The following is a 72,089-nucleotide window of genomic DNA, read 5'->3' on the forward strand; positions in this document are numbered from 1 at the left end:
CATTCATGAAAGAGAGGGAACACATTCCTCAACCCACTTGAACTTGACAGCGTTTGGCATTTGTCTCCACTGAAGAAAAGAGTGGTTCAAATTTCTTGTCTGATTTAAAGCAGGGACTTGAACTTGAAACTCCAACCTCTCAGATGAGTGCTTAAATCACCAGGCCATTAAATACTGTATTTTCCTGTTTCAATAGTGCATAGTAGTCGCTTGACTAGGCAGGAAGCAGGTATCCCCTCTGCTGAGGGGAATACCCAGACCACAGAGATGCACTTTCATTTTCTCTCACTGAGAGAGAGTCTGTAACTGTGTGCCGCGCAAAACAGCTTCAACAGCAAGGGGTAGGGAAGATGTCCCCAGATACAGAGCATAACTTGGTACGCTTGGGGCGTGTGGCCACCTGTGGAGTATGCGAGGGTGACACCTACACCATCTCCATCCTGTAAACTGTGCTCCAGTTTCCCTTAGTCATCTCTTTCCCCCTGAGCACATGCCTTCCGAAAAGATGTGTGTCATCCAAAAAATCCCTGTTCCAAATTCAATCAAATTCTAGTTTTTTTTCTGGGCAACTCAAAGTTTTCCTTTGAAAAGAGGCAGAAGAATATAAAATTATTACTAGATTTCTGAAAAATTCTGGAAAAGTAATAGCTTGGTTTGAGTGGCCCTCAACCAACCAACTTGCTTGCTAGCTCATCCTAACCACTCTTTTTCCAATAAACTATCATTTCATACGCTAATTTTACTCCATAAAAATCAAGGAAAACTTGTCCTGTAGTCTTAGATAGCAAAATGTATGAGAAAAGATATTGTTATTAATGTATGATGGCACAATCTTGGAAATAAAGTAGATAACACAGCAAAACATTTTAAGCAACAATTTAATTTTAAAAAAGTATCATGGTTTTAATCTTTACTATTGCTTTTACAGTGTTAAAATTTAAAGGATGTCCAGCATGCCTTCAGTCTTCCCCACATCCAGAATCTCTTTAAGAAACTCGTTTATATGAAATAGACACTTTATATTGCATTAAAACAAACACAAAAAAGACAAACTTTCTAATCACCTGGAGTCACATTTCAAAACTAGCAAGTCAGGCAGTTATCCAGCAACAACCTCCTTATTTTAAACATTTTTCTTTTTTAAAAAAGGTATGAAACAGCAGTGACCCAGCACTAGCCTAGGTTTTAAATATAAAAGAGATTTTTATCAGTGTAAATTTGAAAAACAAACCAACTGTCACCACCTGGGTGTTAATGATATTGGTCAGAGTCCAGCCATGACCTCCTATTGTAATTCTCAGTGTTAATTCTGCAGTCCGTAATTCACGGCCCACCAAAAGGCAACAACAAGCAAGGCTGCAGGCACCAGCTTCTGGCAGACGCACCTGAAGGGAAGCCTGCAAATCTGCGGGAAGAAAAGGGAAGGTAATTAGAAATAACAAGCAGCAAAAAGTTGGTGCAGAAAAGCTAACAAGAACGCCTGCGTGCAAGGTCAGTGTGAAATGGAGAGTACAGTCCAGTTCTGTGGAAACGCACGTCAGGGTCTGGTTTTGCTGGTGGCTACTGGGACCTGCAGTGGCAGGGTCATATCTAGCCTCTAAAGAATCCTCCTCTCTTCTCCAGAGTAAACACGGGGTAAAACACGGCCAGCAGCAGGCCTGCTTATCTCCCCTAGAGTAGACCCTTACAGCTTTTTATGGTGGGAGACGCCTGCCTTCTGCATGGAACCCCCGTTAGCTGTGTGGGACTTGGGCAGCTGTTTGCAGACATTTGGCATACTCTGTCTATAAATGAGAAACTTCAGCCTAAAAAGAAAAAACAGGGCAATGGGGGGACACCAACAAGCTAAGGAATAAACCTGAAGCGAGAGCCACGTTATATGCTTTACTCATTGACGTTTATATGGGAGTTAGGTATTGCTGTTACCTACTTGTCAACAAAAAGGTGGGAGAAAAGGGAGAGAGCATACCCAGCTTCCATAACCAATGATCCTCTTTGTCCAGTTATTGTTCAAAATATTTCCAAAGCTTCTTATAACACTTTTAATAATATTCCATGTCTGGAAAACACTGATAGCAACCCTGATGATTTAAAACAAAACAAAACAAACGCGTGGGGATAGAAAATTTATTCTAAAAATTGGCAAATAAAATACCAAGGTTTAGAACACTATGAAAAGAAACCAAAAAAATACAGTATGTTCCTTCCTGAAAGTCTATGTGTACATGTGTATTTCTCTAAATATTCAGGAAGAAGACCTGGCAACTTAGTGATCAATTAATTCTGAAACCAAATTATCTTTAGCTTTCAAAGCCCTACTAACATCACACAAGGAAACACGCAGCACAGCTCCTGAACAGCAATCTTGCACCTTTGCTCTTGTTTCAAACTTAGAACAGCGCAACCAAACAGAGAGCTGCTGATCTCTAATGAATGGAGTTGGAGGCAGGAACACGGGACTGACGCAGCAATCCCACAGGGTCTCTGCAGCGTGAATCCAGCTTTACTGAGGTAGAAGTTATATGACTATATGCCATGTGCAGAACATAGATGTAATTGAGTTGCGTTCTCTGTAAGTCTGCAATAAGTGACTGTCCTCTCCCTGAAGCAAGGAGAGAAGAGGTAGAACTGCACGTGAGTACTTGGGGGTTCAGACCCAGGTTTTGTATCTCGGGTTAGGACATTACTGCATGTCAGTTAATCTGCAGTTAATAACTATCCACGACAACCCTGTCAGCTCACAGCAGATAAAAGGCAATTCAAACCAGTCTAGCCACGTTTTCTTGTATGTGCATGGGTGGGTTATTTGACATGCAGTAACATGTTAATCCTGGGAGCATCACACTTAGTAGGCTGCAGATCTCTCATCGCTCACTTGTGCTTAAAGACACTGTCTAACCTAGAAAACTACTGTGCTACTGTGAAATTTTAAATACCAAGAAACTATTTAGGTCTTTTGACTGTAAATGGCTGTAGTCTGTGGAAACTGTTTACATTATAAAGCTCTTCCTTGTAAAACAAGCTGCAGTATCTGTTCTGGATTTTTAGGTTGTGTGTGAAGCCGTAGTAGTAGCAATACATCTTTTTACTTTGTGTACAGAAATGTTATTGTTTATCTAAGAACCCATTATCATTTATCTATCTAACATGGCTTTTAAAAGGATCTGAAGACTGACAGTGCCAGTAAGGTAACTTACCCATGTGCCAGGTGAAGCAGTGTATCTTCAAGCTTTCTGTGGTATGTCCTGTTAAATTCGTCCCCGATCAGGGCCAGCTGATGGCCAACCTGGGTAGCTGAGCTGTAAGGCATTTGGGGTGTGCACGTTAGAGGAAAATACTGCAATAATCCTCTAAAAAGCACTCTGCAAATGTCAGGCATAGTTATTCACCTAACAGTTGGACTAAGCTGGGCATGTAAAAGTGAAATGTTAAGGGTTTAGGGTTTTTTTCCCTGTTATTTATGGTTTTATTGATTAGGCATCTTACGCCCATATTTATATGCATACAGAAGTGCTTTGATGTTTTCATAAAAAGCTGCATATTTGGCACTTTTGAAAAACCATGTTGGTTTTTTAGCTGTCTCCTTTTTTTATACAAGGCAATGGAATTCTGGTTTGGGTAGGCTTCCCCCCCCCCAAAGTCAAAATATTGAAACAGCCTTTACATTGGACTTCTCAAAATATTTAATCTTACACAACTGCTGGCTTTGTCATCCAACAGGTTTACTCCTATGACTTCCATGGTGCAGTGCAGGTCTGCAGCTAATAGGTGGTACCAGGGTATGAATTGACCAAAACCTAAAGGCTGGGAGGGATGTCCTGGGGCATGCAGAACCTTGAACTACAACATCTGTGGAACATGTTGATGCCAAAAACTGGTTATGCTTTCCTGATGAAAATTTCCAATTAGATTTAGCTTCTCTTAGACATTCATCCTTTTTTTTTCTGGTTTTTTTGGTAGAGAAAAAATATGACTACATTTTTATTTAACTTGTATTTCTGCTGAGATCTGTTTATGAGATCTGCTGAATAGTAAGTGGGCTTAACAGCTTAATTCTAGAGATCTGCTTAAAAAAACTTGGGCTTGGTTTCGTCAGCCCAACAACAACAAAAAAAAAACACAGAAAGGAATTTTCAGAGGGGGGAAAGGCAGCCCCTGACTCTTGAACTGGAAAAAATGTATGTATGGGATTAAGAAAAACCCAAAGCAGCACCATCAGTTTGTTGTGAGAGGCGCCTAGAGAATTATGTAAAAATGGCTTCCTCAGCTGCTTGCTATAACAGGTGGGTTTCTAATGAAGAGCACATCTGTGTCCCTGTGCAGGATAAAAACTTAGAGATATTTAATGCAGCATAATCTTGCATGGTCAGTGTTAAGCACTAAAGGTTATCTACACTTGCATCTATTCCTTTTCCAGTAGTATCCACTATGATTATTTGGCTTAGCAAAGTCTTCTTGAAAGTCTGGGGGTTTGTATTTGAGGGGGGGGGGAGGATGGGGAGGACAGAAGGAGTATTAATGCAGCATGATACCTGATATTAAACTCCATTTGCTCTGTGGTGTCTGGAATTGTTCGGAGGTTACTGTACATTTCCTCTTCTGGTGCTCCATTAGGGTAGCTGGAGAGGACAAATTGCCCGGGGATTCTCCTTGTTTGAGACATCTTATTCTGCAACGAGTCACGAAAGACAACCCTGTGGCTTCTTGTAACACATATCTTTTCAGTTTAGATGGAAATTGTTTAAAGCGCTCTTAAAGTTACCCTTTTTACTTCTCCAGTCAGAACGCGAGCGTTGCTAAGATAACTATTTTGAGAGTAGTCAAAGGAAAGTTTCAGTGACCCGACAGATGTACAGCAATTCAAACGTGTAGCATTTAGATGGCTGCTGCTTCACGTTGGCTCAAAACAACCTAGAAATTGGAAAATCTAGATAAATATAGCTAGTGTAGATAAGTATAGTTTCTCAGTAGTTTCACTTAGTACAAGAAGCTTTCCTGTGCTGTTTGCGATGCCCTGCCTGGCGTTAAATCGCTCCAGCCAATGGAGGTCCCGAGGCAGCAAAGCACCTAAACCAGACAACTTGAACAGGTTTTCCTGGGTCTTTAATTTAGGTCTGAGTTCATGCATCTTCTTTAGCTGGAGTCCGCCACCATGGAAATTACAAGCAGCTCACCATAGAAATAGAAAACAGCAAAGATTGAAATGGATTAATAGCTTTCCAAATGGAAGAGCAGACAGTGGGAGCCACTAAAAATGGAGCTGCCTGCTCGTACAATGGGAAAGTTATTCACAACCAGTAGCCAGGCTCTAGCATGTAAGCATTATCACAGGAGGCGGTCCTCTTCTCAGCAAAATAAATGGCAAAACTTAATGGGTTTCAGCATAAGTGGCACGTCTCTAAGATTTCCAGTATTTTGGTAACGCTTTCCTGAAAGCACTGAAAAGGTTCAGTTCACCAGCAGCAGAGCTGATGGTTTTGTAGTCTTTACAAGTGTTTTTATTTGGCTTATCAAGAGAAATGACATCAGAGCTGTACAAGGGGATTATTTCAAACTACACACATGCCCTTGGGCAGGTAACACTCCTTCTGCCCCTTGGACATTTGCTGCGGCGGAAGGCTCTGCCTATTGTCTTGAGGGTGCCTGATGATGAAGTTAATGAGCATCTTCTGGAGGTGCTCCGTTTTTATCTGGCATGTTTTTGGCCAGCTCTTTTATGATCTCTTTGCTTCCCAGCTCCATCATTACAGAACTGCCCCCCTTTGTCGATGGAGTGATCTTAGACAGCAATGAAGGGGGTTCCTCCCCAACTGGATTCCTTTCTTCTTTAAAGCATGCTGTCTGCAGGTCAAATGAATAAAACTCACATTTTATTCAATATTCTGAGAGATGGAGCTAAACCAAGCAAAAGGTAGCTGTCATAATGCTGCTCGGTGGGGATTTGGTTTGCCACGTTTCTGCAATCCTGTAAATGCTTTTTGTTCAAGTTTTGGGATGAGGTTGGGGCCTTTGTGCCCTGAAGGAGCCTTGATCTTCTTTCAATATTTAGATGAAATTTACATTTTCCACAAAGCAAAAGTATTAATAATTAATGTGTATATATTATTGCATAAGCAAACAGACAGAAACGTGACACTAAATAATGAAAATATACTCAGCTCTGCAGAAGAGAAGGCTCCTCTTACTGATATTTAATGCAGCTGAGGAAAAGCATGCTATGGACTAGTTTCTGCTGGGTAGATATTAGCATGTGTCATACAGTTTAGTATTCTGGGGTTTTTTCCTTTTATTTGTAGCATTTCTGCTTTACTCGCATACATGCTTATAATCTAGGATTTTAAATATACCCAAATTTCAGAAGAGCTGTGTAGTTCAGCAGTGACAAAGAGGAGCTGAATTTTATTGCAACCACTATCAGGGAGTTCTGTGACCTGACTCTGTTCCTGAGGGGAAATACCACAATCCTTTCCTCCAAGGGGGCACCTATGGATTTGTATGTAAGAAACAGCAGCAGAATCTGAACGTATTTTACAGGTGAGTTAAAATGCTTAATGAAATAAGACCATCTTTCAAAAAAGAGAGAGGAATAGTAGTTTCAGGTACTGTATTTGCTTCAAGAGATGCCCTGTCCTGTTTTAAACACTTCCTTTATGCGTTGCTGTATGTTTCTCTCCCCAGTCCAATGAAAAAAGGGTAACGTCCATACAGGGCCTTTGGGCGTTCCAGCACCATACCTGATTTCCAGATACCCAGTCACCCCAAGGACTTTCTAGCTCTGAATCAGGTGCCAAGGCTCCATGCGTACCCCACAGTGAAGCTGTATCACCTTAAATAAATCCATATTCACTGGAGCAGGTACTTGAACCGAGTCTTCCATTTCCCAGGGGAACATCTAGACCGGTGGGTTACTGGATGTAGTGGTAGTCAACAGCTGATCACATTCCCCCAGGTGCATCCCTGTCCATTTTTGTGGAAGGTCCACTGCGATCCGTACACTATTGCAGTACGGACTGGAGGACCCCAGGCAGCTCCTGGTTTGAGAACTCCGCCAGAGCTCAGGCAGGAGCTCCAAGGGGTCCTGAAGATCCACAAATGGGAAACTGGGAATGGCTGAGCAAGGTTTGGAGCTGAAGTACATCCCAGGGATGCTGAAGTACTCACCTGGACATCCAAAGTGTCAGTTCTCTGGATGCAGTTAGTCTCAGTGGACCACACAGAGAAGCAGTCAAAGCACACAGTGTTGGACTTTTCAGGGTTAAACAACCCAAATGTTTGCTCACACATACAAGGTAAACATCTAGGTATGTAGTGATGTATTCCTGTAGCCTGTGCATACCACAGGAAGATTCAAACAAATGGAAATGTGTTAATCGTGTTTCTTCACAGCTTATAGAGTCATTAAAGGTTTCTAGTAAAACAAGTACTATAGTGGATAAAATGTATTAAAACCCAGCATAAGAAGTCAGCTGTCTATTGCACATGTATACTAACTATTCTTGGCCTTCACAACCGTGCATTGTGGAAAAAAAAAAAATCATCTAAAAAAGGTATTTTCTTTTTCTCTCTTGGTGGTTTTGTTTTGTTTTTTTTTTTTCATTTCTAGACTAGATGCTAGTTTCACATTCACAGGGCCACACAATGGGAATGTCTATATCTGTGAGACATGAAAACTGTGTTCTGAAAAAGACCTATAATAAGTCAATGCACTACAGAACTCAGATGTGTAAACAAACCATACAATACCACGACAAAAGCCCAAAGCGCAACATATGCTACCTCACACCTGTTATGATAATACCTTCCTCCCACAGGCTAAAAAAGAAACTGTCGTAGCTGTTGGGTCATGCTCTCCACAGCTCGGCTGCAGCCTGGTATGCTGGCTTTGCCCACCAGTTTGTCTCAATGTTCAAGTAAGGGCAATCCAACAAATGAGGGGATTTCTAATGTAATTTACAGGATGGACGGTGTTGGAGGCAAAGGCAGTCTGGAAGCACTACTGTCTCGAAGACATACAAGATGGGTCTAATTTAGTTTCACAGCACAGCTTAGCAATTGCCTTCTTGGCAAGGAAGGAACAAATTGAGGCCATTTACTGATTTCTGTCATCTTTTTTAAAATCTAGGTATGCAGGTACATACAGACATGCAGGTGAAAACTAAATTAACATGGACCTGTTTCGTTCCTCAAGTTTGGATCTGCACAGAGCCGGGCAAGAGGAGTGTGTCTCACACGCCATAGGCCCTCCCGGTTCTCCAAAGCAGGATGTGCTGATCTTCCACCGCCCATCTCGCGCTTTCCTTCCTTCTCTCATTTATACAGAAAGAAAAGGCAAACCGAGTTTGGTTTACAGAAACCAAAGAGGTCATATGTGTGCGTGAGAAATGGCTTGTCACCTCGAGCGCAGCGACCACGACCGAGTCCTCGCAGCGCCGCTCAGGAAGCGGCAGCAGGGTCCCATGCCAGCGACAGGGATCGTTTCCAGACTAGTGACCAGACCGAAAAGCTCATCCTTCTCTGTAAGGTATTGACTGAGCACACGAGAAGCTTAGCTTCAATAGTGAAATGCCTTCAGCAGAATAAAGAATGTATTTCAAGCTAAATAGACTTAATGTTTTCCTGAACAGAGGCCTAGATCCAAATTAAAAAAAACCAACCGCCTCAATGCCTAATTGTATGATGGAAGTTACGGCTTTTTATGAAAACTGTTATGATTGAATAATGAAGCATCTTCGGTAGAAGGAGTATGTTGATGCTGTCTTTACTTTGCATAGTCAGTTTTTTTCTACTTGGGTCTTTTTTTACCTAGCAAAAGGGAACAGAAAATCTTGAAAAAGGAACATCTTGCTAAACCAAGTATGCTGGCAGGTGAGTTGGGGAAGAAAAAAAGATTCTGAAATTTACTTGTAGTCAGTTCAATTAGATTTGCTGTGGTAATATTTTTTAAGACAACAGGCACAATGATACTTCAGTATAATGCACTGAATGCATTAATTGTAGTTTATGTATTATCTTTATGTATTTTATGACTTATCTATAGTACAATTTTTGTGCACTTTGTCTTATGCATACAATCTTAGGTATTTTATGCAGACATGACATGGTAAAACTATTAATAATTCCAATATGCAATTTAGTATGTTTTAAAGCTGGTTATGAAAGTAGAAAACTACTACCGATAATCTAATTCCAATGTTTGGGCTCAAAATACCTAGCACCCACCTACATAAATATGGATTGCCAGATAGGACCCTCATCCTTTACCCCTGAGGTATGAAAGCATATCTCAAACTGTTTCAGATTCTGCCAGCTGCCCATGCAAACTAAATTTAAATGAAAAACAAATAGAGGCTTGGTTGTTTGCATATATCCCTCCAATCCATAGCCAACTCCTTCAAAACATGACATCATCCTCGCTGTTGCAAATACAAATCTCTATGCCGTTTTACAAGGACAAGCCTTTGATAAGATGACCAAAGATTAAGAGCTAGTTAAGGTTTCAGAGAAATGGGAATATTGGACACCCAGGGTGCTGTAGCGAGGAAAAATACACTCTTTAAAATCCCAGGCGTTTTTTTGTTTTGTTTTCTTTCAGTCCCGGGCTCTCCTATGACCCCCGTCAGATTAGCAGTGGTTGCCTTCGGCTGTTGACCCTCCTCCCTTGCAAGTCAGAAGCCATAAGCCACGGGCAGCACGCAGGCAGACGTGGCTACAGGGTATCTCTGCCCCTTCCCTCGCAGAGACGCCTGGGCTTCCACCTAAACCACCACAGCTTGTGGCAAAGCATCGCAAGGTAGCCATCAGCAAGCTCAGTTTCTCTTAGAAAGATGAGAGGTTACGTCGTCGTTACTCATTTTGAATACTGCAGGTTAGTTAACCCAGGTTGCTGGATTAACTCTTAAATCAGTATCAGGTCAAGGAGCAAAGATAAATTAATTCTTTGACTCGTACTGTGTTCCCAGTCAGCTTAACATCAATGACCTTGGAGACTGTTTATGCATAAACACTTCTTAATATTGCCTCAAACAGCTATTAAAGGCACACGTCTGTAAATCTAAAAAATACAAGCTCTCGTTCTTACATTGTATTCCATTTATGTTTTTATGCTCAGTAAGTCAGTACGAGAACATGCCTTTGCTGGGAATTTAACACAGGCTCTCTTACCTCAAAACAGGATAGGAATGAAGTGTTCAAATATATTTAAAAATAAAAAAATTATTCCTTAAGCAAGTCCTGTGACCTCAGTAGTGAAAGAAATGCATGCAGGAGACTTTAAATGGAGGAAACCTTTTGAAGTAGAGAGCTTGCACAGGTATTTTCTATTTCAGTCTCTGCTGAAAGTGTTTAAGGGGCCCTGACTGAAATTCTGAGTCAAGACTTCAAGAATTTCTCAAGATTTTTATGCTGCATCAACATTTGCATGTTGTCTGTTAGAGCACTCAAAGAGCAACAGTCCTCACTGTGACATTTAATATGTGACTGTAGAGAACAACAAGAGGTTTTGGTGTTAAAAAGTAGATAGCACAGTTATGTCTGCATTAAAAAGCCATGATTTGATAAGCCTACAAAGTGCCATTTTCCTTGAGGAGTCTACCGGTTCCTGCAGTGCTCACAAGCCTGTTTCAACGGCTTCTAAACACTCAAGAGAAATGAGGGGGGGTCTGTTTTTATTAAAAGGAAAACATGAAATTCCCAAGAAGTTTTATGGGAAGAACTAAGAACAGTGAAGAGAAAAACATATTGATATCAAACTGAAACGAACCATTTCTATTTAAAAAAACAAATGTTTTTCTGCCACACTCAGGTTTTTGTTTTGTGACAGCACCATGTATCTCAGGGATGTCACCTTTGTTCTACTTGTTCACAAAGAGTTAAGGTTTAGATTAAGTCAGAAAGCTTCTGCTCTAACATTTACATTTCCTTTTCAAAACATCTTCTGCCCTTTGCACTTCTCAGTCTCACCAAAAGGTCAAGATTCTTTTATAATAAACAAGAATTTGTTTAAAATTGTTACTTGAATTGCATGGCCAAATTGTAGGAGGCAAGTACGACAATGTATATAGTTCAATAATCCATGAATGAACCATAAAGCCATGGAAAATGTTTCTTTGTTCACATTTATTCTAAAATTCTTTATCTTTGTTTTTTTTATTTTTGAAAGCTCCTGAAATAAGTGATGCAGATAGAAAAGTTGTTATTGGTAGTCAGAAAAGGTCATGCAATGCTCATAATTATTAATACAGTTATATAATAAAATTGGAATACTTTAACATTAACATATGTTCAATCGAACTAAAAAAAAAAAAAAAAAAATCTGATGTACTTAGGAGACCTTGTTCTACTATCCCATCCACTTGAAGGGTGAAGTACCTGCAACGAGCCTGCTGGCATCCTCAGCAAGCAGATTACAGAATTCATGCCTTGATATTAAATTCAGGATTAAATATCCTGATCACCAAGGTCATAATTTAGAAAAATACATAGGCAGATGCTTAGCTTCAGCAGGCCAAATAACATTGTTAATTTAAACATGGTCATTCATATTCTTTAAAAGCTGGCACATTTGGGCTAGCTGTGAGCTGCCGTTTTCCCTCACCTGGTCCCCCTTAGCACTGCGCAGCACGGCACATGTGCTGTCACATATTGTCACCTCGCACCTGCACCCTGTCCCGTTTAACAAGGGGACTTTATTGGACTTGTGGGCAGAAAACTCAGCATCTCCTATGGCCTTTGGTGGTCTTCTCCTACAGGTGCCTCTGAGATCCCACGTACTGCTACCAGGTTGGGAAGATGAGAGAAACTGTTGACTTGCAGGTACAGCAAAACTAAGTCTAAGAACTCAAATTTAACTCACTATTGATGCTGCCTTTCTTGTTCTGCGCGTCAGAATAAAGAATTAAAGTGCCACGCTGTTATCAGTTTTACTTAGGCTTCCTGTATTGGTAAAATGCTGATAGTAACAGTGTTACAAACACTGCAATAAAATGCCTTAGGACTTAAAATCTAGTTCAACTACAATATTTTAGTGGCATTTTTACATAATAAAATTACCAAGTTACCATTGGTAAGGTATGTTTCACACATCTTGCAGACAGTGTAACCGACAATGAAAATAGGGCATCTTATTAAATAGATCAAATGTATAAAACTGACTGTGAGGAGCAAATGAAGAAGGTTTTATGCACAGGAGTCATCCTGCCCTGATACGGCACTGTATTTTTTCAAGCGCAATGTGTTCTTCACTCATTTTCTTTTTGTAGATTTGTAGCCCTTACTCTCATAAATTTAGATTTCAGTATTTGGCTTCCTAGTTTCATTTCAGATCCATACTGCATTAGGAGGGGTTTTACTACTCCCTTCGGTAATTGTAAGATCAAGCTCACAGTTAGTATCCTACTTCCACCAGCTCTTGCTTTGGCTAGCAGGCTGTCAACCTGCAGAAGCTGAGTGAATTCAGTTTTTCTCAGTCCTCAATAAATGGTCTTACAGTCAATGGCCTGTTGATAGAAAAATCCTTAAAAAGAGCTACCACAGACACCTACCGACCAGGTGAAGCAGGCAATTTTCTTAAATTTCTCCTTTTGCAGGGACAGGGTCTCTACAGCGGTGACTTTTTGACATCAGAAGAGATCAAATGCCTTGAACAAACATTTATCTTGTTCATTATACTCAGTCCTAACTCCCATTCAACTGACATGCATTAAATGGCGGCGGGAAAAAAACAATCACACACCCATAATACATTAACTCCGAATAACTTTGTCCATGTACCTGTGAGAGAAAACGATAATGGGGACCGTTCCATCTTCTTGTCATACATCCATACGTCTTTCTGCTACGGCCTAGACAAGCAGACTCAGGCTAATACTCACTTTGCAATTTAAGCACCTAGAAATCTGCTTAATCACAGAACTCGCCACGCTCCTGTAACCGCTCCTCGTGAAATGACTTAAACGTTACTATTTACTGCCGTTCGGATTTCTTTATCCATCCCTGCCGTCGCACGTCGTGCCTGTTAACTGCAGCGCTGTTGTAAACACACACGGGTACAGAAAACGGGTTCTTCGGGAACACCTAAAACCGCTCACCGGCGGCACGCTTTGCGATGGGTCTTGGACTTACTTTGAGGGCTTATTTCCTGCTTTGCTGAGAGTGAAAGTACACGTACTCCGCTCCTCATTTGCTTAGAAGGCAGCAGCCGAGTACAAAGCGCGCAGGTCCCCGCATCCTTCGGCAGGGGCTCGCACGTCCCCCCCGAGGCTGAGCCGCCGCCACGGGTCGCTCCCCCCGCCGCCTCCCGCCCCGGCCGTGCCCGCCGCCCGCTCGGCTCCCGGCCTTCGCTGCCGCCCGGTGTGTTTCTGAAACCGCGTCCGTCCCCCCCTTCCCCAGACCGAAGGCGTCCCGGCGCCAGACCCGGCGGAGGTGCCTGGGGGCGGGCTGCCTGTGGAAACGTGCCGGGACAACACACACACCACACACACGGAGCGGGCCGGGGTGTACCCCCCCGGCCGCCCCCGGGCGCGCAGGTGAGGCGGCGGGTCCCGGGACCGCAGCCCTCCGCGCTGCCCCGGGGCCGCGGTCTGGCTCTGCCCGGGACAGCCCGGCCGGCTTCACCCCCCCCGCCGCCCGCCTGAGGGAAGGGCGCCGCCGCGCCGCCCATCTCCTCTCCTCTCCCGCCGGGACCGGGACCGGGACCGGGACCGGGACCGCGCCGCTCACCTCGGCTCGGCTCGGCTCGGCTCGGCGGCCCGCGCTGGAAGGCACCGCCGCCCTGCGGGCACACAGGCGGGCGTCGGGAGAGGGGGGGGGCCCCGCGCCCCCGGCCCGGCCCCCACCGCGCCGGCCACTCACCGCGGCGTCCCTCGCAGACCGCCCTATTGTCCGCCCGCCGCCCCGCCCCGCCCCGCTCCGCACCGCGCCCCGCACCGCGCCGCCCCGCCGGGGACACCCGCCGCCCCCGCGGGGCCGGGCCCGCTGGCCCCGGGGCGGCCGCTGCCGGCGGGAGGGGGCCGGGGGGGCGCCGTCCGCGCGCGAGGCGGAGCCCCGGTGGAGGGGCGACCCCTCGGCCGGACGGCGGTCCACGGCGGAGGGGTGGCCCCCGCCGCGGCGGTGGGACGCGGGGGGAGGACGACTCCGGCCACCGGGGCACGCGAGGCTGGCGCTCCCACGGGTGGGGTTTACCGAGCGGCACGGGCGGGCCCCGCGGGCCCCGTTCGCCAGAGGATCCCTTTTCCAAAGGGCTTCGCTTGTCCGAAGGCGGGGCCACGTGTTTTCTTCAGCACCCGGGGTGCCCACGCTGGCTGTGGGCTTCAGCGTGGTTTTGGTGGCAGAGGCCGGTGCCGTGCGAGAGTCCCTTTGGGCTTCAGTACGTACTTCGTAACTTCAAGAAGGTCTTTAAAACGCTGGAAATGTTGGGGTATTGTTCCCTTCTGAACGGGGAGGCGCAGGCTGCCCTCTGATTTTTTTCAGCTTAGCGGAAGCAACTGAGAGACGCATTCCCAACTGTCCCAAGGGTACCTGAGGAAGAAAGGTGTGGGGCAGAAAGCAGAAGCCCCAGGAGCCCGGCCGGGGCAGAGTTACTGAGGGGTTAAAGAGAGGGACATCCACTGAAACCCTACTGACCTCTTGCCCAAAAGGTTTAGCGAGGTCATGGGACTTCCAGTGTTTTTCTTTTGTGCTGTTGATAACACTGTGGTGACAGATTCGGTCAGGATCAACCATCACTAGAGAGCACAGTTTACCACCGAAGAGCTTTAAAGAACTAAACCCCTCTATTGCTCCACACTCTACTGTCATGTCAGACAGGAGACTTTACTGGGTAATGCTTGAGAGCGGACTTTGCCCTCTATTTATAGTATGATTTCACCTCTGCGGGAGCAAAGGTAAACACCAGGAGAAGCAGAACAATGGTGTAGATACAGCACCCCGCCTGAAGCTGGGATGTCCGTAGACTTGCGCGGCTAAGTTTTTAAATGTAGAAAAGTGCTCGTGTGTGTGTGTGTGTGTGTGTGTGTACATGTTTAGGCAAACCACTTCTTTTTGTGTGATGCGTAATAACCCTCCTTGTAACACGGATGTTTTTCTCTCATCTTCTAAGCTCTGTACATGAGATTTACTCATCTGTAAAATGAACATGACAATGCTTATCTTCCAACTCACGCCAAGGACTGTGTTGCGAGGATGGTGTTTACATTTACACACGCAATAGGCTAAATGAAAATTGCCTCGAAAGTACAATATAGTAAAAGGGAAATTAGCCTCAGTAGTATCACTTCTTGCCAAGACTTTGTCCTACTCACCAGTTCTGATATTTCAATTTTCGTATTTACTTTGCTTCAAATCAATAATAGTTCCCCTGCCGAAACCAGGCTTAATTTTGCACATACAGGTAATCTTCCTTAATTCAGTGAGCTGACTCAAGCTTAAAATAAAGTACACGAATGTTATTGTAGGAGTGATTTCTGTCACAAAGATAGCACACCGATGCTGCTACGGCATTTCCCAATACAATAAATTGTAAGCATTAGTGGGCTACTCTCAGATTCTCCCCAGCTTCCCTTGTTGGGACGATAATGTTACACAGTGGAGACGCATTAATATCAAAAACTAGAGCATCCAGTATTAGCTGTGATGCAATACTGTTGATGTAATTTTCAGTGAGACAGCAAAACAACAGCTTTTTATACCATGGAACTATAACTTTGATTAAGGACTGCCGAATTAAGCTAAAAGACTCTTAACGTAAAAAAAAAAAAAACAAACAACTGTTTCTGTCCTTAATGAATTATTTAATAATACATTTAAAAAGTGGTACTTTTTCAGCTTTGCCCTGAGGTATGATGGATGCAGGGATGAAAAAAGGATTGATAGCAAGAAGATTCAGGTTCACTTTACTTGCTGCCAGCTGTCACAGCAGACATACCTTCTTGGTTGAAAGAAGGCTGTGAAGGCTGCTCCATGCTCTCTTCTGCTGCCAAGAGGTATTGTGGTGCCAGGAAATTTCCACTCCACGTGACTGAAGGAGGATGCGTTGCATTTTGTGGCTGCTGTCATAGTTAAACTAGAGAATATTTAATAGCTCCGGTTATATTGATTATTAAATTTAACTGTTTCTTCATAGTTACATCCATGAAACTAAGCTGATTACCATAGGAAGAAATGGTACATCGTAGAGCATATTTATTATATTCAGATTATTTGGGGAATTAAGGTTCTTAGGGAATACAGATTCGTATCCGAGTTATTTGCTGTGCACCAACACACTGCAAACTGCTTATTTCAGCTACTGTCTCGACAGATCCATTTTTTAATAAGTAATTTGTCTTACAGAATGAGTAAGTTATTTCACCTTTATTTTTTTCCTCAGAGACTCTTCGAATCTCTGGAGTTCATTATGTAATACCTTATTGTTTTGTATTGAGCCTATGACAAAATGTCAGTAACCTTAATACATGTCAAGTGCCTTAACATAATCTCTCGTACCGGGAGGAATTTTCTATGCGTAAATCAGGCTTCTCTACACAGACACTAATACCTTAACTTCTTAGGTACTGCTTCTCTCACCCAGTTTTCACTGCAAAGTACAGTTGTTGGTAATTTGGAGGAAAATTCGTACACTTCCTCAGAACAGTATCAATACAAAAAAGATACTCCTACAGCCATATGGTGATGGACTTCTTACACCTGGGGTGCTCCAACAGGAACCTGAGCTTTGGTGTGAGCGCCCTGGGATTTTTCAGGTATTCTGGCAACATCTAGGCGTGTTTTGCCACGCTATGACCTTCCACAAACCTCCCTTTACTGACGATGTTTGCCAGGGACTTTTTTTCCGACAATGGGGCGGGCCCAGGCCACAGCGGCTTAAGACCAAAACGGCCCCGGGCACAGCGGAAGGTGGCGAGAGGGACGGGCAGGTCTCAGGGCCCTCCTGTCAGGCTCGCAGCGTGTGAAGGGGGACGGAAAAGGGCGGGAAAGGCCACGGACTGGCGCGGGCCCCGTAGGGAATACCACCCTTCCCTTCGGGGCCTGCGCCGGGCCCCGGCCTCGCCAGGCACCTTCCGCACCACTCCTCCCTCGCAGCACGGCTACCGAGAGTGTGGGCCGCCGCGGCTGCCGGTCCCGAGCACCGACCGACGCCCCAGTCCTCCCCGCCAGGGGCGGACAAGATGGCCGCCGGCTCCGCCGGGCTGCGCAGACACCCCCCCCCGTGACGCTCGCGGGGCCGGGCCGCCGCGCGTCTCCCTGGCAACCGAGCTCCACGCCCCCTCCCCGCCGCTGCCTCCGCTCCGGAAGCCCCGCCCCCGGCGCGTCGCCGTTGCTAGGGAGCGGCGCCGGAAGGGGCGGGGCGCGGGGCCGGCCGCTGAGCCGCCGGCGGGAGCGATGGGAGCGGCCGGCGGGGACGGCTGGGCCTGAGGGGGGGCCGCGGCCGCCCCTCCCGTCGGCAGGTGAGCGGCGGGCGCGGGTCCTGTCGTGGCCCCGTCCCACGCATACGCACGCTGCTGGCTGTAACCGCCCGGCGTCGGGGGAGGCGCTCGGCCCGGGGCTGTCGCGATAGCTGAAGATTGCCTGCGGGATCGTGACGCTTCCCGGGAGATGGAGGGGGGAGGCGGTCGTCTCGCCCGGGCTTCCCGTGCGGCCCCACTCTCGGAGGGTGCCTGGGACGGACGGGGGCAAAGCCGGACGGGGTCAAGCCTATTCGTGCGGCTGTCGCGACATGGCGGGTGAGGTGTTGGTGGCGGCCCGAGCGCGGCGGCCTCCCCTGGGGTTCCCTGCGGGAGCGTGTGGCCTGCAGGCGTGTGCTCCCGGGGCCTTCGGTGACCTGCTCCCCCGGGCTTCTCGCTTCCCACAGGTCGGCGGCGCGGCGGTTGCAGTCCTCGGCTCCTCTTTATCCCTGACGTTTTGGGAATTGCTCTGGCAGGCCCTCCCGGTCTCATCTGATGGCACAGCCGCATCAGCCGAACTGGATTTTCCAGTAATAAACTCAATAATGAACCACAGTTACGTTTTCAACTGTGAGAAGCAAACAGAGCTTGCTAGGTCAGGTGCCGCAGGCACCGCCGCCACTTACTTACGCTTATTTTGCAGTGTGAAAAGATGGTTTGCCATCAGCATGAGTAGCTTCTGTAGTGGCGGTAATGGCGACCGGGATGCTTTCGGATCTCACCATCACCTGGTGAATTTGTTCCCCGGGCAAGAGGCCCCCGCCTTGGATTAGGCTGCTGCCAGGATTCCTTACGTTTACTTGCTGCCCCTGGCACCAGCAAATTTTTTGGCAGTGTTTTGGGGAAGCGTCAGGCCTGCTGGGCCTGTGTGATATACTTTCTGTCTCTTGAGTAGGAGGTCTGGTGCTCTGTGAAGGATTTGACTTACTGTACCGTTACCCTACTGTACGCAGGCCAGGGCTGTGTTATACAGCTCTTCTTTGATGTTTACCGAAGCAAAGAATCTCAGCTGACCAGAAGTTTGAATGCATGGATATGTTGTGCAATCTTATTGGGTTATCTAGAATACCTAACTTTAGATTAGAGGATTCCTGTAGAAAATGATATTGTATTAAAATTATATTATTGAAAATAAGAAAGTTTTTGATACAACTTAATAAAAGTTATTTTTTATGACTCCTTGTTTGTGGGTTTCAGTAATCAAATTACACAAAATCAGAAGATTTTATTTACAGGCCAGTTAAACATCATCTGAGATGATCAAACTGTCTGCATAAACCAAGGACTAATTTTCAGTCTGCTGTTGTATGGCTATCCTTTCAATCCTCCTGTAGTGGGATGGATCCATAAGGCCTAAAGTTCCCAAAATAGGAAAAGAACGACACTCTTGTAATTTTTCTTTTTATTTGTGGTAAAAGTTATCTTAAATTTTTAGCTTCGGTTTAGTTTTAACGCGCCTTCCTGTGGGTGAGTCTTCGGTTGAATTGTCTCTGGCTTCTGAAATCAAACAGCGTGGTCTCTGGTAGTCAGATAGCATAACTAGTCATGGAGCAGTCCCACTTGCTACCACAAAATTCACTTGCTGGATCAGTACATGCAATCTTTCAGGGTTCCTTGCCATAGGATGTATAGCATGTGTTGAAATCTCTTAATGACAAGTCCTATAGAAAGGATGCTGTGACAGCTGTTGCATTCCAGGGTAGAAATGAGGTTGCAGCATCAGAAGTGTTGGCAAAGTAGCCCTGGTTGTGGCAGTGCACCCGGTCTCTTAATCTTTGCCAGGCGGCAGCTACATGCTCCTGTAAAGACAGAGGCGCAGGCAGCTACATTTGTCTGATTCAGCATTTCTGGAAGAACAAGCCCTGAGGTCAGTTGTAGCTTAGGTACTAAGGCTGCTGGAGTGAGACACGCTTGGGAAGTAGAGAGACAGATCAGGGAGTTGGGTGACAGAGGGTGTTGGATGTTGGTAAACCTAATGGCATAGCTTGGAGATGTGGAGGATATGTTTTAAGGCCCTCTGAAAATTTTACGTTGTGATTGGTTAATGCTGTCATAGCATTTAACACATTTCCTTTTGAAGGGACAATTCTATTCCAAGTTGACTAATCCCTGAACTTTTAAAACCACAACAAGATGGTGTGCGGTACTAGTGAGTCACTGATTGTGAATCATACATGCTTCAGTACAAATAAATGAATCCCTTTGTTTCATTTATTTTTGTTTTGGTAGTGTCTGGAAGGCCCAGAGAAAGATCATGACCTTGTAGAACTAGGTGTTGTATAATCATACACAAAAAGACAGACCCTGAGCCTTCATACACGCTTTTCTATCTGTCTATTTAAGCTTGATTTCAACTTGTTTTACCAACAGGAATAAAAATAAGTGTGTCTAAAACTCTCTAAAATCAAAGTCTAATAGTAAACATTTCTGCCTTGTGGAATTTGGTAGTTTAAATAGTCTAGGAAGGAAAAGGTGGCAGCACTATATAATGGGCTATACCTCCCAGGAAGAGAGAAACCATAGGGGTGTTAGCTTGCTGGCAAATGTACATCTCCATATCTAGTCCTGGAAACTGAAGACCACTTGAATTCCAGTCCAGTATCTTAGTTGCAGAAATTGTATTAACTACATTCATTACTTGCATTAATTACAGTACTACATTTGTAAAGGTGATTTGAAGTATTAATTGACTTTTCAATGGAAAATTATATGTAGAGGGAGCAGTAGATGGTGTTATGTGTGTGTGTAACTCCGTTCTCTCCCACTCCCTTGTATGGCCGTTTTTGTTCTTGGGAGAGGCGTGTGCCAAAGAATCGGCTTTTGGCTCAAAGAGATTTTCTTCTGAATTAGCACTTCTCCACGGCTGATTTCTGTGAAACCTAACTATGAAAATTCACTAGGCTGCAATTGTAAAATTAATTTGCGGAATGAACTGCAGGAAGATTAAACAGCGATGTAGAAACTGCTTATGAGAGCTGTCTACCCTTGACTTTATCAGTTATCATCATTTGCTCATGAATACATGTTAGCTTACTTAATAGTTGTATATTAATCAGGCCTAGATACTGGGAGGCTGGGCTTCAGCACTTACTTAGAGACGGGTAAATACATTGTTCGTTGTGTTCTGTCCACATCGACTGGACTGTAGGCTTTTTGCTCTAGAGTATGTATGCGTGAAGGACGACATGCTTCAGTTAATGTTTCTTTGTCCCCATCTTCATTGGTATTACATTAATGCACAATATGAGACACCGTGTGAAGGGGATCTCACCAAACAGCCCTTGTAAAGGGGAGTGGAAGCGGGTGAGTGCCTGCTGCTGTGGGAAAGCTTCAGCCTACACTTCAGAGAGGTAGGAATGGTGGGTGCTTGTCCTCACTCCTCCTTCAGTGCATTTGTTGTGCATTTCCACCTTGCTAGACGTGGCTTTCTCAAACAAAAAGGGCAAGGAGGTAACACAATATATCAGAGGATTGACAAAAGTAACTTGAGCCCCCCAGAACCAGACAGACACCCATAAACTGGACTGCGTTGAGCGGAGGGTTACCAAGATGGTCAAGGGCCTGAAGCACTTGTCTGGTGAGGAGAAGCTGGGGCAAGTGTGTTTCTTCAGCCTGGAGAAGAGGTGGCTCTGGCGTCTCCTAATAGCAGCCTGCCTGTACCTATGAGGAGGTTGTCAAAAAGTCAGACCCGGGCTCTTTAGTGTGGTGAAAGGTGAGAGACAACAGGCATAAGCTGAAAGAATAGAGGTTCAGAATATGTGGAAAAACACATGGAAAAAAACTTTTTTCCCATGGGGCCAGTCAAGCAGTGAGACAGGACACCCAGAGAAGCTGTGCTGTTTCCATCTTTGGAGGTTTTCAAAATGTGGCTGAAAAAAGCTCTGAGCAACCTGGTCTGACCTCATAGCTAACCCTGCATTGAGCAGGAGGCTGAACAAGAGACCTCTTGAGGTCGGCTCCAGCCAGAATGGTTGTGTGATGCTAACAGAAAAGGCTGATCTGGACAAGTGAGAGATCTAATGTAGAAAGTGACACCTAGGTGTCATGAATTGAAATGCAGCTTATAGATACTGTTGTAACAACCTTAGGTTTGGGGAAATCCTGCTGTCGAGGGTTTAAATGATATCAGCTTATCCATATCCCCCGCAGCTAGAGCAGAAGGCAAAATCATGGCTGTGTGAGATATAGAGAAGACAACACAAAGCTGGTAACGTTACTTTGGTTCCCTTCCTTGCGGTATAGCAAATCATGATTCTCAATAGAGCATGTAATGGATTTCTCTTGGAATCGTTTTCTTCTGCAATCCCTGAGTGATCCATATGAACTCTTCTACTTCAAAACAAGACAAAAAAGTATATGCATGTAAGTCTCGGTTAGAAATAATAAAATGCTTGTGCTCTACGCGTGGTTCTGTAAACATTAGCGAGTAAGTGTACAATAGGGATTTCTGTCATTAGTGTGTTTAAGGGGAGACATGAGTTGTGTGCCCATTCATAAAAGGTGGATTGACTGGGCAGCATGAAAGGTCCTTGTAACTGGTGTGCTTGTCTGCAGTTGTCCAGTTGACAAATGCAGGGTTTCAGTCTGAACCTAAGATGTTATTTTCCTTGATTTTTAAATAATTTACTTCTTCTATCTCACTTACGTTGAAGTGCTTTCTAGATTCCACTTTTCTTCCGCTTTGGCTTTCCTAGTTTGTATTCTCCCCTGTTTTCAACTTCACATCTTTAAACTTTTCTTTACTAACAGGTTGATTCTTCATTAGGATAATGGCAGGAAAAGTAAAGTGGGTAACTGACATAGAAAAATCTGTTCTAATAAACAACTTTGAAAAAAGAGGCTGGATTCAAGTGGCAGAAAATGAAGACTGGAATTTTTATTGGTAAGTACATTAAAAATACCGATTTCTCCATTTGTGAAGCATTTTAATGTCTTACGTTAATACCATTAATAATATAACAAAATGCATATTGAAAAATGAAAGATGCAGAAATTATTGTTGATTTACTGCATGCTCCTAAGAGAGTAACATTGTTTCATTCCTTCTGTAATTTCTTAGGCTATTGCTGGTCTTCTGTTCAGATTTGCATTGGTAGATTCCTGTATCTGTGCAGGCCTGCTAAAGTCATTGGGATTCCTCAGGGTAGAAGGTCCCATCTGCATGGATCCATTCCCATGCTACTGATCTCATGTATCTTTGCAGTTTGCCAAAGGTTTTGCCAGGGAGTGGAAAGTCAGTGACCTGGTGAGATATCGATCACTTCTTGGAATACCAATTGTAAAAAGCCTAGGGGAAAGGCTGTGTTCAGTGGTTTTTGTTTTGAAATGTGATACCTGACTTTATTCAATTTTTTTGTATGCAGTAAGCAGAATTTTTCTCTTACTGTTGTAGGGGATTTGTGGCCTGAGGGGAATCTTTGAATGTATCTTTTCCCAAAATTTTCTGGCAACACAACATAAGCAAAATAATCCAAGAGTACACAGTTCCAATATATGATAAAATATTCTTTTATCAGTGTAACGGAGGCTTGCCCTGTTACCAGAGTCCAGGCTCCTGTAATAAAGGCCTTGAGAACTGTACTTGCCTTCTCCTTCATGATAATGATTTATATGCAGACTCATTATTCAACATTTCATTACTGAGAGTGAATGTGAAATTAAATCAAGATAATGGTGAAAGGAGGAGAGTAGATAATCTAACTTCTTATTTGGCATTTGTCTAATATAAGACCATGAAATGCTGCCCTAGAATGCAGTAATCTATTAATTGGCAGAAACAATACTCTAAGTAAGCCAAACAATTTATATTGTCCCTTTCAAATAGGACAGAATGGTGGTTTCTGCTGCCAAATGTACCCTTTGTGAACCACTTATTTAAATGGGTAGGAATCTAGTAATCTGCTCATGCTTTTGGAATGCAGCTGAGGGGGGAGTGGGGGAACAGGGCATTCATGGAAATTGTTGTGTGACTGGTTGATTTGGTTTGGGGTTTTTTTTCTTCCTGAAATGATAATGTAGCAGATTGATGGCATTTGGGAAATATTCTTAAATTTCCAATGTGAGACATCTAATACAGAAAATTCTTCATATCTACAGCCCTGCTCTTCTCCTCTGTGAAAAATGAAGTAGATAACTTGATCACTTTGTCACTGCAGCTCTCTGATCTGGCATTTACGGGTGTTTTTAGCAAAATCTCTGAATCACTGTTTTCAATTCATATGCTTGAAGTCCTTTACAATCCAAATAGCAAGGTAGTCAGTAGGAGTTGTTTTTGTGGCTTTTTTAAAGAGGAAAGGTGAGTTGCCAGAGAGTAACAGATTTGGAAAGATGTTTCTGTAGCATTTGGGTGTGCCTCAGTCATTTTTAGGCCCTGCTGGGGGCTCACCTGACCATGAACAAGCCAGAATCCAGTAGGGCCAAGTTGTTGTCTTTCTTTCCTCACTTTCTGCACCAGTTTCAGTAGTAGTAGAGAGATCGATAAAACATCCGGCAGGATTTAATTGGTTTTGCTAATAGAAGTTCAGGATGTGTAGGATTGTTACTGCAGCAAAATATTATACGATAAAGAGAAATGAGAGAGAGAAAAGATGAAGTGAATGTAACAAAGAAATTTCAACTTTGTCCTGAATTGTGTTTCTTGGGAGAAATCATTTGGTATCTGTCTTTGCTTTCAGGATGAGCGTTCAAACAATCAGAAATGTTTTCAGTGTGGAAACTGGTTACCGCCTCTCTGATGACCAAATTGTCAATCATTTCCCAAACCATTATGAACTGACCAGAAAAGATTTGATGGTAAAGAATATCAAGCGATACAGGAAAGAACTTGAGAAAGAAGGAAGTCCTCTTGCAGAAAAGGATGAAAATGGGAAGTATATTTATTTGGGTATGTGGTTCTCATTATCAGCATTAATCTTTTTTCCTATGTAGTCAATAGCCTGGAATTGAGCCAGCTTCTCTGTGCATAAAGCACTGAACCTCTGAAGTGTTAGAACATTAAAGTGACTATCTTGAAATGCTCCGTCCCTGTCAATTAAATAAAGTGCACTTTATCCTAAAATTGTTTGCTGCATTCTGCAATCCTAACAGCCTTCTCTCTCTGTCTTCTCTTCCTTTTCCCTCCCCTCAAAGCTGCCGTTAGAGCATAAGGAAACACAAGAATAGGGAAAGTGATAAAAACAGTAGTAGTGAATATTTCATACGAAATACCATCTTTTCAAAGCTTTTCACAAACCTTGCTTTGAAGGATAATGGCTAATATTTTACAAATTGAGAGGAATAGAGGGGATGCCACTCGTTCAGGGTCTTTGTTGAAATTAGAGGCAAAGCAGGAATAAAAGATTGAACATTTCTGTTTCCCTGTTGTATTACCACAGGAGTAAGTCCCTATTCGTTCACTCTGTACTTGCTCGTATTCAGCAGTATTCAAGGAGGAGCACAAATCCAGTTTGTGTGCATGGAAATTGTATTTAGACTTAGCTTTGTAGGTAGTAAGGTCCTTAAAGAAGACTGAGCTTAACACTGTAGCGTTAGCAGAAGCAACATTGGATGAAGTGATAATTAAATTATTATTTTAAAATGTAAGGGTACAGAAATAGATTTATAACTAGGCTTTTTGTGGTTGGGGAGGGAGCCTGGGGGAGGGGTTAGTTGGTTGGAGTTTTGTTGGGTTTTTGTTTGGGGCTTTTTTAAGTTATTTTGAAGAGGGAACATTTTGGGATTAAGGTACTTTGCAATAAGATTAGTCGTGAAACCAAAGGGCTCTGGAACTTCATATGAGACAGGATTGGAGTTTCTTTAATTCAAAAGTGAAAAAACATTATCTGAAAATCTTATGCTGGAGCAAAAACTGAAATAAAACTTTTGCAGAAAGTCTCTGGACAGAACTGAATGAATAAAGTCCTCAGAGGAGAAATTTGGAGGAAGTTGGGAGCAAGTAATGACTGCTAGAAAATAAATTTAAAAAAACCAAAACAAACGTCCCCCCGCCCCCCAAAACCAAACTAGCAATAGATCAGGAATGACGAGAGTAAAGTTGTTTTGGAGCTCAGAAAGCATTGGAGTGGAACAGAGGTGGGGATATGTTGAGCTGATTTACATCTTGAGAAAGTGAAATGAAAGCACTGTTCATCCATGTAAGGAAGAAGCAGTTCTGTATGGATGGAAGTGAAGATAATCTGACAAAAAGCAAGATTTTCTTTAGATTTCAGCAGGCATGGTAATACCAATTGTGGGAGCAAATAGGAATTACTAATGGGAGTTACCACATCGAAAGGGGAAGCAACATCAACATTCACATTTTTGCATGCACAGAGGATGATACGGTGGTTAGCGGAATGGTAAAAGCTGCCAAAAGAAATTGAGAAAATTTGATAAAGTTAAGTTGGAATGGTGTATAATACTCTAATTTCACAGCATAGAAACAGAAGAAGAAAATTGATTAATGTGAATTAAAATCCATTAATCTGAAGTTAGCAGCATGCAGTATTTTGCAAGTGTTTGTTTAAGTAAAAACTAAACCCCAGAATTTAAATGAGATAAAAAGTAACATGAGTCTTGATGAAGGTGGGTCATGCCAGACTGGAAAACTGAAAAGACAGAAATTTTTCTTAGTCTATATGTGTCAATAGCCTTATCAGATATAGTGTCCTTAATTGTGCACCTTTTTTTTTCCCCCCCTTAACTCAGATTTTGTTCCTGTTACTTTTATGCTTCCTGCCGATTATAATCTCTTTGTTGAAGAATTCAGAAAAAATCCCTCCAGCACTTGGATTATGAAACCTTGTGGCAAAGCTCAAGGAAAAGGAATATTTCTAATCAATAAACTCTCCCAAATTAAAAAATGGTCTCGAGATAGCAAAACATCTTCGTAAGTTCTTTAAACCCAAACCCTTTATTGTACTTTCTGTAATCAGGTGTACCACATCAACATGCTAATTGTCTGATGCATGGGAAAAGTATTCCGTTATTATTGCTTTGTCGTTATATAGTTAGTTTTGCATTTAATCTCAGTTGTTATCTGACTTCCTCCTTCAAGCAGGTTTTATTACGATTTGTTTTGGTATGAGGAGGTACAAAGAACTGTTCAGTTAACTATTCTTTATAAAAATGCTTTCAACGTTGTTGGGGAAAAAATTGCACAAAAATAAATTGTTCTGCTTCATAGTATTAAATACCAGGAAGCAAGAGAAAAATATTTCCCTAAGCAATTTCAATTGTTATTTTATTTAATATATATTAAATCACTTTTTAAATTATTAAAAAGGAAGAATGCATTTATAGGAAATAAATACATTATCTGTTTAGAGCACAAAATAATACACCTCATGTTGGTGATCTGCTTCCAAATGGATGAAACAGGTCAGCAATCTATGTTTTTCTCTGACTAGTAAAAATTTTGATCACACAACTAATGTTAATATTTTTCCTGTTATAAACTGACTGGCTGAATATCACTTGAGTGTTTCCCCCCCCTTCCTGTTTGACTTGGAATCTGAAGAATGTCACAATCTGAAAGTTATCTTAGCTTTTCACAGTGGTTTGCAATTGCACACAAAGCGTAACTACAAATATTCTAGGAGTATAAGACCTTGACTAATGAAGGTAATGTAATACGTACTCTTGGCTTGTCTGAACCATGCCAAGCTCTAAATGCTTTCTCCAAGGAAGACTGGCTTGTAGAGCTGCTTTGTGAATGGCTTGGTCAGCTACCCTCTTAACTTCCAAACTGAGTTTAAATGGTTAATTGATCTTGGTCATCGTTTAGTTTATCTTTTTGGTATATAATGCCTGATGCCAAGTGTGTATTATTAACCACTACAACTTTATACATTGTCTTGGCAAAAGATGCAAGATTTCAGTCAATCCAAAATTTACAGACTGCTCCTAAAGAAGGTGATGATTTATCAGATTATATCGTTGCAATTGTCACATTCTGAAACGTGGTTTGTGTTTTTCAGGTTTGTATCTCAGTCTTCCAAAGAAGCCTATGTGATTTCTCTCTATATCAACAATCCATTACTTATTGGTGGAAAGAAATTTGATCTTCGTCTATATGTTTTAGTATCTACATATCGTCCACTGAGATGTTACATGTAAGATTGTATATATTTGTATTTTGTTTTGAGAGAATGTTTAATGTAGTGGAAATAATGTTGTGCTTGTACAAAGAAGTTTAACATGTACATGGTATCCTAGGATGCTCTTTTCCTTATTTCTTATGGGGTTTAACACATTTTGATGACTTTTTCCATTTAAGGTATAAACTTGGATTTTGCCGGTTTTGCACAGTAAAATATACACCAAGTACAAGTGAATTGGATAACATGTTTGTCCATCTTACAAATGTTGCCATTCAGAAACATGGGGTAAGTGTACTGAGTTCTTAGGTCCTCTTTTGTTGCAAGACTGATTTTCTTAAATTGTCCCAAAAACTTGGAATGAAAAGGTTTTATTTGTCATATTCTTCATCATCTTGCAATTAAAATACTTCAACTTGAACTTACAAGTAAATAAATTTTAGAAGACTGCAGATCAAAAGTATGCAAGATAATGAGTTGCAGCTCTGTACTAGACTGTGATATCTTCAGTATTGTCTTGCAGTAGTTGAAAGCAGGGGTTTTCTTTTTCAAGTCTCCTGTCATTTAAATGCTAATATGCTCACTTAGCAATTGATTCTGTGAGCAGTGGAATTAATGAAGCCTGGTTCCTGTGGATTTGTATTTTATAATAGCAGTTTAATATCACCTTCCTGATCTTTCCTTCCCTCTCTTTCTCTCCTATGCAGTTAATTCAGCTTTCCTATTTACAGCACTTGTTCATCACAGTACTTTCCAACTTCTTCCTATGTTTCCCTCCCCTCCCGCCCCCACCTTCCTTCTCTGGGTAAGAAAGGGAATGTGCAGTTGGGAGCTTGGAGTTAAATGTTTGCTGCCTGGCCAGCTGGTGACTTCCTCTTGAGTAGACAAAGATGAAGTTCTGCCTGCAGAATGGTTCTGTCCTGTAATTTGCCATTGACATTTATAAAACATGTGGAAAAGTGATAGCTTTGACGGCACTTCCCTATGTCAAAATAGGCTGAAATTCACCAGTGGGAGTAAAGGCTAGTGGGTCAAGGGTGACATGAGCAGATGGGCATACACAATCACTGCCCAAGCCTTATTTCTTCAGGGAATCCACTTGATGATGATGACTGTCCCTTTTGCATTTTTAGCAGATGTCTGTAATTTATAAACCATGCCTCTGTTACAGTAATTAAAACTCTATTGTCGCACTTCCTAATTTCGTAGGTTTTATTTTAAGAGTATGGAAAATAAACGTGTATGTACATACATACACTCACACACAAGATACATATGATGTACCTTACATTACAACCTTGCTAAATGTGCCTTGTCTATTACTGTTCTGTAAGATGTGCAGCATAGCAGAACTGTTTTTATCTGGATATTCCTGTAACAACAATGTGAATTACAAATGTCACTTATGGTGGTAGTTATAAACTAAGGTAAAGTGTCAAAATGTGGCATTTTTCAGTAATACAAAGATTTTCTTGCTCAGTTGCTGATTTGTGAAGTGCTTCAAACACATTATGGTTTGACAGGGCACGCTTGAGAATTAGTTGTGGTGAAAGCAGATCCCGTGCAACTTAGAGCACAAATCATGCTGTTGTTGCCAGTGGCAGTGAAGAGGTGAGGCATATGATATGTTGCCTATCCTGTTATTATGCACCCTTTCATCTTCTCTACCAGTTAAAGAATGGCCTTCAAGATCTCTCCCAAATAAAAGTAGAAGTAAAAATAGTGGTGAGGTCACTTTGAGAGAAGAAAGAACAACAGAAATGGGTATAGAAGTAGCAGCTTAAAAATGTGGAGTCATTACTAGAGTATTTGAAAAACTTTTTATAAATTCTGAACCACTAATATCTGTTGAGTTTTGCAGAAAGAAGTGAGAGAAGTTTAATGTAAAGCCACTCTATCCATCCTATCTGTCCTTCTGTTTTAAATGTGTCTGTAACTTTGGAGGCACTTACGCTGTACAGTTTTAGAAGAAGAACCTAATTTGAACTGTCAGGTAATTTATCCAAATTATGATGAGGTCTGGAAGAACTCTTTTAAGTTCTAGCTGTTAATCTCTATTCTAAGCCCTATGTGAACTGTAGAGTTCCAGTGTGTTTGTACCCTACAAGCTCATGGGAAAACAGCGGTAATTTGAAAAGTGTAAAAGTCAGTATCAGGGAGAGGGAAAGGGTAAAGTGAAGGAAAGTGAAGTAAGGAGGGTAAGTCAGTATACCCGTTGTAATGTTTGTGCTGGAAAATACAGTTCTAAGTCATTATTCACTGCATGTGTAATACAAACAAAACAACAGTAATTCTTCTACTTAATTATTTTCAGTTAGTGATCTTTTATGTAGCCTGCAATATTCTACTTTGTTTTCATATTTTTAATTAAACAGCTGTGATTGTGTAAAGCTCTACCCAGTTGCAATCTATTTTGATTTGAGTACTTGTTCTGAAATGCAAAGAGGGTTGAAACTTTGATCTCTGTTCCCTTGCTGGAATCTGGTCTCAAGACATTTTTTCCATGCAACAAGTCCTGAGAACCATGTTTCAGATCTTTATTTGTACAGTCCAGTTTTCCAAATTCACTAAGGGGAGAGCTGTAGAAAAAGCCTAAAAATAGATAGAGGCTTTTCTGACCTTGTCTTAGAGGATGACAGATTTTGTTCCTCTGAGAACTTTTTTCTGCTCTGTGCATTCTGTGTTTTATAATTTAGCAGGCATACAATCATTAATTCTTAGAAATGCTCTGAGGAGAACCTTTATAAAGGGACAAAGCATTTGTCCTGAGAGTTATTCAAGGGCTGAATGTGTGTCTTTCCATCAGTAAGAATACCCTCAGTTTGCTCTTGTTTTTCCGTTTAAAGAGAATATAGTGCAGAGCCTTGATAGCCTCTGAAAAGACAAATACAAGGTAACCTTTTTTCCCCTGTTCTGTTTCAGTAGCACTTACTGTTTTTTCTATATCCAAATACTGAATTACTTGAAAAATTAACCTTTAAAAATAATTCAGGTGTCATTTCACTGGCTTCTTGAATGTAACTGTTGTTAGCAGCACCATTAAGAAGATACTGTGTTTGCCTTTTGGGAAATAGACAAGTTGCATTTTAAATGAATAAAAACACAGACAAGCACTTTCAAGTGCTGAATTTTAAAACAGTGAACTTCAGTGAAATTTAGCTATTGCTCACTTAATTATTTCTCCCTTATCCCCAGAGGAGGAAAAATTCAATTCTTTCCTTTCACATTTTAAAACTTGTATTTCCAAATCATAAATTATGTTTTACTATAAAACTGTCAAAGTACCAGTTATTTTTTTCTTCTAAGAAAGATTTATTACTTGATTTGCAATGTGTGATATAAACATATACAGCTATAATAAAAACAGTTGTTTATAGAGAGGGCAGTTCAAAGTCAAGCTGAAGTCTTCATAAAGCTGTAAAACAGAGTGAAAAAAATGTGCTGAGTTTGTTTTTAGAGCAATACTTGTATGTAAGTATAAGTGGGCTTTTTGTGTGAATGAAAAAAAACTGCTGAACAACTTCAAAATCTTAGACTGAATTAACTCCTTAACTCTTCAGGATGATTACAATCATATCCATGGAGGCAAGTGGACAGTGAGTAACTTACGCCTGTATCTGGAGAGCACCCGTGGAAAGGAAGTCACAAACAAATTATTTGATGAAATTCACTGGATAATTGTGCAGTCACTAAAGGCTGTTGCGGTGAGTACTGTTCCTGGAATGCTGCCAGCGATAGCGTTATGGCTGCAGGCTTCTCATAACCATGAAAGTGAGTTTGCCATCAAACCCCCTAAAATCTATTTCCTGCTATTGAGTGATGGTGTTGATGCTGATTTCTGCAATTCTGTTCTCTCTTGATTTCTGTGAACTGAGTGAACTTGAATCTTGGGTGGGTGAGCTATCTGTGCATATTGAAGTGAATGAATCTCTTTCCTTGAGGGCTCTGTGAACTATTTAATATGACTTGGTACTGCCCTTGTGAATAGTATTAAGCTCTGCCAAGGTGCGTGGCGTCATTTCAGCAATAACAAATGTGTCACAGAAAAAATAGCTCTGGAGGACAATTTGTCAAAGAAAAGGTAAAGCTATTAGTTCAGCAGAGTTACATAACTTACTTTCATCTCTTTTATACACGAGTCACGTAGTTATCATGAACTCTTACTTAAAAAATCCCAAAACCAACCAATCCTCTGCTTGAGTGACTTTCTAGTGTTTGGGTAATATCCCATGATTACATTAGAGAGCAGGTATCACTCTGTGGGTCAGCTGGGGAAACTGAAGAGCCCACTGGTGCCAAGGAATGTCCTGTTCCCAAGTGCGTGGTCCTGTCATCTCTTCCAAGTTGGTCCTGGCACCATCATGAGCTGAATCAGCTCACTTGCCCAACTGACAATTACTGTCTTGCTTTATTGATGGGTTGGTATTCTGCCAGTGTAGTAAGCTGAATCACCTCACTGAAGGACCAGACGAACACCAGAATCAGCACGAGAAAGAGGGACAAGGTCATGAAGGTAGGATCAGTAGGAGGTGGGGAAGCATGGCTCAACTCGGCCTCTGCTGTGCAATCATATTTGAAACCAGATGTGAGAAGAAAAAGGATGTGATCCAAATGTTAGCAGAACCTTAAAAGAGAAGAGAAAAAGTGTTGAGAATGATTGAGCATGAAATGTTTTGGTCCTCTGTCTTTCTGACAGTGGCAAATGTAATGAGAGATGCTTGTTCCTCCTTCCTCCTTTCACTGTCTGAAGAACTGAAAAGCTTTCATTATTAGTCTAAGGGAAAATGTCTTGCTAACCTGTTACAAAGTTTTATTTAAAAGATCTGATGAGATTTGTGTAGAAGAAGAGTCTTACCGTGCATACTGCAAATGTTTAGCAGATGCTGGAAAACTGCTGAGTCTCTAGAGGATGTGAATCTAAGCACAACTTGGTCCTTGGTCTCTCTTGGCGTTCGGGATCATAGTTGACGAGCTGATTATAATTCTAAAATGTATCTGGTAATTGTTGGACCTCAGATTTCAGCATAGTTACAGCAGCATAATAAAAGAAATGTCTTTGAATAAGTCTCCATTTTCTGAAGTTTAATGAATTCACAATTATGTGAAGCTGTGTTATGTAAATTTTAAAACTTCTGATTTCTCCTGATGCATGGAGGCTTTAAATATTATTATTACTCTTGCAAAATATGAAAATACTTTTATTTTCACACTGGAAACATAATGGAAGATTAATGTAACTTAGTACTTGGCGTTAATGTGATCATTAATACTGAAATATTTACTTAACAGCTTGGAAAAAAGAGGCAATCCTGAACTTACTAGTTAGCAAGCTTATATTAGAGTCGCAACACTGAAAACTGTTGTTGTTCTAGCAAACAAAGTGTGTAATCAGGTTACTTACTGAATTGTTGATGTTAATACATATTGTTGTCTTTTTTTTTTTTTTAGCCTGTAATGAATAATGATAAACACTGCTTTGAGTGTTATGGATATGACATTATCATTGATGACAAGCTTAAACCATGGCTAATTGAGGTAAAGTTACATAAAATAACTTCCTTCTCATTTCACAGAATAAAACTAAGTAGATTTCAATGTAGTCTTTCCTCTTTTGAAAAAATATCTTTTGTTCCTCAGGTAAGTGGATGAAGAAAAATGTTGGAAAGTAAAATAGGCCATGTGATGACCAAGCTGGCATGTGCTTTTGTTTCCTATTTGTTCAGTGTATCTATTTGTTTGTGGCTTTCTGTTTTGTGTTTTAAATCCAGTGCATCCATACAACTGGACTTCAGAAGCAGTCTGAATGTTAGAAGCCCTATTAGATACTGTATCAGTAGCTGGTAAATTGGCATTGGCTTGATGGAGCATAACATCAAACTTAAGTTTTAAATGCTGTCATGTCCTTAATGTTGCAGGTTGAGAGGAAGGAAGAGGGGTACACAAAGGATAATTGGGATATTTGGAAGGTGCTTTTTTTTCCACATAAATTTCTCTTTAGTGTATTAACTTCGAATCTGTACGTTCAACATTAATTTTATCCAGCCCTCTTCCTTCTCAATCTAATTGAAAGTAAAAGGTCAAAGATAAATGGACTTTATAAAAAACAAAAATTAAAAAATCTGTTTATTGTTCTGATACTACTTCTCCATAATAAGTGTGGAACCCAAGAGATAAGTTAAATGAAGCCCAGTTGTAATTAAAACAAGATGCAATGTAGTGCTTTGAATAGACAGCATGTATGTGTTTCTCCAGCTCACAGTTTAACAGGGGAGAACTTGGATTAAGAACATAAATAAAAGCTGTTTACTTAGAAGAAACCCACAGATTCCTGTATATAACAGCTGTTGGAGTGAACCAGGCAAATTGTAAGCACCGAAATTTATGCGGTTTGTATCCATGTAAGCTTAGAAAAATAAACAAAAATCTGTGTCTTGTCTGATTAACCCTGATGAATCTAGTCTCAACACAAATCTTCAGGCTGACGCTGCAGACACTTAGTGGTGTGGTGCTTTTGTTTTTAAGTAAAAAGAAAAATGCCCAGTGGGGGATTCCTTCCGTTGTCTGAGGAACTGAAAGATGTGCTGTGAGACACTGAGTCTTAATTTCCCAAACAGTACATATAGTCATCACACATGCTGTTTGGAGAACTATATACCACTCAAAAAATTGATGCTGGCTTTTTTTTTCTTTTGTAGGTTAATGCTTCCCCTTCTCTTACTTCCAGTACTGCTAATGATCGCATCTTGAAGTATAATCTTATTAATGACACACTTAACATTGCTGTGCCTAATGGGGAAATTCCTGACTGTAAATGGAATAAATCTCCACCAAAAGAGGTTCTTGGCAATTATGAAGTCTTGTAAGTTTTATCAATGTTCTATATAAATGCAAATGTTTTTCAGTCACCTCACCTTTTTAATGTGTAATGTAGACCACAGAGATAAGGTGAACTTCATTCTGATGTGAAAAATGGGCAGAAAGTACCATTTCTTTCTTTTTGGAGCTCCAATAGCAATGTTGGAGGCAGGAGTGCATTAAAGCAGAGTTGACGCACCCCATCTCCAGAGGGAATGTTACTTGTCTAATAAGCCCCTGCCTGCACCCTCTGAGCTTCCAGCAGCTAGATTTGAGGGATAGAGGCAAAGAGAGTGTTTGTCTTCTACGTGTGTAGAACTTTAATTGTATTGAGTGTAATATATAGATGGTAGTTACATAGATATAGTAGCTATTTGATACAAATTTTCTCTCAGTTCATAGAAATTATGCCTCTCGACTCCTGTAATTCATGGATGTAATAATAATGAGTTGTCAGATATTTTTTAAATTCCCCAATCTGTATTAGAGAGAAATGAAGGAGACAGAGATCTTTATATTGGAGTGTCTGAAGAATTTATCTAGGATTGATTGGTCTTACGCAGAGGAACACTGACATAAATATCATATTGATGATACAGTTTCTCGTATTTTTTTGAGAAAATGTTCAGATAGGTTCTCTAGCACTAATGGTACAATTGTTCAGTATGTCAGGAATGTGGTTATGTACATAGTTGATCCACTAGTTCATACTGATCTTAAATACTCTTTCTATATACTGGTAAAGACAGTTAAATATAATATTGGCTGAATTATGATTTAAGTTCTAATGAATGTTATATACATGGTAGCTGCAAATACCTATACAATAGTATAACTAAGTATATATTATGACTGTTGTACAAAATATTGTAGTATTATCTTTCAATAATTATAATTATGCATCTATAGCCAATTTGTGCTTGGAATTTGTAGCAGCTGAGAGGTAAGTATACGCTGAGGTTATCTGAGGCCATAATGGGCTTGGATATTTAAAGAACTACTTGTCACTGTGGTTAAGTGTTACAAAACATATGTCATCAAATGCATTTAATTTAAGCACACTGTTGTTTGTTCACCTTGTTCTTTCCCTACTTGCTCTCTGATGCAACAATGGAGTTTTTTAACACTGCAGCTAACAATCCTCTGGAGCAATAACTTAAGACTTTATTAAACTGCCAGCAGTTTGATGTTCCTTCTGTGGTTACAGACCTATGTAGTGAGGAGAAATACAGAAGTACATGCAAAATTTCACAAGCACAAAATTTCACAGACTCTGGAGTTTAACCAAAGCTACCAGATGATTTCTTTCTTTCAAAAAGTAGCTGAAGATATTTTAGTTGATCTGTATTGTAACATCACGTGGTAGTATATTTCCTTGAATACTAGCTGCATATCAAACTATGCGCGTGTAAACCTGTGTGTACAACAGCTTGTATTACGTTTCAGTGCTAGATATTAAGCAAAATAGAATATGGGGGACCCACTCTTGTTTGTGTAGTGAATAGCAGGACAAAGCATTGAACGGGTTATCTTATTTTCAGATACGATGAAGAGATGGCACAAAGTGATGGGCCTGATCGTGACTTACGAAGTCGTTCTGGACAATCAACGGGAGTAAAAGGAAATCGTGCAAGAGATTCAGGAAAGCCTGTGCTAACCACCTGGAAGTGATAACAGAAAAAACAGCTGCACTCTTGGTAGGAAGACATCATGAACAAAAATGCAGTTTTTGAACAGATTCCTCTATTTTGCTACATTGCACGTGGGAAATATTAAAAGAGGACAATGCAGCCTTTGAAAAGAAGTGAAACAAACACTCTAAAACCAGCAACTGTACTAGACATACACTGACTTGATGATTATTACAATAATATATGTAGTATGTATGTATATATATAATTTTTATATATATATATATATACTTTGTATAAACTAATATTCTCTTAGTAATGATTAAGAACTTTGTTTATAAAGATGACAACTCAAAATATGCATTCTGAAAGAAACCCCTTGCTGTTCTGGATATAATTTATTTCCTATAGTAGCCTATCCCTAGCCCCCTATAATAAATGAGATGTGGATTTGGTAAAAGGGTAGTAGTGGTGAGTGTTAATATTGTCACAGTGATGGTTCAGATTCTTGCTAGTAAAAGAAGAGCAACTAGAAAAACTAGTAATACATGGACTTGAGGCTATTGTCAATTAATGCAGCTAATGATTTATAACCAGTATTAAGAAAATGAAAAGCAACTCTTCATATGCTGAGGGGTTTCGGTTGGTTTATTTCCTTTAAGTGTTTTAAGCTGCTAACTCTTTAAAGGCAGAAAGTTTCATGGACTGAAGGAGTGTTGCAAGTGGTATATTGATGCATTATTTCACTAGCCATTAATTTTTATTTCAAGATAATATATGTCTGTGGAAAAACAGACAGAACAACTACATACTGTAATATATCTCATTGCTTGAAGCCAATGATAAATCCTTATTTACATCAGAATCTCTTCATGTATTTATGCATGAATGTAAGTACAATATCTATATATTTTTGTATATTTTGTGTGTACTGTAACAAAATTGTTGGACGTGGTAAGCTATTTCTGGTAGCTATGATAACAAAAGTTGTGATGATTAGCTACCAAAATGTATAGAGCAAAAGTTAAAAATACGTATTTCAGTCCTCTAACAGCATAGCATATAAATAAACTAGTTGGGTCTGTGATTGGCTGTTGCTTCCACTTGCATTTCCACCAGTTATTGGGCAGTTATTTATAATTGTCAATGTGCAGTTCTGGTTGTCTTTATTCTTCTTCCCCCTCGTCGCTTTTCTTTTTCTCTTTTTTTTGATAGTGGAGTATTGCGGAAAGAAAGCTGAAGGAGGCTGAGACTTGCAAATGTCCATGTAAACATAATACACTCTAATCTGGATGCCACTAGTGCAGTGACACTCAATCTGCCTGCCACAGCAGGCTACATGCTTTGCCCTCCTATGTGGCAGGCCAGTAAAGTGCATGCAAAGTAAACTTAACCTCTCCCAAAATTTTGAGTTTCTTGAACACATAAAACAGACTACCTGCACCACAGAAAATGTCAGTCCTTTTCCTGCTTTTGAAGGTCCTCCTAGAAGAGGGTAGCTGCTCGCAAGCTGTGGTCTTTGGGATAGTTGGTGTTGATAACTCTCAGTCTGAACAATCGAGCTAGAGCAGTTTGGGCTGGGGAGGAAGGGCAGATGTGGGCTGGGCTGACCAATACTCTTACACATGATGTGGGATTCATCCTTGCAATAAAGAATGAAATATGTAGGCTGAATGAGTCACTTCAAGTGTAATCCTCATCTTGACTGATCTGTATATTCCATTAAAATAAAGACCAAAATCCAACTGATTCTCTGGTCATCATACTTGAATCTTCTCATTGGTCTTAGCAAAGCATATTCAAGTTGGCTCTTGAAATAAGGCTAAGAAAAGATGATGATTGCAGGATAGTAAAGCTCATCTACATTCCAGGTCTCATAGTTTTGGGGGTTGGGGTTTTGTATTTGGGTTGGTTTGTTTTTTCTTAGTTCCTAAGTGTGAGTTTTGCTTGTATATTTGAACCTTGACTGTTAAGCTACTCTTAAGTGGATGTGTGGTCAGATATTAAGTGTTGTTTTAATGATGTGATATTTAGTGGGCAGATGTTTCCGGCTTTACCCCCAACTGCCTGTTGGGGGTAAAATAGGAAGTAGTGACAGCCTTAGGAACTATGAGTAGTAAATAGTATTTGGTAGTATGGTTATATTTCTTGCAGACAGGCAACACAACAAGGATACTCCGATAAAAGGAAAATGGAGCTTTCTCTCACTTTCATTTCCACTGCTTGTAATTCATTTCTTTATTAGCTTGGACAAAGGAGGATGTTGTTGTAGTAGTCTTGTTCTATCATAACAGTAGCACTAGCAAGGATGGCTACAATAGAATGATTACTCCTTTCCTTTATCTTCTTTCCTGTTTGTGCAGCCTACACTGGTGGGACTTTATAGAGAAGAAATATATTGAGAAATGCAGATTCTGGTAAAAAAGTCAACTTCACACTTAATTTTTAAGGATGTAGAATTCATAACATACTAACTGAGCTGCAGTGACTTTCAGTCTCCCTTTTGGGAAGGCTTAATGTGAAAGCGAAAACAGGTCTGGGTTATTAGGATTTATTGCTGTAGAAAGCTTTGGACACTTAATCCAGGGGATACTTTTTAGCTGTAATTTCACAATGAACGAAAACTGATGGTAGCATCTAACCAATCTTGTTCTTCCAAACTTGTTTGTAGGTGGCACTCTGTGTTGGCAATGGTGTCTTTACAGCTGGGCAGCAAGTCGAATCAGGGCCTCCAGAACACAGATATTGACAAGACAGAATAGGAATGGTACTACATGTAATATTACTAATATTGAATAATCCTTATTTAATTGTTTGGGGGTTTTCTAATGGCTTGGAAAGGGTCAACTCATTTGAGCTTGCACTCTTATTCAGTATAATTATGCATCTCTTCTAGTCCTGACTTCTGAAAAGTTGTCATCATGTTAAATCAGTGGAAATCTTACTATTGCTTTCAAAGAATAAGGATTTCTGTCCCAGTGTGTAGCAGATCTATTTCATTCACATATAGTATTTGCAGAGCAGTATTTTATATGGAAAATATTTTTCTAGCAGAGCTATCTGGAACAAGCAAATCCTTCTCTCTGGCCACTCACTGTAGTATTGGGAAAGCATATTTCAAACACTTGAAGATGAAACATCTCTGTAAAATATCTAGTAAATTATCATTACTAACTCAAAATAAAAACATTCAAGTATTACTAATTGGGGGAAAAAGAAAAAAGAAAAACCTCTGATAGGAATCTTTGACTATGTAGTACTTATCTCAGAACTAGCATTTATGATGTCATATTTTACACAGTTATATCTCCCACCAATGTATTGCTAGTAATTTATCCTGCTGACCCAAACATGAATTCAGTAATGCAATGTCCTTTTTCAGAGAGCAAAAAGTCAAAGAGACTGCAGATACAGTGACCCTCTTTTCCTGATCTCGTTCCACTTTCTTTTTAAGAACAATAGACTAGTGATTAGATACATCAGACTGCTTTCTCCTCATTTCCTTTTCCAACAGGCTTTTTGCAGAGGTTGAAGTTTGAAGGCCTAACTATATTTTCACTTCTAATACCTGAAAAACCTGTGGATGCAAAGGGAGTTTTAAGTAACAAAACTAAAATAACATGAAATTCTAGATGACTTAAGATTGACTTTCTGATTATCAGTAACAAACTAACCCCCAAAAAACTGCAAGCAAGCAGGAAGTCTTCCTTTCCTATGAAGAACTTGAGGCCTCACGTACGTAAGTGAAATGTTCTTGAGAAACTCAAAATTAGGAACCTCCATTGCTACGTAATATCTATTTTTCTGTGTAAGACCTGTTGAAAAATACAATGGTTCTCTGAAGGAATTTGAATAAGGAAAGGGTCATGGTCTGTGTTAGCTGGAATGAGTTTGCTCTGTGCATGAAGCAGCTTGTCTGCAGACTCAGAAACAGGAGGATGACAAGGAAACAAAAGCAGTCATAGCTAATAGTTCAGGGGGAGGAGAAGGAGGGTAGTATGTGGGTATCACCCTGCGAGATGCTTGTCTGTACATGGTCTTGAAAGGTAAAGGTGAAAATCTGTTAAGGAGGAAGAGAAACTGGAAATGAAAACTTTCATTGTCTACTCAGGGATAAAATCTTTAACTTTTCACTTCTACATCCTTAACTAAATCTATTGCTGTCATAGGACAGAACTAATGGTACAAAGTGGTGTACAAGCTGGTAACAGCCTGGGATGTGCTCTGCTATCAGCTGGAACTGCGGTGATTAGGGAGATGTGTACGCCACTTGGGGCATGTGTCTACTATAGGAGTTAAGGGGAGTTGACTAAAGGTGTGATGCTAACATGGATAATAAAAGAAGTTAAACCTTGTGTGGATGCTCTCATTCAAAGGTAAGGTAGCTCTTTTTGCTGGAGCCTAATTCTCCAAAAGATTAAAGACTGTTTTACCTCTGACTGAGAGGGCTTAAGTGGGCTTAAATCTGAGTGACTGCAAGCAGAGAAGCTCTTAGTTCTGAGTAACTAACTGTGGCCCTAGGCCAATCATCCTCCAAATGTATCTAACTGTAGGATAAAGAAACTGTTTTGGCTTCCAGTGGAGCAAAATAAATCAGAAATAACAGTTCTCAAAAGTTCTGACCGGCTAGTGTAATAACTTGCCAGGCAGAGCTAAAATAAATGTGCGTCTCAGTCCTAAAATACTGTTCTTCATATGCTCAAGTGATCACTGGCATAACGACAGTATTCTATGAAGAATTAAATAGACAAGCTCTGAACAGCTAGGGGAATTGTTATAATGACATCAGTGTAGAAGGAGCTTATTGCTAGGGTTGAATAGTGGGGCTTGCTTCCTGGGCACTAACCTTTCTCCCTATTAATTCTTTGACATGGAAGGAATTAATAAGATTCCTACAGAATAGCTTCTTTATATGGCTTTAGGAACTTAATTAGAATAAAAGAAACAGTATTATCCCTAAAGCTACTTTGTTGCTGTTGGCTTTACAATAGAACTTCTGCCTAAAATGTCCCCGTCTCCTGATTCACTTCCTGCTATAAACTTAGCAAAACAATAGACATTTCACAGAAGATACATAGTCCTGCATTTCAGCAGCAGAACATGTCAGGCAGAGCTCATTTATCTGTAATAAAGGAAGGGCTTTACTTCATCATAAACCAGTGCTGTTTCTGAAGTAGTTACTGGTCAGTTTACTTAGGTGGAAAAAACAGAAGGCAACTTATGTTTTGTGCCCACTTTATTAAAATAGCTCACTGAAGCCTTCAGGTCAGTGGGAAAGACTCCGTGCCATCTGGTGCATAGGTATCAAAATATAACACTGGTGTCCATAGCTAGTTATGCTAACCTGTATGGTTCCTTAACAAAAACAAACAAAAACTTTATTTCTGTATTCTCTGCAGAAAATAAATTAAATGTGTATAGCTGGGAAAAGCTGACTTTGGCCACAATTTTGTTAAAAATTTGATTATTAAGAGGAAATAGGAACATAAACGAGTATCTTGGAAAACTGATTGTTTTTACTGAATAGTAGGAAGTTGTTTGCGCTAGACCATATTTTTTTTCCATTTCTTTAAAGTTGCCATCAAAGCTTAGGCAAGCTTAAAGAAATTCTCCATTCTTGAAGCAGTCCATAGCCAGAACTTTCCCAACTGTTATCATGACATAGAGATATCTTTACCATTGACAGAGAGTCTTCTATGCCTTAATTATTCTCAAATTTTGTACCTATTAAAAATATATCATTCACATCTGAGATAATCATAGACAATTGTTGTGAAATAGAAAAGTTTGGACAGTATGAAACTGTAATTAAAAACATTAATGTGAGAACCAAGGAGATAATAAAGAATATTTCAGACAAAGACATGTCTTACATGTGAAAAGTTCTTTCCCAGTGAAAGCTGAGCAGTGAAACAGTGAAATTGATTAATTTGAGTGGAATTAAATTTAATATTCTGAAATTCTGTGTCATTGGTTGGCATATATAATCACTAATGACATTACATTTGGAATCAAAATATGGTTCGGGATTTAAATTTAGATTTAAAGTGTAAATAAATAAATATATATAACACCTGAGCTTTCTTGGCTAGAGAAACGTTCTGAAGAGAATGCTGAAATGTTATTGCAGGAGTCAAGAAACACCAATAACATTTGCACTGAGTGAAGCCAAAAGAATTTCTTTACAGAGAAAGTATTAGTGCTTAAAAGGACACATGGAATTTCTGAGGACAGCAGAAGACACAAGAAGCATATTTAAAAATAGATTGCGTTAAAAGTAAAAATAACCGTGGGATACTTATCTAAAATGAGAGAGGATTTTTCTGTTTTTTTCCCCCCCGAAACTTCCTGTCCTGTTCCTAACAGTCTAAATCAAATGCTCAGCAGCAGCGCTGCATAGACTGTTAGCCTTTCTTCTAAGAAAAAAGATTGAGATAATCTTTCCCAGGATGTCATGTTCTGAATATAACTGAAAATGTTCAGAGAACAACTGAATTTTAATATTTAGGAAAAAAAAAATCAAAATACTAAAATCAAAATGTTTAATATGTTAAAGTATGATTCACTATATCAGTAAATTATGTATGGAATCATAATAGTGTCATCACGCTGGGAGGCTGCATGACTGATGAGAGATATAATTAGACCAGTAATCTCTTTTAATTCACTACAAGAAAAACTTAGTGCTTGAATATGCATAAAGATAATTTACATTTTATAAATTGAAAAAAAATAGTACTTTATTAACTAAGGAGGTATATTTCCCCAAGCAGTTTTTCAAGTGCATATATGTATTTATTCAGTGCACGTGGCCTCAAGCCTTTATATATTTATACATACATTAAACTGTGTTACTCTAAGTAATGAAGTCAAATTACTGCACCAGCATGTAACCCCAATGCAGACAAATTCTGCTTTCATGTATAGAGGTAATTGACAGGAAGATCAATAGTGTTGATCCAAAAAGTAGACTAAGATGACTCTAATATTGTTGCTTCTGAATTGTTTCAAATGGTACACTTGGAAAAGGGGCAAAAACTTTACAAGTAAAAATGTATTTTTAAAACTCTAATAGCTGTTATTGTCTTACTGACTTCCAAAGGTGTCTAAACATTTTTCATCTAAATGTAAAAAACACAGGAAAGATCTTGCAACCAGAAGAGAATATTCAGCAGCTTGAAAATACTGTTCCCTAAAGTGGTGCCTCAAGAAACCTCCAAATAGTAAATTAAAATGTTCATAAGATGGTTGTCTTTTGGTGATCTTTGTTTTCCAATTAATAGTCCTGCCTTTACCTTTTTATCTTTAAAATTATAATTTCATAGCATTTATAAAGATGTTAATAGATTTATAAAGATCTTTAAGTGAAAAGTTGGAAAACACAATTGTTACTTCTCAAGTTGTATTAAAATCTGAATCCAGTTGTTAGGACAAAAATGTTGTATAAATTACTCATTTCTGATCACCCTCCATTCCCTTGGAAGGCAGAACCAGTTCAAGTTCCATATGAAGGGGACTCCCAACACAATGCCGCTGCCTTTGCACTATGACACAAGGGCTAAATTTACTGTACCTATATGTGTATATGTATTTTTTAAAATATATAGTATAGTAAATATATATGTAAATATGTATGTAAATATAGTAATAAAATATATACTGTGTATATATAGACATTATGATGTAATATATATAATAATGTATATTTTATATAGAGATATATATATAAAATGTATAAGCGGTACAGAGGCCTAGCAAAGTCCATGCACAGGAGTAGCTGATTTGAAGAATAAGGCACTATTTTCCTTGTTGTTAAAAGGGTATCTGACAGTTTTTGCAACCAGACTCAGGGCCTGAATATACATCTCTTGCTCCATTTGCAGTCATTGCCCCTATACTGGCCTTATATAAGAACATGAGCCCTGGTTTTCACAGGCGGTAGCATGTATGTGATTGGCACTGGTTTTGTGCACAGTGAAGTGATTTTGGGGGCCCAAGGCAGTATTCAGTCAACTCTGTGTGGAATAGTTGGGGTTTTTTGGTGTCAGTCCACCACCGGCTGCAGGTTGAAGTTCTGTCCTCTACCAAAATGAAATTCCCTTTCATCACAGTATGAACTTAGTTCTACCAGGGAGTGCTATGATTTACGCTGAATTCCTGTTCTGTTTCTTCAATCTTTAAACAAGTTTGAGCATTATTTGACCATACAAAGAGATGAATGACTGTTTTGATGTTGAGGTTGAAGAAAGTCTAAGTGTTCTGGCAGGGAGGATTTCCAGCTTTGACAATGCTCTAGGCAAAACGGAAGCTTGATTTGTGTCCATACAGAAAGAGCTGTATTTACAATTATATGTATCACTTGTAATCTCCTGTAAAGAGAGCTGGTTTATGCAAAGCTTGATCTCCTATTTAATGAGACAGGCTGTGTGGAAAACTAAAGTGCATCTGTGGTCAGAAGCGAGAGAAGAAACAGTAAATTTCAAGATTTCTCCTCTCAAACCTGAACTTTTAACTTTCAACACAGGAGAGAGAAGAAAAGATGAGGGAAGGGAGAAACCATGTTAAATCTTGGAAAGCTTACCAACCTGACCAAATTTTGCAGTAACGTTAATTAAAATCCATTTTTCCAGGACATTTCTTCAGAAGGTAAAATTTACCCCTGTGTTCTGGCCTCGCAGTCCTACCGAGCTAATCTAAATTCCCGGTGAATTTAAAACTCCTTAAGTTAATGAGTCACGCGTTTAGCGAAAGAGTACAGGAAGACTTGGCGTCTATGCTGATTATATGCAGACTTGCATAAGAAGCACGGCCAAGAGGAAAAGTACTCTGAGGACTGTTCTGCGGCCCTACCCAGTGATCCAGAGCTCTCGCTGTCCTCAAACCCGGCTGTCCTCTGGGACAACGCCGGAGGCGATGAGAAGGGCAGATGGGAGGGAAACGCCGAGGCTGGTGGAGGAGAAGGCGAAGGCTGAAGGGACGAAATAAGGTCGCCGTGACGGCCGCTGCTTGGAACTCGAAGTAACCCTCTGTCTAAAACAAATAAGTCCCAAAGATAGGCGAGGGCTGGAGCGACAGTCCTGCCCGCGACGCCGTTCCCGTGTCGCCCACCTCCGCACGCAGAGCTTTAACCCGCTCGGCCGCCTCGTTTCAAAGGCGGCTCCGTCCTTCAGCCGCCTCAGCCTCCCGCGCCCCGCGCCCTCTCCCCCCGCACGACGCGGCTGCGGCTCGAGCCCCGGGAGAAGCGTTAACGATCGCAGCACCAACCGCCGCCGCATCGCGGCGTGAGCGGGCACCGCGCGCCGCGGCGGGGGTCGGCAGGGACGCGGCAGCCTTCGACGCTTGTCGGGCGCTAAAAAGGCCCCGGCGCTTCGCGGGATCTACCGGCTCGGGCAAATTCCGCTGCGGGAAACAAAACCCTCCGCTCACGCACGGTCCCCCCGCGGTGGAAACGGGACACGGACGCAACGCTTCTGTTCGCGTCGCGCCCTGCCGCGCTGCCCTCCCTCGTGAGGTGCCGCCGGGCCGAGGGGCGCGAACGGCCTCCCGCTGCCGCCGGGGGCCTCGCGCCGCCCGCCCGCCAACTACCTTTGCCCCCGCCGCCCCTTCCAGCCATCGACTAAGGAAGCGGCGTTAATTGGCAGCCGCGGAAAGCCAATTGGGCGGCGGAGGGGCGGGAGCCGGCCCTTCGCTCTCGCCCAATGGAGAGGCGGCTGGGCGGCCGCCCAATCGGAGGGGCGGGCGGAGGCGGGCGTGCACGGGGGGCGGCAGTCGGTGCGGCGGCGCGGCGGGGAGCGGAGCGGAGCGCCGAGTCTCTCGCGTTCCTCCGCGGTCTCTCGCCGTCTTGTCAGCCCCCCCCCCGGCCCTCCCTCCCTCCTTCGCCGCCGGTGGGCACGGGAGACGGGCGGTTCCCGGCCCTTCAGGTGAGGGCGGCGCCGCCGTCTTGGGCTCTGCCCTCAGGGGGAGGCTTGAGGCGGAGGCCGGGGCTTCGATCCCCGGCGGAGCCTTGGGGAGGGACGAGGGGGCGCGGGATGGCGGGCGGGGGGTCCAGCCGTCGCGCCCGTGCCCCGTGGCGGGGTCAGGCCGCGCGGGGCGGGGCGGGTGCCGCTCCGCTCCGCGAAGGCCCCGTCGGGTACCGGGGGGGGCTCGGCGCCCCCGCGGTGAGGCGGGCGGGAGGGGCGGGAGCGGGGGGTGCGGGCCGGCCAGCCCCGCGGCGGTGCGGGGCTTCGTCTCCGGCGGGCGCGGGGAAGGTGAAGCTCTCCTTGCTGGGCGGCCGGCGGGGAAGGGCAGGGCTGGGGCTTGCGAGGGATGACGACACTGGCTGCGGGGAGGCTCGGTTCCTGCGGGAGGGAAGGGCTCGCTGCGCGGGGAAGTTTAGTGGCCCACTCGGTGGTGGTGACGGCTTTGGGTTGGGGAGGGGAGGGGGAGGGAGACCTGAGGTCGAGCCGTTGGGGTTTTCCTGCCGGCTTTGGAATCTCGGCGTCCGGGATGATGGCAGGTAACGATGCCGATTCGGTGGGAGGAGGTGTTTCTCCCGCGGGGGAGAGTGAGGTTTTGAGCGGCTCACAGCCTCCCGAGTACCGGTGGTAACCCAGCTAAGTCAGGGTTCTTGGGCTTGCCATTGCCGCCTTCTCTCTTGACTTTCCCTTTTTTGGCTCGTGGAAGGAATCTTCTCGTCTCCCAGAGCGAAACGTCGGTGTGAGACAGAAGTCTCCTTATGCGCATCGACGCTACCTGGTTAGAGAAAGAGCAGGTACCTACAGCGTCTGCCTGGCTCGCTGTATCCATCTTTCCCAGCTGCTTGGCTCGCTCTGGTTGTACTGACTCAGAAGCCGATAGACTCAATCTTCTGAAGCTTCACCCTTTTGCCCTAGCAGTAAAGGAAGCCAGAAAGGTGCACGTGACAATAGGCTGCCCTTTGTAAACTGAACGTTTGAAAACTAAATGTAATCTTTAAATGTTCAGTTCTCTTGGTAGCCATTCTTTATTAGATTAGTTAAGATCATTTAAAACAAGTACACCACTGCTCACATTTCCTGTACCTATTTCAGTAAGTTTGACCATTTGTACGTGACCCAGACTGGGGTAAAAAATGAGCCTTCGGGTGGGCTAGATGCTTTTCCTTTCTTCTGTTGCACTCCACTATCTCATAACAGACTGCTTCAAAGGTTGCCATAAGGCTGTTTTTTTCTTGCTGCAGGGGGGATTTTTCCTCTTCTGCTAACTTGGATTTAATTCCAGGCTTTGTTCAACCCTTCTCTAAAGACAAAACCTCTCCACTACTTTGAAGAGGTAAGAACGTTACCAGTGCATTATTATAATAGTAGTAGTGAAGACGGCATTATGTAAATAACTGAGTTTTCATTCTGGTTTTAGTGCAACAAAAAGCTCATTCTTGTACATCTGTGATGAGACCAATAGAAAAATATTGCTTCGTTGCTTTGTTGGGCAGGGGAGGGGGTGGAAGAAGACTTGTATTTCTGCCTAAACGCGAAAGGTAACTAAAACAGTTTGCCAACTATATTTCAGATGGGCAAAACTTCTTAACTGTGTTTTTAACTATTAAGGTTATTAGCACTGAGGGCTAATGTGTTTGCTCTTTCATACCTGTACCTGCCTGAAATGATATTTTGTCAAACTTGCAATTTGCCTTCAAAGATAGTAGGGTTATATTCTGCTAATTATGACTGAATGAGCTTAAACAGTAGCATGTATTAGCACACGGGGCATGTCTAATTAGCACAATGCAGCATCACTTCAGAGGTCTCTGATCAAATTATGCCACAGCTTAGGTATGGTAAGCAGGAGAGGACTGCAGGTGCTACCTCATCTTCTGTAGTGTTAGCCTTGGCATGGGTGTTCAGTGTTCAAGTGCTCCAAACTCCCCTTGGTGCATAGTTTACAGTTCTAGAGTCAGTTTCTTTGGCTCAAGGTCTATGTGTTGTGCAGTGCCATACTAGAGTAAACATTAAAAACTGCCCTGGGGGTTAAACTGCATACCACACATCAAGCAACAATATCAGTATTAAAAGGAAGATGGATAGCACAATTGTACTTAATGATGAAATAGTTTTATTGAAGGTTGATAGGCAAAACTGTTTTGGAATATTTTTTTTACTGAGTGTTTTTTCTCTCATTTTGAAGGGGGTGTGCTGCAAGATGCAGTGGTTAATATTTTGCTGACAAATTAGATGGCATTTGTGATTGCTGGGCTTGATGTTAGCTGTATGCGTCTGTGGGTGGTCTTAAGTGTTCTTTCACTTTTTTTTAACTGTCATAGTTTTATGAGAGTGTTTCTAAATTCCACAAGTCATCTCTGTAACAAAAACTTAATTTTACTTTGTAGTGTATATTTAACTGTATTCTTCCGATTTTTCTTTTTTATTCCTTTAGTATTTGAAATACCATTATAGTAACGTGGCTTTCTGACTGTGCAGTGATATTCCGGGCACCATTTTGATCTATGAATGTTTGTAAGTAATACTTTCAGAAAATACCTAGATGATATATTTTTCTAATGGGTAGATGTCTGCTTTCTTTTGTTGTATCAGGTTCTGAAAATCAGTTTTGTGAACCTGTTATTTTTACCAGGTGACATGTTTGGATGACTTAGTCTTAGGCATGAGAAGTTTTGTTCTCGTGGTCTGTTTATGCAGCATGATAGTACCTTTTCCTTCTCTAGAGCTGAGCGAGCTACTTGCTTAAAGATGTCCTTATGTCAATTCTGTACTTCCCTGATTGTGGTTAAAATGAGCCTGAAGGTTACTGTGACTTGAATTGGCAGCCTGTAAATGCAGGACAAGAGACTTCTGTGCTTGTCACAGGAATGGCAACGGATAAAATGCTTAGCAGTGCTGCTAGTCAATAATTGCCTGTGCTTCTATGAATCTATAAGAATAATACAAACTAGCTAAAAGGTAGCTTTCTGCTTCCAAGATGGTGCATGATTTTCTCAATGTGGGAGTAGCAGGTTCTGGAAAAAGTTGCATCTTCTCATACAATGAGCCAGGAGAATGGTGGATGCAGGTTGAAGGGGTTTTTAATAGATCTGTTTAAGCATGCATGTAAACTAATACATTGGAGTAGTGTTTTGTTGCTTCTTGGGATCTCTGCTTTTTAAAATAAATTCTAAGATTTAGGGACTTACTCGTTGCCTGAGACCTGGAATGAAGTCTCTAATGCTTGAATTGAAGATGACTAGTCTATGAGGTGAACAACTTTTTTGTAACATAGGATTAAATTCAAATTCTGTCTTAATCCATAAACCTTCAAGAAGTGGTGGTGTTCCTTTCAACTAAACCTAGTTACTGATTTTTGGCTTGACTTAATGCAATGATGAATTGTTCTCAGAACGTGAAAAAGAAGAAAGCAGGAAATAACAGTGATGTACTAAGATAAGCTAAGTATTCTGAGTCTGTGGTTGAATAGAATGGTGTACTTAATATGAATGTTACCTGGCTAGTCGGCTCACTGGAGTTGGGAAGAATAACCTGAAGTAGATAGTAAAAATGCTGTTGTATCCCAGGGCTGATTTCCAGTATACAGTCATAGTCAAATTTGTCACAAGACTTGAATGTCATTCCTCTATGTGCTATCCTGCAAGGTACCTTGCTTGAGGGAACAGTCAAAATTTCTCTAATGATGTTGGTCTAGAATCTGCCTTGATGTGTGCTCCTTGGAGTGTGAGTGATTCTGCTTGAGCCACTGTGAACTGGTGTGCGTTGGTAGAGTCCTGTGAATCTTGGTGGACAGGATGTGTCAATATTTGAGAAGGTACCCAGCCCTACATGGTAAATAGGGATAGAGCTAGCATGGATATTGTAACACTGCACAGTAATGAGCTCTGAAGCAAAAAGAAAATGTCTCTAAGACTTCAAGTGATGTGGTTTGGTTCAACTTTTTAGAATATGCAAATATTTAAAAAATCTTATGGTTTACACAACATATTGTAAATATTTTGACAGCGTTGGAAACCTGTATCTTGAATTGGGGTTTTCTGGGCCAATGCATGTTACTAATCCTTTTTGCTTGTGTAGGACTCTGCTTTAAGTTAAGAATTAATTCCAAGGCATCTACAGACCAAAAATTTTAAACAAGCTTTTTTGCCTTTTATCATATACTCTAGACCACTGAAAAACAAACCAGACTACAATATAACAGCAACAATGGTGATGATGAGAACAGTCTGTTAAATAATATTATCAAATATTTGCTTCAAATAGTTTTACCGAAACCAAAAAAGGCTGAATTTTATGTAATCTCTTGACATAAATTTACAGATGCAACATAGATGCCCTGAGAATGGGTACCATGCAGGTTTTAAGTGATACAGTGAACTTGGAGGAGTTCAGTTATGTGTTTTAAATATCTTCTCATGCCTGTTGTGACTTATGTATCACAGAATCATGATGTACTTGCAAACTCTTAGCTTTTGATTATAAAGTAGTGGGTTGTTTACTAGTACTAACACTGGATGACTGTGGTGTTCCTGTAATCTTTGTTGTGAAGTGTCTTTTTACAGAAGGGTGATATTCTTTCTGCCTTATTGTGTCTTTGTACATGAGCAGCACAAATAGGACTCATAAATCTGATTTTTATGTATGATAATAAGTTAATCTCCCCCATGTATCAGGCTGATGCATTGCCAGCTGGTGACTGTAACAACAAAAAGTGTGTATTGACTGAGTTCTGAAAGGACTAGCAGAGTTCTTGTACCTGGCATCTCAAACTCTGCTTTCTGAGCATAGCCAAGGGTTCTGGGTTCCAATACCAACTTGCACAGACCTTCTTACTTAGCATAGTAATGGTAGGTGACTATTGAGAACAAATAAAATTCTTATTTCAACAGCAGATGCACAGCCATACTTTGCTGTTCTTTTAAGCTTATCTGTTTTGTTTGTCTTTAATTGCTGACTTAATATGTCAAATGAAGGGCGCAGGGTGAATATGCTTAATGTGTCCTTCTTCAAAGGGGTAATGTGAAGTACAGATTTCAATAAATGATCTGCCATGAGTCATAGGACAAACAGGACATCTTTTTAGTTTGACTTATGCCTCTGATCCTCTCCCTCAATAGAGGCTTTCTTGGCGAATTGACAGATACCTGGATCACTGCTGAGTGGAACAACACTGCTTTCTTGCAGGAGAAATGATAAATTTATAACAAACAGGTCTAGGTATGTTAAAGCAGCTCTTTGTATTTAATGGAACCACATGTATACAACATCAACTTGTAGGCATGCTTACTTCCACAGTCCTTGAATAACGTTTTTAAAAGCATTTTTTCCAAAGGCTTCAGGCTCTCTCTATCCCTTAATTGTTACAGAAAAAAAGCTTCAAAACTCTTTTAATTTTTTTTTTTTTGTAATTTACCTGAAATAATCTAACAATCTAAGTAATTAATATCTGTTCAGCATACAGTTGTGCTTAACTGGAAGGAGCCATTGAATAGCTTGGTTAAGCTCTAGGATGAACTTAACCAAAGAGAATTATTCCTAAGTTCTTGCTGGGTTGAGGTGATGGTTCCATTCCAAAATGTGAGCCCTCTGGTTTACATGTGAGAACTGAAACTGGATAACCATTTCCTTTAAACAACTTTTCTTTAATTTTTGTTTGTTAGGAGAGAACTTCCTATAAAGAACGCCATCAGTCTTATATCATTCAAATACAGTGAGAAATAAATTGACTCGTTAGCTTTTCCTCTTTTGGGCAATTAAATTTCTTAGAAACTCTTATGCCCACAGCTGGGAGTATTGCCATCTCATTGATTATTTGTATTGGTCCACTATTATGGTAGGCCACAGTGTTTCCATTGGTTTACACCAAGGTGAGTGTATTTTACTGCCATTCTGCTTTCTACTAGCAGTTTTTTTGGCCCAGGGAACTTTAGGACTGCAAGTCATTCTTGCTTTGAGTTGAGGTTTTTGTCATCTTTGACAGCTGGTTCAACTGGATGTAGGAACAACCAGCACATATGGGTAAAGTATAATCAGTCAATAACCTGTGATTCATAGTGTCACTTCCTAAAGCAAACTTTCATGCTGTCTTAAGCGAACAGAGTCCTAAATGGAAAGGTAAGTGAAAACAAGTTGTATACTGTTACTGTATCGTTGATGGCCTGTGGTGGGTTGAACCTGGCTGGACACCAGGTGTCCTCCAAAGCCGCTCTATCACTCTCTTTTCCTCAACTGGACAGAGGAGAGAAAATACCACAAAAGGCTCATGGGTCAAGATAAGGACAGGGAGAGATCACTTGCCAATTGCCATCATGGGCAAAACAGACTTGACTTGGGGAAATTAGATTAATTTATTGTCAATCAAATCAGAGTAGGATAATAAGAACTAAAACCAAATCTTAAAACACCTTCCCCCCACCCCTCCCTTCTTCCTGGGCACAACTTCACTCCCGAATTCTCTATGTCCTCTGCAGCGGCACAGGGGGACGGGGAATGGGGGTTGGGGTCAGTTCATCACACGTTGTCTCTGCCGCTCCTTCCTTGTCAGGGGGAGGACTCCTCACTCCTCCCCTGCTCCAGCGTGGGGTCCCTCCCACGGGAGACAGTCCTCCATGAACTTCTCCAACGTGGGTCCTTCCCACAGGCTGCAGTTCTTCACGACCTGCTCCAGCATGGGTCCCTGCCATGGGCTGCAGTCCTTCTGACACAGACTGCTCCAGCGTGGGTCCCCTGCAGGCTCACAAGTCCTGCCAGAAAACCTGCTCCGTGGGCTCCTCTCTCCACAGATCCGCAGGTCCTACCAGGAGCCTGCTCCAGCGCGGGCTTCCCACGGGGTCACAGCCTCCTTCGGGCACCCACCTGCTCCAGTGTGGGGTCCTCCCCAGGCTGCAGGTGGATATCTGCTCCACCATGGACCTCCATGGGCTGCAGGGGGACAGCCTGCCTCACCACGGTCTTCCTCACCACGGGCTGCAGGGGAATCTCTGCTCCAGCACCCGCAGCACCTTCCCCCCACTCCTTCACTGACCTGGGGGTCTGCAGGGTTGTTTCTCTCGCATATTCTCACTCCTCTCTCCCAGCTGCTGTTGTGTAGCAGGGTTTTTTCCCCCCCTTAAATCTGTTATCCCAGAGGCACTACCATGGTCACTGATGGTCTCGGCCTTGGCCAGCGGCGGGTCCATCTTGGAGCCGGCTGGCATTGGCTCTGTCGGACATGGGGGAAACTTCCAGCAGCTTCTCACAGAAGCCACCCCTGCAGCCCCCCTCTCCCAAAACCTTGCCACTCAAGCCCAATACATGGCCTAACAATGAATTTGATGGCAGTTGTGTTATACTGGAAGTTATGCCTTTTGGTTTAATACATGTGATGATTTGATGCCTTTTATTTTTTTTAAGATGTTTTAATGAGATGTACCCCACTCATGTAGTGTGCAGGATAAGTAAACTTATTTGCAAATTTAGAATTAACTTCCTATTCTTCTGTTTGTTCCTTATCTTCTTTTCTTGCAATTTTGGATATATCCTCAGGAGCATGTTTTGGAAATAGCTTAAATGGATAGGCACTTTAAAATCTGTGGATCATGCATTGATGTTCTATAGACATCTAAAGAGATGATCTTTAAACTGATTTTAATTGCTGCTGCTCTTAAAATGTTAAAGTAGTTTGATTATCCAGTTGCTAATAGTACACAGTACAAATGCAAAAGAATGGTTAATAGATTTTAATCCAGGAAGGAACCATTTGTTTTTAAACCATCTGGTTTTATCTGAAAAAGACAAGCCATAGGACTTCTGTGAATGAATCCCTGTTGGAATTTGATATAGCCACAAAGAAAGCTTCCCACTTAGAAAGAATGGATGTAGAGCCCACCACAACCCTGTTAGTTGCCCAGTTGGCTAATTAGTCCTGCTGTCTGAAATGGGGTACTCTCTCTGATGTATAGTCAGATAATACATCCTTCTAGCTGCCTACCTCACAGCGTTTTGTTTATATCCTACAATTCATTGAGCACATTCAATTGAGTATTCCTCTCCATTTCAGAATTCTCCCAGCTTTATGCCTAAAATATTAGGCCATCTTTATGAGATAGGAAAATTAAACTTTGTCTTGGTACAGCCCAGTGTGACTTCCAAATTAGTGTCTTTAGCTTGTGCTCATTTCAGCAAACAATCCAAACAGGTTTATCAGCACTGGATTCTCTGTTATTTACTGTTTCCTCAGGCTTTTTCTTAAATTGGCTGTGCAGTAGATCAGTCATGATTCCTGATCTTTTTTGAGGTCGCTGATAATAATGGTAAATAACTTAACAGTAGTTCAGTGGACACATCCTGCTTCGTAATATTTCTTGACTCTGTATTTTGAGAGCTTAAAATAAATGTAATATCAGACTGAGCTTGTATCATTCTGTATCTTAATCTGAATACCTTGTGTTAGCAAGTTGAATGCTGTGTTGAAACTTATTGTCATCAGTATAATCATTATCACTCAGGATGGTGACCTCATACAAAGAGGATGCTGTTAAGAAGTTGGTTATATTGATTTTTCTTTTTACTTATGTAATAATAATTATCAACTTGTTATGCTCAAGTGGAATCTTATTTGTTCCATTTTGATTGACTTGTCTTTACTAAACTAACCATGTCCCCTTTAAAATGCTTGTGTGATATCAGTTTTTCCCCTAGTCTTCTGGAACTTCCCCATTATTCAGAATTTCTTAAAAGTTCATGACTTACAGCCTCCCAAATGATATTTTAAAATTCTTGAACAAAAGCTAATTTGAACATGCTTGTTTGGACTCCTAAGCTCTCTTGTTTTCCAATTTGAGGGCTAATAATCATATCACTCAGACGTGATTATTTGTCAGCATTCATAGATCCTCTGCCTCTGTTACTACATTAAAATGTTAATACCTTATGGATGATAGCATTGTTGCTAAGGTTGTTATATAATAAAAGAGCTTTAAGTCTATTTGAGGTCTACCACTACAAGTATTTCAGTGTTCTTTCTGCTTTCATCATTGCTAGCTTTTGTTACATTTGTTACCATGAATTTCTCCTCTTTTTCACTTAATGTATAGCTATTTCTGTAATTACTTTGTTTTCTTCTTCTGCTGTGGCTTTGGAGACAGCTATTAAAAAATCCTGTCTGATTCCCTGTGATTCTTGTGTGATAAAGTAATATTATTTTATCAGATTGCCAAATCTGAGTCTTCTCAGTTGAAGCTGGAAATGGTCTGAGTCAGCTCGGGACTGGTATGCAGGTAGTCACTTCTTTTAGTTCTGTCATCCATTCTCTTTTGAGGTATGGTATACATGGAGTTCCTTCATGTTGGATGCAATGTGCTCCTTGAGTTAGGGCATTGTGACCTATAACGCATGTTAAATTCCATGCCAATTTTAGAATTGAGAAAGTGAAACATGGAACATATGTCAGTGGGACCACTGGGGCCCATGGTGATGCAGCATTCTCCTTCACGCTGCAGCTCACTGCAGAAGGAGCTGGCTGTGCTGTGTTGTTTAGCATGTTTAGTGGCAGTGTTGTGCATGAGCTATTGGAAGACGTTCCAGAACATCTGTGGAGTGTTAGTGCTCTTTAAAGTTGTCAATAATTCAAATGAGTAATGAATATTATTGCAGTGTCACCACTCCCTTCTTGACCGCTTAATCCTCTCTACCTACATTATAACGACTTACAAACTGTTCAGTCGTGACTTGTACAGTGAAGCTTCAGTGATATTAAATGGCCTTGATTTATGTTCCCAAATGCAAAAATCTAATTTCTTGTATGCCTACCACTTAAACATAAAAAATGACAATACCTTTTTGCCTGTCTTTCAGGGTCTCAGACTTTCTGAAGAGTATCTTTTGTGTTGTTTGTGTACTTGCTTATTCCTTTTGTTAGCATAACATCTTGTAACTCATTAAACTAGCTCAGAAGCTTGTTGCCACTTCTACTCACAGTGATAAGGCAAGTAACTTCAAAACCAGTGACAGTCTGTGTTGCTACTAAAACAGCAAATCAGGTTCTTTCCCTGGTTCCCAGCTATTTGTTCTTGCTCTGTGTTGGCTCTATGTATGAGGCTGTGCTGTGACCAGACTTGGTTCCCTGCTCCAGCAAGAAACTTTTTTTTTTTCTTTTCTCCAGAGTAATTTTCAGCTGGGTAAAGCTTAGCACCTGGCTTCCCAAATAGAATCGGCATACGTATGAGTCAGAAGGAGCGACTGGGGATGTGGGAGAAGACCAGATCAATCTTTGTCAGTGGAACAAATTTATACTGTAATAAAGTAATCACGCTAGGTATTGAGATGAGCAGTACAGTGAATAATTTCTATAAAGTTGAGCTATAAAGTGAATGTTGGATGTAAACAAGACTTTGTATAAGTGCTTTTATAATCCCATGTATGCCAAACGTGGTCAGGATGTAATAAAGTAAGGAAAATGAAACAGCGTTGCTCATCCTACCAGCTGAATCTGTGCTACATGAGCTACTGAAATACAGCTGAGAGATTTTAACACTTACTGCATAGAGACTGTACCCTTAAACTATTTATAGTTAAGGCAATTGAAGATGCGCTTCAACTTAGTTTCTTGATTTTTACCAATTTTGAATGCATAGTTGAACAGGTAATATGTATCAAATGATCTCGAATTCATAAATTTAAAGGTAAACTTGCTGTTCTTTTCTTGAATTTTTGCTTAAAATATTTTAAAGTGGAAGGACCAGAAGACAGAATTGAAATACTTTTTGAAGTTGAACAAGTTCCAAGTAGAAAGGAGCTAAAAATCTTTGGCTTTTGACTTCTGGAATACTCACTTATAAGTAACTTAGATGTTTCTAATGTGTAATGCTGATATATATTCTTATGTAATGAAATACTATATTTATTTTAAAAAAGTGAATGCTAAATAACTTTTTGAAACTCCTAGCAGAAGATTTAAATTAATCTATTAACACTTTATTGTTAAACCAGGTGTTGAAGAGCTAGCTTTGAATTCCAACTCAATATTTAATTTCCAAAGTTGAGTCAATCTTGTGGAATCAAGGGGTTTTTTTAGAATGTTAGTTGGTTTTGGTTTTTTTAACAGGGTAATATCTAGGTATACACAAAGACCATGCCAGCTCTCATTTCCTAGACTGGAAAAACTGCTTCCCTACCTTATTGTAACCTCTCTGTGTTTTTGTTTTGTTCTCTTTTCTTTTCTCTCACAAAAAGAATTGAATAGAATTAGTTAGATCCTCCTGTTACTGTTGTTTTATGATACTACCCAGTCTGCTTTCTTGGCTGTTCTCAGCAAAGTGCTGTTCCACCTGATGTTTTTTTTTTGAAGCAGGTGCACAGATTGGCTAGCAGAGAACATCTTTCCAAGCAAGCAGGCTGAAAGTATTGCAGGACACTTTGTGCTTTTCTTTTTTTAATTGTTCTCTGCACTGGGAAAGGTGAAAGTTCATTCACTAGATATTAATGATATCTTGTACATTCATTGAGGTAGGACCAAATCTGTTATTTATGTTTCTAAACACAAAATCAAGGAGATTAAAGGACAATCCATATAGTTTTAAAGGCTCTGTAGGTGAACCTTAAAATTGATTTGAAATAAGATCTGATCTTAAAATTGGTTTGAATTTGGATAAGAAATCCTTTGTCTAAAGTAGCATATAAGCAGCTGCTTCTGCTTTGGCTTGTAGTATCCCTGTATCAGAGAACAATATGTGGGTCTGGTCTGTATCTAATTACTGTATTTTTAGCACTTGGTGTAGATCAGGGTATTGCATAGTTTCTGGTAGAATGTAAATCCTGTGAGTTATATGGGTATCACGAGTAAAATCTGTGCTGTGCAATTTTAATCATTGTCAAGTCAGTAACAAGCAGTTCAGTAACTGATACATATGAATAGATAAAAGAAATATACATGAATTCTGGATTTATTTAGGTTATGCAAGACAACTTATAGCTTCTTTGCTTTAGACTTTGATCAGTCTAATAAAATATGATGTAGTCTCACTTTCTCCAAAGATCCAGTTAGCTGGGGTATTTTACTAGCCCTGTAGAGAAACTAAAACTGCAGTTGGAGATCTTTGATATTTCTGCCCTTTTTCCCTCCTCCCCTTTCTTGCAAAAGAGGCTAGATATGTAGAAGCAAAGGTGCTTCCTATTATTAGGTATTGCAGAAACACTTTCCTTTGTGTAATTAAGGACAAACTGTGCTAAAATTAGCACATAATACCTACCAATGTATTGCAGAACAAAATGACTAGTGTTACAGTATAATTTTAGCAGTTTTTATGCTGTTTCCGAGAGATCTTACTGCACAGCAAGGAAATATGGAAAGAGTTGAACAGGTTTTGATGTTTTCAAGTATATCTAAAGATACTTTCATTGTGCGCATCTTATGTATTTTTTGCGTTTGCAGTGTTTGTTTCACTTTTTCATACATATGGATAAAATGTAACATTTTTTTAATGAATAATACTGTCCCATTATCATAGTTTTTTGAGATTTTTTTGTTGAGTTGTGAATTATGTTAGTAGTTCAACTGTGAAGTTTATAAAGTTTCTATGAGATTTTTAATTTTCAGGGATGTGTAAAGTATCTAATTTGGCTAGCATACTCACTGGAATGCAATTTATTAGGTAGGAAAAATACTGTGAAAAGCTGTTGTACAAATTGGCTCTTTAAAGCTGAAGATTTTATAAACATGCTTCTTAAAAAATGTGGTTTGAATTTGTTAAGGAAAAATATATCACATGAAACTTTCAATTTTTATTGCAGTGAATGGTTAGAGGACAAAGTTATGTAATCTCATGTCATAAAAAAAGCTTTTATAAAAATCTTCTGAAACGCTCTTTATAATGCAATAGCAATTGACTTGGGCAGTGTTTAGCCCTGCAAATGGGGAGAAATATGCAATGTAAAACTTACAGCTATTGTTAAGTTGCTTTGGCACTGTTGTGATGGCTCTTCCAGTTCTGGGGTTTTTTTTTGTGGTGTGGTTTGGTTGTTAGTTGTTTTGTTTGGGTTTTTTTGTATTGGACAATTGATGTGGGGCTTCTGATGGTTTGGGGGATATGTGTGTGAATGAGGTTGTCATTGACTTCCTCCCCCATTTTAAGTACTGTTAAGACTGTATCCATTAATTACAAATAGCCTAAAATTTCTGAACAGGGAGCACTACCCCATACTTGTTGAGGGTTAGTTGCTGCCTGTCCTATTAATTTATGTAATAAATAAGAGGGTGCGTGTGTCTGAATTTGTTTTAAAATTAATTACAGTCCTCCAGGAATCTCTGCATTGTTCTTCAGAGCATGGGTCTGTCTTCCAGAATGAATTAAATTTGAGCTACTTTCTCTAGTTATGCAGCTGTGTTGGCTTATGAGAATTATTGGAATGTGCAAAGAATAGCATATTGCACCTAGGCATGTACATCAGAGTCAGCATGCATGTTTAAATTTGGACTACTGTGAAAAATCTCAATCTGGCTGTAGTATCTGCCCTAAAAGAGGAAGGAATGCAAGTCATGTCTTCCATGTATTTCACCATTGCCCAATTTCAAGTGCTTAACTGCTTTATGTAGCTGTGAATACTAAAAGGGTTGCTGGAAATCTAACTATGTAATCTTAAAAAGACATTTTAAAATCTTGTTTCTCAGTTGGCTAACTTTTATGAATGTTTTTCTGTTATAAGAAAAAAATCATCATCTTGGGTGAAAGACAAGTACAAGTAGGGATTTGGCATACATATGTCAAATGCATAAAATGGCAATGGAACAACTTAAAGCTTTGTCTAAAGCTAGCCTACTGAAACCTAAATATTGAAGCAAGTGAGAAGTTACCTACTTGAAAATCCACTGAACAATTTGTTATTGGATTTCTTCTGATTTTGTCTACAATTGAAAACTTGATATAGAATTACTGGTTATCTGGGTTAAGCTGAATGAATTCAGATGGTAACTTGCATCCAGACCTGAAGTTGTTGAATAAATTCTTGGAACATTACTCTTGAAATACCCTAACTAGGGGATTGTAAAAGATGAGTGTAGAGATTTTAAGAATTTGGATAAGCTTTCAGTGCTTTTATCTTATCGGCAAAAGTGCTGGATTTGTACTTGTCTGTCTTGGACCATGAGCCAGAAGTTTTTTGCATAGCTAAAAGAACCCTTTCTATAGCATTGTATTCCAATTTACTTTGTGTCAGTGACATTACTAAGACTTTTTTTTCCTTCTTTTTTCTGATCCTTCTTACATTGGTGCTAGCTTCTGTTGACTTTCACCTTTCACAGACACTAGAAAATGGACAATTGTGTTGTATTTTGATTTATCTCTGTCAGTTGGAACCATGTGGAGTTAGTAAAACTAATTTCAATGTTAATTTTGCTAGAACTTAGTCAAAGCTGTGAGTCGGCACCAAACCTGTTCAAATGGCCTTTGATGCTGCACTATTTTTAGGTTGAAAAGGCTATCTTTAGAAACTTCTTTATTTGATGAATACTGTAGGCATATAGTTCACATAATCTCATACGAGCAACGAGGGAGAACTTAGAAAAACCCTTAGGACTCTTCTGGTATCACATAACACTTCTTATGCTGCAATTCTAAATTGTTCCAGTTAGTACCAGGCGTTGTTATTCAAAGCCTCAGAATGAAGACCAACAGATTTGTGCCAACTACTGTTACTTCTTTTACAAAAAGCTCTCAAATCTGAACTACAGGTGGATGCTATATTTTAACAAAATGTTGGCTAGACTTAGACTGGTTTGATGTCATTAGAATTCTTCAATTTGTGTGAAAATAAGAATAAACACGTAAACATTTCTGAAAGAATAGTTGCCTTCCTTTGTAAGGAGTTTTTGGTGCTAGTGGTAGAAATGCAAGACTGAAATAATTTGAGTTCAGAGTTTTATCTTTTTTTGGGAATGTAGTTGGGCATTGATCATTATTGAGTCTCTTCACATTCTTGTGATTTGCATTGAGAATTCTAATATTGGATTGCCTATGGTCTCAAAGCAGCATTAAGCCCAAGATCAGATAATTTAATGTTTAATAATTGTGTGAGGGTAATATGAGATAATGCAAATACTGCGGGGGAGGGGGGTAGTAAAGAGGACAAACCTCATGCCAATGGATGTTACAATAAAAGGATATTCACATGATAAGAAACAGATAGTTATACCAGGATGTAACAAGCGCAGGACAAAGACTATTTTGTTGAGTACGTGTGTACCAAATGAGTGTTCTTTCAAGATGTTAGTTGTGTATTTCCAATTTACATTATGCAAAGTGGACCATAATGGAAATCCTATATCATTACATGAATTAGGTATAGCTTAAATTTTCTGTGTTGTACGAGAAAAATGTTATGTTACCATGAAATTTTTCTTAAGGTATTGGAATTCGTAGTTAAAGGATTAGTTAATGGCTTTGCAAGATTCAGCTGTGTAGCCTTCTTCTTTAGCATAAGGAAAAAAGAAAAATCTACTACAATTGTGTGCAGGAGGTAAACAAGCAAATGAAATGTAACTGGTTGTGAGAATGGTGCTCTTGTGATTGTGATCTAGTTCTTGTCTTTTGGAAGTTGAATGATTGAAGATGTCTTGTGAATTGATAGATACCATAGATAGAGTCCCCATCACTGGAGGTTTTCAAGATGCGACTGGACAAGGTTCTAGATAATCTCTTCTAGGCTCCCTTTCCCATGAAAGGTTGGACTAGATGATCTTTAGAGGCCCCTTCCAACCTGGGCTTTTCTGTGATTCTGTGATCATTAGAAATTGAAAAATACTCAGTTGAAGTATTTCTTATGGGATCTGATTACTGTAGCAAAGTGTGGCTATTGAACATTCTTCTGAAGACCTACTTGACGTATTGAGTAGTCCACCCTCATCAACTCCATGGACTTGATCTTGTTTTCAGGATCCCTGTGACCTTCACTATAATACTCATCTTTTGCCATTCTAATCAATTATTGCATTGACTTCCCATAAAATCTAGTGTTAAAAATGTGAATAGATCTTACCTTTATTTTCTGAGAGGCTGAAAGGAAAGGGATTTCTTTCCTGTTGCAAACAAAGTCTGGTAGACTGTCCTCTGTCACAGTTAACTAGCTCATTGATTGTCTGAGTCAAATGGAGCAAAATGTTTCCAATGCTAAAGTGTTACAAGTCTGTGAAGGGATTAATAAACATTAGCTTTCTTTGTTTTCAAATTGGAATTATGGCTACAGGCTTTTTAAGATAGTATGGCAAATGTGAACTAGGTAATAAAACTGTTTCTTTTCCTGTGAAACATACTGAATATTCAAATTATTTGTAGCAGTTATGGGGGGAAAAAGGTAGGCAATTTGTTTGAAGGTGTTAGAATTGGACATAATTTCATTTTCAGTTTCATAAATTGCAAGGTACAGAATAAATACACATTGTCTAAGGAATCAACTTAAGGTTATTGAGCTCTTGAATACTCTAGCACACTTTACTAATGCTGGTTTTTTAGATGTGGTAAAATACAACTGAGTTTTAAGTATAATACCTGTTTTTCTGGGTGGCTCTGCATGAGATACGCAGATATTCTGCCTCAGTGAAGCAGCTGCTATTTTATCGTTCAGATATGGACAGTTGTACCAGTTCTTTTGGTATAAACTGAATTTCAAGTTTAACAGAAATATTAATATTCCTACTTCTGTTGTGATGATAGCCTCCTTGTTACAAAAGGGAAGAAAGAAACTTTGCTACAGGAGTATGTATGTGTGGACGCTTCGGATAGTTGTACCAGAGGTTAATAATACTCAATGGCAAGAAAAACCTTACAGCTAGACTCATCTCTTTCATGCTTTTAGGGTTCTTTTTTTTTTTTAATTTTATGTATGTCTGAAACACTTCTTTGCATGCTCTGAAATAACCTTAGTAAGGAAGTCAAAATATACATCCCCAAAGTATATTTGTAAAATATATTTGAAATTACTTTTGTTCTTTTGAGTTCTTTGTAGCCTTAAGCTTAGGAGTGTGTTGGGTTTGGCTGGGATAGAGTTCATTTTCTTCATGCTGGTATGGTACTCTGTTTTGGATTTGTGCTGAAAACAGTGTTGATAATACAGAGATGTTTTAGTTACAACTGAGCAGTGCTTACACAGAGTCAAGGCCTTTTCTGCTTCTCAGCCACCCCACCAGTGAGTAGGCTGGGGGTGCATAAGAAGTTGGGAGGGGACACAACTGGGACAGCTGACCCCAACTGACCAAAGGGATATTCCAGACCATAGGATGTCATGCTCAGTGTATAAAGCCAGGGGAAGAAGAAGGAAGTGGGGGATGTCTGGAGTGATGGCGTTTTGTCTTCCCAAGTAACTGTTAAGCGTGATGGAGCCCTGCTTTCCTGGAGATGGCTGAACGCCTGCCTGCTGATGGGAAGTGGTGAATGAATTCCTTGTTTTCCTTTGCTTGCATGCCCAGCATTTGCTTTACCTATTAACCTATTCTTATCTCAACCCATGAGTTTTACTTTTTTTGCTGATTCTCTCCCTCATCCTACTGGGTGGGGGGGAAGTGAGTGAGCAGCTGTATGGTGCTTAGTTGCTGGCTGGGGTTAAACCGTGACTGTACTTTTTGGTGTCCCTGGATTGGGCTCGAAGGGTTTGCGATAACAACAGATTTGATCGGAATGTGCTAGATCAAATTTATAGCTGTTATTGCTGTTCAGCTTTTAATTGGCAGGCTCCTGTGCTTGCCATGGGGCTTGCTTCCCTTGCTGTGTATTAGAGTCTGGTGCTCATTAGTGGCTGCTTTTTGCTTTCACTGTTTGCTGTACTGCTTATCGTCGCCAGTACAAGGAGTAAGGACAGTTGATCGCTCTTTAAAACAGTGGTCTGAGACCTGGCTTGATTGCATGAAGGTTACTTGTGATGATGACTCTTTAGCTATTGAGCTGTCTCTATTAAAAACAAATGTTACTGAGATAATAGCTGTAGTTACTGGAGGGATTCTCTTAGTGGGTTAGAGAAACTTCTGGCCTCCCCAAAAAAGCTTACAATGAATAACTTAGAGTTACTATGTGTACTATTTATTACTAAAGCTGCCATTACCTTTATGGGTGTAGTTGGGCTTTTATCAGTCTAAAGCCTCCTGGATTTGGTATGCTTTGCTATTTGGGCAGATCACAGTTTGCCTCTGATTTATGCTAGGAACTAAAGGGAGAATGCCTTGCCCCTCCAGTAAAGCCATTGTATTTTGAAGTCATGAAAATTGAAAAATGGTGTGCAGAAACAAGAAATGAAGAGGTTTTAGGAGACTTTCTAGATGCAGGTGTACTTTTTCTAATGTTGTTTTTATCAGATGATTACATTAAGGCTTTTAAGTCTTCAGAACCAGAAGTGGAAAATGCCTGTACGTAAGTTTCACAGGTGTTCTCAGCTGAAAAGTTCTTGACTTGACCTGTGACATTAAAGAGTATGATTTTGAAAAAGATCATTATATGTTACTTGTAAATATTTATTTGTAATATATTTTGTATATCAGTTTTTGTCACACTTTCTTCATTGCCTTTATTTGTCTAAGCTTTTTTCTGCGGTATTTTACAATCTTACATACCTGTTTTGTTCTTCCCACTACCATATGGTAAAGACAGTTAAATGTGAAATTTATTATTCATTGAGTAAGCACATGGCTTGGTTTTCTTATTCTTGGGCAATATTTGGTCAAATAGAAATCTTATTTTCAGTGATGCCTTTAAGGCATTTCTGCATAATTGAAGCTTTCAACTTGCAGCTGTTTCAGCTGCTGAACCATTCAATCTTTTTCTTTTTTGATCCCTTTGCTGCTCAACCTCTTAACTGACGAGCCGTATGGAGATACGGCTTTCTAACCGTAGTCATATGTAGACAGGTGACTCATTTCAGTAACCACAGACTATTCTAGAACACTGGCTGAGATACTAGTGTGACCAGTGACACGAAGCCCTGCCTTTATAGTGTCATGGTGCAGTTCTGTCTATATGTCATTGTCCCCCACCCCCCCTACCTGGAAATAAGCATGGTGTTACCATCCTAGCTGTCAGCTCGAATACAGTGCATTCAAATCCTGGAAGACAAATTCAGCACTTCACAGGGAAATGTGGTGTGTTATCTTTTCAGACATTCAAGCTGCATTCACAAGCACAAGATTCTAGCTAGTTAGTAAAATCTTGAGTTGAAGGGGGACTCTGGTAGCACCTTTTGTAAGATTGCTGAAAATTACCAGTGTGTTGTGCCATTAGCCTAAAGCTATGTTTAAAAACTCTGTAGTATGGAGCAGAATTATTACCCATTCCTAGCTGTTTTTATGTGTGTGTGCATATAAACCATATATATATGGTTTATACACAAAGTACATTTTAGAAATCTGGCTTAAGCCATTCCTTTTGAGTGTGTGCAAGTTTGGTATTTTGATTCCAGAATGATTTTATTCCATGATACTAGCCTTTTCTATTCTGGTTACTTCATGTTACTATGCATCATGCAAAAATAAAAATTGAATTCTATTTTAATTTAAAATGGGATGTTGCATTTGAATGTAATGACTCCAGACTTTCTGGAGTCTAATGTTATACAGTTTTTCAGTTTGATTACAATGTGTAGAATGATTTACAGTAAACTAAATAGCTTATGAAATTTGATCACTTTATTCTGAAGCTATTTGTGCCTGCTATTTCTCAACTGTTATGACTATCATACTGCTAGTTTGTGAGTGTAGAGGTTACTGTCATTGAATTTAGATTAAGTTAGTTCATAAAGCAAAAAAGGTGTATAATTCTACCTTTAGCAGCAATTGATTCTGTTTTTGAGAATCATTGTGGAACTATTTAAAATGCTGAAGTTACTCAGCAGCATGTATGACAAGAAAAGTTGTGTATTATGTGCTTTTACTAAGACTTTGCTTCAACAGTTTGATCCACTGGATCTGGACCATATATATATATGAATATATATGAATATATATATATATGAATATATATATTTGAAAAAGTAGTCTTGCATACTTGAATTTTCATCACTACCATTTCTCAGACTTTAATCTTGAGAGAGCACTAAATTGAACTTTGTATTATTTACCTCCCTCCTTTCTGTCTTTTAATTGTTGCTGAGATGCAGGTTAAAGGCTGCTGTTTAAATGCTCCATAGTCAGTGATGGCACAGCCTTGTTAAATGGAAAAAACACAATGGTAATCGCAATTGCAAGAACTGGTAGCTAATGGGGCCTCTTGTCCCAGTTTCCTTGAACTTAAGTCCAATTTAGATTGTAGAGTAGATGGCTGACCTACTTGTACTTCAGTCAAGCATTAATTGAAAATAGCATAAAAAGCTTTCCTTTTCCTGAAAAGCAGGAGAAGGGTAGAAAAGACTAGTCTTTCTGAGATTAGTTGACCAAATTAAGCATTCATTTCACATTGTTGCATTTAGAGATTGTACTTTTGAGTGATTTGTGTGTTTGAGAGCTATATAAGGTCAAGTAATGTGTAACCAGATCTCCAAAAATCATAAGGAGGACTGGCTACTCTGTTGTGTTTGTTATTTTTTTTTTCCTAAACCCTTAATAAGATTACTGAAACTTTGAGAACCAAAGAAAAACTTCCACCTTTTTTGCCTAACCTTGATCTCATATGGCTGTTGTAAAGCAGCACCTTGTTTTGCACACTGAAAACTTTAGATTTTCAGTTGCATTAGGGTTAAAGTAGGTTTGAGTGTACTGTATGTGACTATAAAAAAAAATGAAAACCCACCACACACACAAAAAAAATTAACTTCTAGCTTAGCTTGTCAAATCATGTGTACAAGGAAGGCCATAAAATGAGATCTGTGACCTTAATATTTGAGTGATACTTCCAGGTAGCTTAGAGTTTAGTACATGGTAAAGAGCCAGTTTGTTACACTTATTTAAAAGAAAAATTAAGTGGGTTTAGGGAATATTTAATTTTACTAGGTCAGCAGCCCATGTTGTGCAGATTACTAAATGGTAGGTAAAGGTCTTCTGTCCTTGTTGCAGTCAGGGCCAGAAAATTAAATTGACTAGAAACATGAGAAGTCCTGGCTAAAGTTTACCTCAGATTGACTGAGCTAAAAATCTGTTTAAATGGAATTCGAGGGTTTTTTTCAGTGGCCATGTTAATGAAACTAAATATTATAGCAACCTTCTCCCCCACCTTAACACAAGCGAATGATTTAAATGCTCCTAACTGTTCTTTAGAAGCTGGATTCCGTTTGCCTTAAAATCTGAATTAATCTTATTTAGTCTGAAATATGAAATACTGTCACATGGTCTTTTGTACTGTTACAGTATAGCATTGATTTTGAAACACTTGAACAGATCTCTTACTGTTCATGAAAGAATAATTGGTTATTTAACTTACGGGAAAGGATAGTCGAGGCTAAGTGTGCCTGTTGTTTTCTTTCTGCATTTATGAATTGCATTCTGCAGAGGTCTATAAATTCTTTGTCAGTTCCAGAATTTACACTGCTGAAGTGATGTATAAAGTTTATCTGGCAGTGATCACAGCTGGAAAGGTTGCTTTTAAGTTGTAAGGCTATCTTCATTATTAATTTTTACATTGGTAGTGTTGTCCCCAAATACGAAATTACTCTTGAGTGTATCTTGACAGTTGAGGAATGTTGCATGATGGTTTGACCCGCTTTTTGTCAGCAGGGCTAGTGAGGAGATAATGGCTGCAGAAAGAATTGGTAATAATTGAAGCTGCTGTTCAGAGCTGTTTCACAGCGCTGAACTAAGCTGACATGGGGTGGTTATTTCATTTCTGCTTTAGCAAGGGTCCTAGAGTACAGTTCTTTACTATCTTATGCTGGTCCCTTGAACAAAAAGCTGTACTTGAAAAACATTTCTGATGTTATAGGATATTTCTGGTACTGTCTGTGTGTTGAGTCCTAGAAAGCTGGTGTTTTTGTCTAGTAGAGAATAATCTGTTCAGCCCCAAGGAGTTCTGTGTGGAAACGTGATGCCTCTGCACTGTTTTAAATTAAGTATAATATGAGTGCATTGTGGTCTGAGAAAATGAGTTATTTTACTAGGTCTGGGAGTATTTTCTTCTATCATCTTCAGTAACGTCCTTCTGAGACACTATATATGAAGGCCTGTTTTTGTTTGTGCTTTCCCTTACCTTCACCGTGGTAAGAAAACCATCACTTCCCATTTTCCTTTTTTCTTGATTTTACTTACATCTCAAAAAAGTGACAGGATAATTAACTAATACTTGAAGAGTGCACAGGTTTGTCTAGGTCCACCCATGCCACTAGTTTCCCCTGCCCCAGTCAGTCTTACTAGTTTCTACCAAGCATAATCATCTGTATCGCCGTAAGAATAACAGAGGGTAGAGTATGCTGACATGTTGTTAATGCACATTTTTACAGTTTCTAACAGTGTGTTAGTCTTTGGAAACAAATACCTGTTAGAGACAAATCTCAGGGCTAGATTTGGTTCAAATGAGGTCTCTGAATTGATTCTCTCCTGAAGTGAAGAGCAGTAGGTCCTTAATGTAACCTTCAGATTCAGGAAGACTGGCTTGCTTCACCTTAATTTAAGGGTTTAGATATGCTTCTATTCAATGCATGTCAGTATTTAATTAATATTACAGCCCCATATTTCCTGAGATGGAAAATATGGCTTTTGACTGTGAAACACCAAAACAACACAGCTGCTTCCTAAGTGACACATCTGCAAAATGTGCCTACATGTTTCACTGAGGTATTTAAAAGCACTCTTCTCCACCAAAGCCAGTTGTATCATTAAAAGTACCTTACTTTTGCATGGGCTACCTGTGGTCTTTCCTAAAAATTATAGTAAACTTGAATACTCAAATTCATGGCTATACAGAACCATTAGAAATATGTGTGACTGAAAACCCTGTGTTGGTTTGAGTGCTGCAGTGTGTGTGTGGGGGGAAATTACCTTAGCTTGAGTTACAAGGTTTTCATCAGCCCACAGGAAATTATGAAGTACGCTTTGATGAGAGAATTCTGTTTGTGGAAATGGAGGTCAGGCAAAGCCATGCAAGTACTGCAGCTATACATGCAGTTTTGTTGCTGAACTCTGTGTTTGGAAAAAATGCAAGTGAATTAAGGCATGTCTTTTAAGGTAAGTATTTTGCAAACAGTATATTGAATGACTTGCCAAACAACTCTCATAGTTGCTTTTTTCCTACTAAAAGTTTACTATCTGTGTCATAGCTGATAAAGTATTTTTGACCAAGTGAATATGATATTTTGCAATGTTTGTTTGCTTGTAAGAGTGTGCTTGATCACGTTTGAAATGGTGGTTCGGGGCTCAGTCTGCTGTCTAAAACACACATCTCTTTCTAGAATGGTTATTGTATTACTTTTTAATTATGTAATTCTGTGGGATTTTCTATTTTCAAGTATAGCAGTGTTAATTTTTTGTGGTACTTGGGTGGTCAGAGAAGTACCATGGTACCTTTTATCTTCAGAAAGTCTTGATGTCTGAGGCAGTGCTTCCTGTAATGTTCTATTTTGCATCTTATGTGCCATTTTAGAACAGTTGTATACATGTCACTTTTCTCTGCAGCTACTTTCAGTGCAGCTACAAATGCTGTTTCATGTTTTCTCTGCTGGGGAATACATCAGTACCACTCCTCTGCACTATTCTTTTTGCACTGTTGTAAACTTCTACTTAAAGTAAATATTAAGCATGTATGCTTTAGGTATTTGCCTTAAGATTTTGCTAAAATAAGTTTTTGTTATGAATGCATATAACTAGCCATCTAATTCCACTAACTAAAGATTTATTTATTTATTTTTAAAGTATCTGGGCACTTTAAAGATTTCTTGTTAACTAAATGCTAACCAAGTCTAATTTGCAAGTTGAATGCATGTGGTCTTGTGTCCCCTTCTTGCTTCTTTGAAACAAACCCAAAGGCATATTTATCTCAATTTTATTTATTTGGGGAGGATACCAAAATATTAAGGTTAATTTCATTTTAGGAGACTTTGATAGGACATGTGAATTAGTGGATGATGTCACAGGCGCTACAAAAGTGAACATTAGAAAATGGTGAACAATCCTAATTAAAAATTGAAGGTTTTTTTGCACTTTAACATTTTAATCACTCAAACCTAAATAATGGAAACCTCTGATTTAAAAAAACTCTTTGATCTTTCAAGTTATTTTCATTGCCAAACAGTCCCGAGTTCTTCAGGTGGTTTTCTGGCAAAATTTACTCAAAGCCAATTTGATGTGCTTTTTTTCTGCAGTGAAGAAAATGTAAATGTGGATTTTTCCTTGATCAGAAACACCCGAGGCTCTTAAAGAAAAAAGTTTTAAAGAATCTTTATTTAGTGGATGACCACTTAGATAGCATAATACCTAGGTCTTATGTCTCTAGGTACCTTACAGTCCTTTCCTGGATCTAAAATTCAAGAAGTATGTCTTTAGAATGGGAAATTTCTTCCATAATAAACAACAGTGTTGCAGGGTTTAAAGTCTAAACCACAAGTGTTTTGTGACCAGAAAGTCTACTGTGAAATTGTTCTCTCAAGATGCACAAAAAAGAAGCAACATAACAAACAGGAGGACATTTTACTTGTTTCAATGTTTTATGGTTAGGTTCTGTACCTAATGTCAGTAAAGGATATTATTCACATGTACTTTATGTGTTTTCCCTTGTTCCCTGAAGAATCTGCAGGTAGCACTCAGTACTCAAGACAGCACACCTCCAAAGTTTGTTTCAAAAATTAAATACTGATTAAAGCCAGGATCTGTTAGTATGTGTGTAAAACAATTTAATACAATCTTCATCTTACTCATTATGAAACAGTCTTCTGAGATGCTTTTTTAAAAGTTGTTTTTTAGCCTAATTACAGTACTTTAAATTTAAATTCCATTATTTTGCAATGTCTCCTTTTATGCTTATAAGAACAGTCAATATAGAAATCGGTCTGAAAATTTGGAGAGAGAATTTGGGGATCAGTTGTCTTCCTTCAATGGTTACGGATTAATATACAATGAGTTTGTGCTAAGATACATATTCTACAACTTACAGAAGTAAAGACATAATGCTTATGATTAAGGGCTTTTCATGTGATTTAGCAACTACTTTTTTTTCATGTATCAAGGTCACCTTGATTTCAGCTTCAGATGTTACTAAGTTGTCTTTTTCTTCTACAGAAGAATCCTGAAGGCAATGTTGCTAATAATGGTTTCAACAGGGAGAATTAATTTGCCAAGAAGTCCTGTTGATCCAGGAACAAGATACAACTCTGTATAGTGTATCAAAACTACTCTAAATTGAAGATACTAATTTTTAAAGCATACTGTACAAACAGATGAGGTGTTTATATCCTCCAGTGGGATGAAATGAAATAGCTGAGCCTTTGGCTCTAATTCCTGTAGTGAGTTCAGATTTCTCCTAATCTTAAGAATTTTAAAAAATTTTAGTGGTAATGCAAGAGTTTATAAGCCTATGTTGAATACTTCAGCCTAAAAAACAAGTGCTAAATAAGGGTTAAATCAGATCCTTTATCAAACAAATTATAATGTCTGTTTAATACATATTAATTGCACAGTTCCTTTTATGCCATATATGCATAAGGACTTTGTGTCCTTAGCTGGTATAGCTATGTCATTTAAAGCTTGTAGTTTGCAGTGTTAATAATTTCCTGTGGTCAGTGGCCATTTATCTTAAAATCAGAAACCTCTGCAAAGCCTCTGAAGGTGATTAATAACTTTACTGGTTAAAACAAAAAAATGCACAATTAAAACAACACATCTACACAGAGTGGCTTGTCAGGCAAAGAATAAAAAAATATTTTTCCCCAAAGTTAGTATTTTGCTATTTAAGGCATCTCCTGGTTAGTTGGAAAAATGCAGAGTGAGGTATGCTGGCAGCATGTAGGAGCTCGTAAGGTCTTGAATCTGCGAAAAAACAGCATGTCTAATAGCAAATTAAGGTGAAGAAGGGTAGGAGATGAGAGCTAGTTCTCTGACAACTACATTGCTCTGCCATTGCTGCTCATGCCTGCAGCAAAGACATGCAATTCCAAGTGAGAATTCCCGAGAGGCTTGAAGGGTTTGGTTATATTGTCTTTGCATATATAAAACCGGACAGAAACAGTGGCTCATAACTTGGGCATATCTTCGCTAGAGTGTGAGAGTGA

General features: G+C 40.1%; 2 protein-coding genes across 9 annotated transcripts in view; both read left to right on the forward strand.

The window, feature by feature from the left end:
- Positions 1 to 17,325: 17,325 nt before the first annotated feature.
- On the forward strand, positions 17,326 to 38,746 carry TTLL1 (TTL family tubulin polyglutamylase complex subunit L1). Of its 3 annotated transcripts, none has more exons than XM_075051866.1 (11): positions 17,326 to 17,441; positions 17,846 to 17,968; positions 22,188 to 22,320; positions 24,113 to 24,321; positions 26,124 to 26,304; positions 27,395 to 27,529; positions 27,694 to 27,802; positions 31,075 to 31,218; positions 32,963 to 33,049; positions 34,210 to 34,373; positions 35,911 to 38,746. In XM_075051866.1, the coding sequence occupies exons 3-11, from the start codon at positions 22,208 to 22,210 to the stop codon at positions 36,038 to 36,040; spliced, it is 1,272 nt and encodes a 423-aa protein (XP_074907967.1). In that variant the 5' UTR covers positions 17,326 to 17,441; positions 17,846 to 17,968; positions 22,188 to 22,207; the 3' UTR covers positions 36,041 to 38,746. The 3 variants fall into 3 exon arrangements, with proteins under 3 accessions (XP_074907967.1, XP_074907966.1, XP_074907965.1); XM_075051864.1 differs by lacking the exon at positions 17,326 to 17,441 and adding an exon at positions 17,514 to 17,717; XM_075051865.1 differs by lacking the exon at positions 17,846 to 17,968 and having other exon boundaries at positions 17,329 to 17,441.
- Positions 38,747 to 45,752: 7,006 nt separating this feature from the next.
- PACSIN2 (protein kinase C and casein kinase substrate in neurons 2) overlaps positions 45,753 to 72,089 on the forward strand; it is a 63,165-nt gene continuing 36,828 nt past the window's right edge. For 2 of the 6 annotated variants that reach the window (XM_075051882.1, XM_075051883.1), the window contains exon 1: positions 45,753 to 45,920. The gene's annotated coding sequence lies outside the window, so the exon portion shown is untranslated. Of the gene's footprint in view, positions 45,921 to 46,731; positions 46,751 to 47,238; positions 47,290 to 48,390; positions 48,471 to 72,089 lie in introns of those variants that run through there. The other 4 variants (XM_075051875.1, XM_075051874.1, XM_075051880.1 and 1 more) reach the window with 4 other exon arrangements.

The sequence above is a fragment of the Buteo buteo genome, chromosome 19 (genome assembly GCF_964188355.1).
Source record: "Buteo buteo chromosome 19, bButBut1.hap1.1, whole genome shotgun sequence".
In the NCBI taxonomy this organism is placed as follows: Eukaryota; Metazoa; Chordata; class Aves; order Accipitriformes; family Accipitridae; genus Buteo; species Buteo buteo.

Excerpts from the sequence above, each read along its gene's own strand:
- TTLL1 (XM_075051866.1), top strand. The coding sequence starts at position 22,208 with ATGGCAGGAAAAGTAAAGTGGGTAACTGACATAGAAAAATCTGTTCTA. Across the intron at positions 24,322-26,123 it reads TGGGAAGTATATTTATTTGG|ATTTTGTTCCTGTTACTTTT; the intron begins GTATGTGGTTCT and ends CCCTTAACTCAG. Across the intron at positions 34,374-35,910 it reads CTTGGCAATTATGAAGTCTT|ATACGATGAAGAGATGGCAC; the intron begins GTAAGTTTTATC and ends TCTTATTTTCAG.